This window comes from Euprymna scolopes, chromosome 46 (assembly GCF_053919585.1).
Source record: "Euprymna scolopes isolate OS-2025 chromosome 46, ASM5391958v1, whole genome shotgun sequence".
In the NCBI taxonomy this organism is placed as follows: domain Eukaryota; kingdom Metazoa; phylum Mollusca; class Cephalopoda; order Sepiida; family Sepiolidae; genus Euprymna; species Euprymna scolopes.
In genome coordinates this window covers 175572728-175644816 of record NC_136527.1, presented here as the reverse complement: position 1 = coordinate 175644816, position 72089 = coordinate 175572728, and the positions used below count along the sequence as shown (strand labels likewise).

The 72089-nt window shown below is 30.1% G+C and overlaps 1 long non-coding RNA gene and 1 other non-coding gene across 2 annotated transcripts; both read right to left on the bottom strand.

Annotated features, from left to right (window-relative positions):
• Window positions 1-22099: 22099 nt before the first annotated feature.
• LOC145271584 (U1 spliceosomal RNA) lies at window positions 22100-22263 on the bottom strand. The gene has a single exon (XR_013865992.1). It is a non-coding gene; the product is annotated as a U1 spliceosomal RNA (small nuclear RNA).
• Window positions 22264-32228: 9965 nt separating this feature from the next.
• On the bottom strand, window positions 32229-49060 carry LOC145271223 (uncharacterized). Its single transcript, XR_013865762.1, has 2 exons — window positions 48838-49060; window positions 32229-33241 (listed from the first exon to the last, which is right to left on the bottom strand). It is a non-coding gene; the product is annotated as an uncharacterized LOC145271223 (long non-coding RNA).
• Window positions 49061-72089: the final 23029 nt, after the last annotated feature.

Here is a 72089-nt window from a genome sequence, read left to right as displayed (position 1 = left end):
TTCGAGCTTGACAAACATCTTTTACGGTTTCCTGACATTACTCTGCAAAAAACGCGAGGAGCAAAATCACATATACCTATACACATTCTCTCCCGCACAGCAGACGCAACAACAAAGAAACAATTTCAGGACATCCCTATCAACACATAGGAAGAAGTTGAATCAACAATACGAGGTGAGATGCACCACACACGCTGATAAACTCACAACTTGGAAGTTTCGTTGACAGCCGGCAACTGGACACTATCGTTCAACCACGAATGACTACACAACAAACGCCCATACAGACAATGTACACACACTACCGCAGACGCACATGCGAAGACAATGGCAACTGGAAACTCGTTCGACACGAACGAATGTGCAACTAGCGCCCGTCCAAACAATGCACACGACGTCACCACGAAACAAAAAAAAATTCGTTCTAAACGAACAATTCACTTCTCTGTCCAAGCAACTAGTTGCACATGTCAGCACACAACACAAAAACCAAACAAACAGCCTAAAAATAAAAAAAAACGAGTAAACGCTTTTCCGTGCGTAAGTAAATACTTTTTTTTACAAGCACACTCCATTTTTGACATTCCGTTATTTTTAACAACCACAACAACAGCAAAAAAAAAAAACAGGACGTAAAGTCAATTGCGGAAAACATTACTTACAAATATATATATATATATATATATATATATATATTCACGTTCGCGTACATACTCACATTCACGTGTATATACACACACGCTAACGTACACACATGTACTCATACACACGCACACGTACGCACACAGATGGACGATGTCACTTTCTTTCAAAAGAAATCAACACATGCGCAAAAGACCACCGGAAACAAATATAAAAGAAAGAGCAATAAGCGGCTTCTCCCATTTCGGCCCACAATACTTGCTACTATATGGGGCAAAAAGCTAACAGACTGTACGTACACATTTTCACTCTTTCTCTCTCTGTCTACTACTGGTCCGTGAGAACACCTTCGCGTAGCTGACTGCTAACTGACGTCAAAATTCTATCCTTTTCTTTGTCTACACCAGGGACTGCCATTTCTCGTTCTATTACATTACTCACTTCTCTTCCCACGCGCGAACAAATGATAGTGACCCGAACTTGAGATGAACACACATTTCCTTTTCTTTCTACAACACCAGTCCCGCAACAAACGATGGTTACACCCGCGCGGACATGAACACATGTTATATCTAAAACATTCATTCTTTCAACAGTAAATAAACGACACATTTATATTATCCATCAATTGAGTCTTTGTTTCCTTCAATTTCATTCGTTTCATTATTTTCTTGTAGCGAGTTAGGGTATTATTATATCCTGGTCCGGAACAGAGTCTGCAATCTTTTGGGAATTCCTTGAATTAGACTCCGAGGAAAAAGCATCCCACTTTTTAATTTTTGTCCAAAGTTCTTCTAAATTTATAATTTTATCATTGTGTAGCTGTTGCTTGATGTAATGACATACGTTTTCGATAGGATTGAGGTCTGGAGATTGTGCAGGCCAATCAAACACGGAATGTCATGCTCGCCCAGGAATATCTTGACATTGAATGGGATTATTATCCTACATGAAGATGGGATTATCATCCAAATTTCGACAAAAGAAACGTAGGATCTGGAACATTGGCACTAATAATGCCCCACAGAAAAACTGATCCCCCACCACCTTGCAGCGTGGAAACCGATCACATAGGATTGAATTCTTCGTTTTCCCTCTGGCGGACGTACTACCTACCATCACTGCCTAGCCCATTGAACTTGCTTTCGTCGCTAAAAAGCACCTTTAACCAATATTAAGTCATGATCTTCATTGCATCTGACGAAGTTCGGACGGCACTTTCTGTTCTTTACAGAAATCAGTGGCTTGCATCTTGCAACATATCCTCACAAACTAAATTCCTTTCATCTGTTCCTGGGAAACAGAAATAAATAAGTAAAATTGCAGCTCGATTCAGGGTCGGATTAATCAATTATGAATTTTCACGCGTGGAGAGAATAGGAAAGCCCACGATAACGAAGACGAATAAAGTCGTAAGATCGGTAACTAGTGAAAAAATAAAAGAGCACTTTTTAACAAGATTGCACTGTTGTTAGATTTAGGGAGACGTTACAAATCTGTTTCTTGGGCTGCGGAACTTGATAGCTTTGTCTACCCTGTTAGAACTAACTCTAGTACGACTAGATTTTAGGGCATCACGAATACTACCGGTGTGTTGGTTCTTTTGCACAGTTTTTCGTACCGTTTTCTCACCACATTTCAATCTGCGGCCGATATCTCGAGTGGATAAACCAGAAAGGCGGATATTTATGAGCTCCCGACGATCACTAAGAGAAAGTCGTGGCATCTGGACCAAATGTTACGTTGTATGATCTGGAACAACAACAATTACGATTAGAGATGATTTGTTGCCTGTTGCTAGATATTTTAAACTGATTTTGGTGCGATCATTAAAGCGAATTTGTTGCTGCGGACTTTCTTTTTGCCTCCTCAATTTGAAGTTATTTTTTTTTAAATTGACGTGAACGTTAGAATATTTCAATTAAAAGTAAAATATAAACAGGTAGAATTATAGAGGACTAAAATGAGAATCAGATGAAGTATAGGTTGTTTAAACAGTTACATTTAATTTAGGTTGAATTTGCAGTTTTTAAAAAATTACAAGTGCGGACTTTCTTTTTGGCGGCACTGTATATATGCGCGTTATATATAAATATACACTCAAGTATACTACAACATGTATACTGTGTGTATACATGTAGTGTTGTAAATAAATGAAGACGTAAAAAAGCTCTTTCCAAGGTTTTATTGAACAAAATTCACAGCTACTAAAGCAAGAGAGAAAGAAATCAGTCTTTTAAAGAAAAAGGAACACGTGCAAAATTTTCATATCTAATTTTTTTTTAAACACTAAGAACAAAACAATTTGCATTATCGTTTCCTTTAAATGAAAATATAACAGTAAGTCATCTTATTTCCCATACTCTGAACTAACTGACCATCTCTGTAATTTCTAAGATCATTTTCAGTTGCTTGGAGTAGCGAGTGACGATTGGCGAGTTTACATTACTAGCTACTGAGTGATAATGTATATAGTGATAATAGACCTATATGGAAATTTATTCAAAAGTCGAAAGTTGATCCATGTTGAGATGACATGAACACAAACTGTCCGGATGGATCAACAGAAGAATTATAGTGACTTTGGCTGTGCTTCTGAATTTATGTATTGTTCAATGTAGGGAATTGTGGAATTATGATGATACATTTCTCTGGGTTCTGTTTAATACTTATGAGAGCTAATACTTGTGGCGTGATTTGGGTTGTGGCCCTTTTTTATGTTAACGTTTCGTTCCCAATTTCAGGGGAATTCCTCAGGAGAATGATAAGGATGATTGAGCAAAGTAAAAGAGATTGAAAACTTATGTAAAACAAAATCAACTTTCAAATCCATGTATAAAATGTAGAAAGCAATTAAGAATGCATGTAAATAAAACTAATCAAGTTTCAAATCTTTGATCACGAACTTACTTATGATTGTAAAAACAATTTCTTTGTTTGATCGGAATTCATAATTAGCACAGATTCAAGGAGTCTTCATAGAGGTTTATCATTGGCGAAATTACCAGTAAACGATTGGTTATGATGTGAAAAATGAGCAAAAAGAGCGTTGAAGGGAAGTTTTTTTTAAAATATCTTTTATGTTCTGCAAGTCTTTTGCTTAATTATCGTTGTGTTTCTCCTACAGATATTTCAGGACAATCATTGCAGAGGATGGTATATATTCAGCTATTAGATTGCGGTTCTGGAAGGGTGCTTTGTGGTTTTCAATATATGAGCTAGAGTTAATGAAGTGTTTTTTACTATATATATATATATATATATATATATATATATATATATGTATATATATATAGATATATATATATATGCAGCATATATATATATATATATATATATATATATATATATATAACAAGTGATAATTAGGGAGCATCCCACATGAAAACCTAGTTATCATAATTAGGGCATTTCTTTACTTTTCAAGGAGAATAGATTGCTTTATTTTCAATGATTTGATATGTTATTTTGCTCTATATAACAAGTTGGTAAAAATCTACAATTTATGTTGAGCAAAAAAATGTATGGACAGACTTTTTTTTTACATAGGCATCACCACAGTATCAAGGCCAAGAGGCCACTCAAGGATAAGGGTTAAAGAGTGTACAGTAGAAATTGGACATTATAGTAATCATTAGTAATGAACATTTGGTAAAGTTGATAACTTATATGGAACGGCTCACCAAGAACTTATTTACGTTAGACTTGAAGACAACCATATTGTAGTCAGCCGGAAAGCAGGAAAACGGAAGACGATTCCACAGGCGTGCAGTTTTAAGAAAAAAGCTTTGTTCATGGAATCTACGTTTAGGTTTAGGCACAGATAAAGAGTGGGGGGAATTGCTACAGGAACCATGTCTCTAATTGTACTGCTATTTCCAAAGGTAAGGAGGCTTACATCATTGTTTGCCTCTTTCCGACTGATGTATAAACATGTTGATGGATCCTTTTTATCATGGGTGCCGACCTGCTAGCATTTGTTTGTATTGCTTTTGTCTTAATTTTTTATATAGAATTGCATCACATTTGTTTTTATTGCTTTTGTCTTAATTTTTTTATTTATAATTTCCTCATGTTCAGCGGCTTTTTGATTAAAAGGTGACCTCTATTAATAAAGAGTGCCCCCATCTTTAACATGGGAGACCTGATAGATGGTGTAAGACAGTACATCTTGGAAATTAATATTTGGTCAGGATTTTCTTATAATGAGAAATATTCTCATGGCAGCGTCCCTGCAAACCCTATAAAGAAAAACTGAATAAAAGCTGGGTGTTTATTAAGTATTTTAATTATTTTCAGTAAGCATACATTTCTTCTTAGTAAATTTTCGTGTCACAATAAATATGATGTATATGAACAATAATATGCACTTAGTTTACAAGATTAACCGGTGTGAGTTCTCAAATGTTTTGCAAGATTTTGTCCATTAGAACTTGAATATTCCTATACTTCACATGAATATGGTTTTTACTTTTTTTTCATTTTTCTTAAACTTTTTCTTCTAGGGAATGGGACATCCAATCAGATGTCTGACATTTACTCCTATTTTAGTGAGTCCAACCAAGAGATCTTTTCAGGATTCTAGCCGTCCCTTTCAGTGCAATCGTTTGTATTTCACTTGCACTTGGTTCACCGGGTATGCTTGCTATGTACTTTTTAAAGTTCTTTTTCATAAGCTCTTTTTCATAAGCCCAGTTGCTCCTATGATGACTGGTATAATTGAAACGTCTTTTTTACAGTGTGTTTTTGCATATGTCTTGCTAAGTTAAACTTGAATAGCTACAGTGTTCACAAGAATATGGCTTTTCTCTTTTTTGTTTTATTTTCCTTCAGTTAAAGTTCTCAGAAATCAAGGGGCCCACAACCTGGGGCTAACACTTGAAGTATATATGAGATACATAGATATTCGAATGTTCCATTTAAGTTCTTTATCTCTCAAGCACTGAGTTAGTAAAGAAATTGATACCATAATTTTCTTCTCCCCAATTAACATTTTTTTATATGCTGTAGTATATCTTTCATGTTGGTCTCATGGTCTTACTGGATTCCAGGACAATAATTTATCTAGTCTGGTAGAGTATCCAGCTTCGTGCTATTACTTGAGATAATATCACTTGGAGAAGATGCCCCATTCCTCGGAAAAGCTGTGTGGTAGCTGTAATGAGATCTTATTTGGGCTGAGAATACTATGTGATTTTGAATATTTGGTCAGGATTTACTTCTATAGAAAAAGTATCCTCATGCCAGATTGTTCCGACAAACTCCTGTACAGAGAGACCTTAGACACTCGAGGATAGTGTCTAGTCGGCAATCAAGTTTCCTCGGTGTGAGTTTTCATATGTTTAATTAATGCTGATTTTACAGAACAAGAATATTTACACTGTTCACAAGAATATGGTTTTTCTCCAGTATGAATTCGAATATGCCTCACTAAACTTGATTCATGAGAACAAGAAAATGTACATTGTTTACAAGAATATTGCTTTTTCCCAGAGTGAGTTTTCATATGTGTAAGTAAACTTGATTTTTGGGAACAAGAAAATTTACATTGTTTACAAGAATATGGCTTTTCCCCAGTGAGAGTTCTGATATGTTTGACTAAATATGATGTTTGAGAAAACGAATATCCACATATTTCACAAGAATATGGCTTTTCTCCAGTGTGAGTTCTAATATGTTTAAGTAAAGCTGGTTTATCAGAACAAGAAAATTTACAATGTTCACAAGAATATGGCTTTTCCCCAGTGTGAGTTCGAATATGTATCATTAAATTTGATTGTCGAGAAAAAGACTGTTTACATTGTTCACAAGAATATGGCTTTTCGTTAGAGTGCGTCTTCATATGTTTTGTAAAATTGTGTTTGTCATGGCAAACATAGTCACACAGTTTACAAGAAAATGATGTTGCCTCAGCATGGTTTATCATATGTCGCATAAGATTTCCTTTCTGAGAAAAAATAGATCCACATATTGGACAAGAATAAGGGTTTTCTCCAAAGTGGTTTTCCCTTATAATATGTCGCACTAGATGTATTTTTTTAGTAGAAGTATATTCACATCCTACACAAACATATTGTTTATATTTACTGTATTCTTGCATGTTTCAGTAATTATGATTTTGCGAAACAAGAATATCAAGATAGTTATGGCAGATTAAATATTCCCCAAAATATGATTTTCTTTATAGCAAACATTGTAGAAAAATAATGGCTCCTTTAGATTCAACAGGTTCATGCAGGAACATCTGCAAAAGAAAAAAAATAATTTAATTAATTTTTTATTATCATTATGACAATATTTATTTTTAAGTGATTTGTCTTTAGATGTATTTTTTGTAAATTTTAACTATTACGAAATTTGCATGTCTTGTGTTCGACACTTTTTAAGAATTACTTAGGGATTTCACTTTTATATTGATACAATCATTATTAGAATAAATATATCTTTATTCTCATCAAAATTAAAATATTTAAATATTTAAATCCTGACAAAATATCCAGATTGGAGTCGCACGATTGCCTGACTTTATAGCAACAATACACTTGTTGATTACATGCTCAAGAGTGAATTATAATATTATATTAATACTTGTAAAAACAAGATTAAACCTGGTTATCAGGTATATATACGTACACATATATACATACACATTATATATATACATACATTATATATATATACATATTGTATATATATGCATTATATATACACATTATATATATTATATATATTATATATATACACATTATAGATATACAGATTATACATATAAGTGAGAAATTGAAAGATTGTCAAATAGACAATGACGTAAGAATTATAAATTTTAAATAAGGGGAAGAAGACTAATCTAATATATATATATATATATATATATATATATATATATATATATATATATATTCATTATTTCTCAGCAATGGCAAGTTTTTGTTTCGCAGATAATACAGCAATGGAAAATCTTAAAGTTAACCCTTCCGGTAAAAACAGCATTTAAACATATCTGCACTATATATGGTTAACACCGATCTTCTTTGCTCTTTAAGATGAAATACTGTATTGACACCACTACTACTAACAGGAAACATTGTATATATATATATATATACAATATATATATATATATATATATATAAACACATTTATATATACATATATATATATATAAACACATTTATATATACATATATATATATAAACACATGTATATATACATATATATATATAAACACATGTATATATACATATATATATATAAACACATGTATATATATACATATATATATAAACACATGTATATATATACATATATATATAAACACATGTATATATATACATATATATAAACACATGTATATATATACATATATATATATAAACACATGTATATATATACATATATATATATAAACACATGTATATATATACATATATATATATAAACACATGTATATATACATATATATATAAACACATGTATATATACATATATATATAAACACATGTATATATACATATATATATAAACACATGTATATATATACATATATATATATAAACACATGTATATATATACATATATATATATAAACACATGTATATATATACATATATATATATAAACACATGTATATATACATATATATATATAAACACATGTATATACATATATATATATAAACACATGTATATATATATAAACACATGTATATATATAAACACATGTATATATATACATATATATATATAAACACATGTATATATATACATATATATAAACACATGTATATATACATATATATATATAAACACATACATATATATATATATATATATATATATATATATATATATATATATATATATATATAAGCTTTGCATGGGTGTGTTGGAATGTCTCCAAGTTCGTTTCCTTTAGACTTTGAAATGGTCCGATTTTTCTTGAATGTATTTTATGTGTCTAACAGTGTTCTTACATATCTTATGTATCGGAATATATTTGATAAGTATCGATAATCAAAAATTGAAAAAGTCGATGAAAGAATCGACTGGTGATTTTGATCAAAAGTGACACTTTATACAGCCTAATATGACAAGTGTATGTGTGAAGTTTAATACCATTATAAAGTGTATGTGTGAAGTCTAATACTATTATAAGCATAAAGCACAACAAATAAAATCAATATTATCTTCTTTGATAGGTCATGGGTGCATTTGAAATAAATGTTTCTGTTTAAAACACAATAGTTGACTTAATTATTTTATACTTAAATTCAAGCAATTATCACCATACAAACAGAAAGGTCAAGGATATAAAATCAACAGTAGGTTATTTTAATATGACAGGGGCGCGTTTATAAAATTAACTGTATTCGTTAAAAGCACAAATGAAATATGATACATGACTTTTGCATTTCTAACTGTAATTCAAGCTATTATATATAAAAAAAATTTAATAATTCAACAGTAGGTTCTCTACAGTGCAATGTCGATTACAACGTGTGCTGCAGTAAATTATTGCGTGGAGGGATGTGTAGCTCCTTTTGGTGCACGGGTACGGGTATGGGTCCCCAACTATAGAAAGCTATGAGTTGATTTGATTGAAAAAATAGGCGATTTCACCGATTTCAATCGCACTTATACTATGGGAGTCTGAAACATTTGTTAATCATGATCTAATCCAAGGTAACGTCGGGTCTCCCTGATCTAATATCAGTATATATGTATATATAAATGAAACTCTTAGCATGTTTGTTTTGGATACATTAAAATACTATGGACTCGTTTTCCTTCACATTTTACGACAAATTTTTTAGCTAATCCAAGCCTGTTGTTATATATTTAAAATGGAAAAATATATTTTTTTAAATTTTGAAAATCTTTTTTTTCTCGGCAATACTCATCCATGAAAAATATAGTTGTTTATCAGGTAAAAAAAATGCTAACCAGAAGGTGCGTTTGGAGTTGGGACGTATACTATCGACTTCTTAAGTGTTGGCTCTATTATAAAAATTTATCTATTTATATAAAATAATCTGAAAGGCAGAAAATTCAAACCAAATAAAAATAAATATGAATTCACTTACTATTTATTTGATTTCAGTCTTATTTTTTGCCTCCATAAAACCATATGTAATAAAAATGTACGGCAATCGTCTGCTTTCAATAAAATACTCCCAATTATCTCCCTTCCATGATTTCCTTCTGTTCGTTTCTTGAGTTCCTTCTCTCTTTTGCGACTGTTTTTTACATATGTTTACGATATTGAACACCAGAAAATTCATTAAAACTTTTTTCACAAGATGAGAAGATGCTTTATAAGCTGTAATAATTGTTTGAAATTTATTCGTAAAATGAGTGAGCGGTGAAGCAGTTCTAAATTACTAAATCTGCCACTTAACCATATATTCAAACACTACCGTGTTTGAATCATGTATATATATATATATATATATATATAATTTAAAGGAGATTAGAATAATAGTCTAAAGAGCTAAGTGTATTTTAATGTAATAGTGAAATTACTAGTTTAATTAAAATACAGGAAATGCTCGTTGTAATTTAGATATATAATAAGCTCGATAGTTAAATGTCCTAGAGCTAATTCAATATTAAGTAATGTGATTTATAATTTAAAAATTTTAAAATTTTTAAAATTTAAAAATCAAAATTTAATTAAATTAAAAATCAGTTTCATAAGAAGGAACAACAACAAAGTCAATTATCTGTACGATCGTTTCGGAAATCCGTGCTTTTTATTTGTGGTATACATGAAGTCACGTAGAATAATTATACATAGTTTTTTTGGTAAGCACGGTCTCCTCATCAGCAAATTTAGGAGGATTTCTATTGAATTGAAAAGACACCAAAAATAAACCTAGCATTAAAAGTAAGGCAGATGAATCTGAAAAATTGAAGTAAAAGGTTTGGATATAAAATTTATAAGAAAATTAATAAGGAAATTGGTATAGGTTAGAGATAGAAATGAGTAGAAAAAAAATATATATTTTTGAATTTACATAATAAATTTGATTTAAAAATATATAGATATATAATTACCTTTTGGTTTTTCTTTTTTTGAAATCAGGAACTGTATTTAAAGTAGTCATTTAGATGTTTGCTATAGCTTTTTATTTTATTGAATGATGAATTTTAAAAGGGCGACGCTCGTGCAGTAAATTGTTTCCGTTAGCGTATTTTGATTTAGAGACGCTACAGTTAATATCTATAGAGAGAGAGTTTTTTTTTTTTTTTTTTTTTTTTTTTTTTTTTGCAAGTTTTTAAGGGGAGATAATTGTCATGGCTTTATTTATTATTTGATTTACGTAAATCAAATAATAAATAAAGCCATGACAATTATCTCCCCTTAAAAACTTGCAAAAAAAAAAAAAAAAAAAAAAAAAAAAAAAACTCTCTCTCTATAGATATTAACTGTAGCGTCTCTAAATCAAAATACGCTAACGGAAACAATTTACTGCACGAGCGTCGCCCTTTTAAAATTCATCATTCAATAAAATAAAAAGCTATAGCAAACATCTAAATGACTACTTTAAATACAGTTCCTGATTTCAAAAAAAGAAAAACCAAAAGGTAATTATATATCTATATATTTTTAAATCAAATTTATTATGTAAATTCAAAAATATATATATTTTTTCTACTCATTTCTATCTCTAACCTATACCAATTTCCTTATTAATTTTCTTATAAATTTTATATCCAAACCTTTTACTTCAATTTTTCAGATTCATCTGCCTTACTTTTAATGCTAGGTTTATTTTTGGTGTCTTTTCAATTCAATAGAAATCCTCCTAAATTTGCTGATGAGGAGACCGTGCTTACCAAAAAAACTATGTATAATTATTCTACGTGACTTCATGTATACCACAAATAAAAAGCACGGATTTCCGAAACGATCGTACAGATAATTGACTTTGTTGTTGTTCCTTCTTATGAAACTGATTTTTAATTTAATTAAATTTTGATTTTTAAATTTTAAAAATTTTAAAATTTTTAAATTATAAATCACATTACTTAATATATATATATATATATATATATATATATATATATATATATATGTGTGTGTGTGTGTGTGTGTGTTTATCTTAATGTAAGAATGTAAGTAAATTATGAAGATGCCATCAAAAATGCATTTATTGCATACACGTTGTTTTCTTTAAACATAAGTATTATTGATATATGAATATGCAAAATTATAAAAAAAGGTACTGAAACATTTCTGTTAATCTGTGTTAGTTTTGTGTTCCCCCACACTAAATCGGTTGAAAAGGCTACAGCGATAGTTTATGTTTTATTTTCTCAATCCTATTAGTTTATCTTAGGTTTGTTTGAGTAAATATAACCGTTTATTCATCTGAATATAAATAGAAGAATAATTTGGTTGTTATACTTATAGTGATATTCTATACATTATAATTATTATTTTATTATAATTATTATTTTATGACTCCTCTTCAAACGAAACAAGGCAGATTACCACTTGGATGTTAATAAAATGATAAAGTTGTTGGTTTATTCATGTGAATATAAATAGGACAATAATTTGGTTGTTATACTTATAGTGATATTCTATACATTATATTTTTTATTTTTTGATTCATCTTCATACGGAACAAAGCATATTACAACTTGGATGTTAATAAAATGATAAATTTGTTGGTTTATTCATCTGAATATAAATAGGACAATAATTTGGTTGTTATACTTACAGTGGTATTCTATACATTATAATTTTTATTTTTTGATTCATCTTCACATGAAACAAGGCATATTACAACTTGAATGCTAATAAAAATGATAAAGTTGTTGGATTCCGTTACATTTGAACTTCTACATATCAGTACAATTAGTGAAGCAGGTAGCATGAAGACTAGCTGCTCTAAGGAAGAAGCTTTTAAAGTAGAAAGCTCTCTGGCATTTAGGGACCTCAACAGTGAAGGGATGAGATTTTGCTCTCAAGCAGGTTTGTCGTGGATATGTACATCAAATGAACACACATGTAATGAGTTCATCTGAGCACATTCCATTAAAAGTATTTATAAAAACTGTCACCAGGATGCACCATTGCGGAAATTCAGAGGATGCTTATCTCATGCGCAACAGATACTACACCTAAACTGCACAAGCAAGTTAGGAGCCAAAGTGGAAAGTCCTGTACTAAAGTATAAAGCACTGACGGCCCCAACTAGTCATCTTGAAGACTGATGGACTGCATCATGATGATGATGATGATGATACTTTAAAGCTTTAAATGAATATCACCTTACAGATGTTAAACGTCTGACTGACCAACAATATGGATTTAGGCAAGCCCGTTCCACAGGAGACATCCTAACTGTAATATACCATTCACTTGACAAAGCAGGGGAGGGTAGAGCGGTAGCTCTAGATATATCTATTATTGATTACTGTACATGCAATAACCTTTATCACCGAGTGGCTTCTAGGCCTTGATAAGTGGTGACTACCATGTAAAAAAATATCATGCTTTTGACAAGGTACGCATGATGGTCTTCTCAGGAAAATCAGATCATACGGTATCACTGGAAGAATACTTAACATAATTAAATCCTTCTTAGATAAGAGAAAAATCCAGGTTCTCCTCGATAATCATACATCGAAACAATATGATATAAATGTGGGAGTGCCTCAGAGGTCTATCCTTGGACCTCTATTATTCCTAATATTCATAAATGACCTCCATGACAAAACTGTCTCTGAGATGGGTATATATGCTGATGACACCATGCTCTATAACAGACACGACAGGAAAACAAATGAACACATACCCAAAGAAATGGCAGAAACACTAGAGGATGAACTCCAATCTGTAGTGGAATGGGGACAGAAATTGATAGTCACATTCAATGCTGCCAAGAGTAAACTTGTTTCCTTCAATAACTTCAAACAAAGAAAGCTCTACCACGAATAGCAACGACCAAAGACTCTTTCTCTGAAAGTATATTTTTTAAACTCCTCGGTTCACAGGAAACATGACTTGGAACAATTATATTGAGGGCATTGCCAGGACCGCTGCTAAAAAGTTATGTTCTCTCTATCATGCTAGAAAGCTACTAACGCCCGAAAGTATCCTGTACCTCTATAAGGCCACTATTCACCCATGTATGGAGTATTGTTGTCATATTTGGGCTGGGGCATCTGCTACTAGTCTCTCACTCCTAGACAAGGTTCAAAAGAGAGTCGCCAACCTAATAGGTCCTAAACTGTCATCTAGGCTTCAGCCTCTGTCCCATCGACGCAATGTAGCATCCCTCTGCCTGTTCTACAAGTACTTTAACGGTGAATGCTCCAATGAATTGCAAACATTTGTGCCCCCACGACGTGAACCCCCTCACAGTTAAAATCCCTAAATGTAAGAGAGCCTTCTACTCCAGTAGTTTCTTCCCCAGAACCGCTAGACTTTGGAATTCCCTTCCAGGTTCCTGCTTCCCCAACTGTACTGACATGCAAAAGTTCAAGTGTAACGTAAACCGACATCTTGCTGTCCAACACCCCATATAGTACCCCTGTAGCTTATGTCCCTGATAGTAGCCCCCTATTCCAAAGTGATTACGTGCCTTGTTTGGGTGAAAATGTAATATATATATATATATATATATATATATATATATATATATATATATATATTAGGGTAGGTTGATTTTCAACTTTTTTTTGAAAATGTAAAAGGTTGAAGCAGAGAAAGTTGCACAAACATATGGGGAGTACAAATATAAAAAAACTAGGTTTCTAACATCAGGCATCGGATGCTAATTTGATTTTAAAGATCGTCTATTTTGAGATACGGAAAAAAATCCTTATCTGTGAAAGATTTGTGAGAAATTATTTAGTATTTTGCAGTTTCAATCATAACAAGTTGTTTTATATATTTAAATAAACGATATAATGACTGATATGCTAAATATTAAACAAAATTATAATTGCCCCCCCCCATACTGAGGTGGCGGCAATTATAAAATTCTATAAATGCTGCATTTTACTTTGTGTTATAACTGCAAAATTCAATTCTTTTTACTATTAATGAAAAAAAGAAGTTTTTATTCCGTTTGGAAAAAAAGTCTTGATAAAACCTAAAACAAATTATTTACCTATCTCTATGCTTGTATAAAAAACACAAAATGATTGACAAGTAAAAAGCTATTTTTTTTACCATAATATCAAAATTCTCCCTATAGGATCCTTTTGAAGCAAAAAATGGCCTCATTTCATGGCATAAAATCTTAGCAATGATATGTCTATGTCTTACTTCAAGTCCATAGACTGATTGGCAGGCTTCTGATGTCAATTTTACAGCACTTTCCACACTTTGTGAATGTGCAGGCAAATCAGGTAACTCTGGCTTTCTGCCGCTCATAAATAATTACTAAAGTTCATGATATGATAATTCTTTAGTTAGTGCTGGCTCTGAACCTCCACTTTGATAAATGTAAAGCGTCAAAATTTATTGTTGATATTTTTTTAAATGCTTTCTCACTGGTTCCCCACTACTGAAAAAGAAAAGAGAAGTCAAATAATGTTATTAACTTGAACAAATGAACACAATTTTAATTAATTTATATGTATAAATCGAAATAAACAATTTGATCAGTTTTATATGAATGTTTACGTACCTAATGGTTAAAATTCTTCTTATAGCTTCTTCTCTCACTTCAATTTCATCTGATTTTAACAAAGAGAACAGAATATTCTCTAGCAAAAGGGCAAAAGCATTAAACTGAAGATTGCTTAAAGCAATTTCCTGAATTTCTGGAGGCTGCTTTTTTATTTGCCCAATCATTTAAAAAAATATACATTTTCTGGTTATGAAATTTATTATCCAGTTTAATTTCAAACCAGCTAACTGTATAAACTTCCACAATAAAACTAATCAGCTGGTGCATTTTTCTGGTCAATTCAGATGGATAAATTTTACGGGTCCACAAACACATTAATCGGATTGCCAGAGTAAGCACTTTTGCCTGATTTAAAGGTCAGATCCTTCATGCTGTATACTGAGGGTTTACTTTACCCCTTGAAATACCAACAGCATACTCTAAAAGTAGTCTTTGGTCACCAGTGAGATCATTTTCTGTTAGTTCAGAATACCTGGCCTCCAGAGGACTACTCACTGGTAAAATGTCAACTTGGGGTAAATGATGGTAATTGTTGGCACATAATTTTCCGAGTTGACCCGTAAATGATCAATTTTGGACTTATCAAGAAAAAAAATTTCCTTAAATCAATATTTGATTTTAGAAGGCCCGCAGCCTGTAGATCCAAAAGAAAAGCATTTGCAAGACTTGCACCTAGGTTTAACGAGACATCACCTCTGATGGGTTCAATGGCATCACGAGGAATTTTTACCAGACTGTAAATACTCTTACACTCTTCCTCTGGTTCAAAACTTTCATCTGTTCCATCACTATTTTCTGATGTCAGAATGATATTCTTGTCATGGGATGTTGAAGCAATAGGCGGGGGGGGGTGAATCAACTTGCTTTTCTCCTAACACAGTTAACTTTTTAGATTTTGCGACTGCAGCTTTATCAATAGGTCTCAATTGAAAATTGCCTTCGAGTCCTATTTTATTTCTTTGGTCCTTCAAATACTCTCTCCTCCACAGGAACCTGAATTAGAAAATTCCACAAATGTTTATTCTAATCTACGCTAATCTTAGAAATAAATTCTATTTCACGTAAAAAAATTGTAATTTCTTTTCTCACTGGTTTACAAGTATGGAAATTCATTTAATTTAAGATGTCTATAATTTTCATTAAAACGATTTTTTCAAACAAACAAGAGAAAATTAAAAAAATAGAATAAACTAACCTTTTTTTCATAGGACAGGTACAGACAATATGCTTTGACTGACAATTTTCTTTTTTGCATTTAATATTTTTGGCATAACAAATTGGCAGGTCACACGAACAAGATGAAATATCAAATAATTTGTCAATTTGTAATTGACCAGAAGACTTTTGGCATATGCGGATAAAACGTTTCTATTTATTTGCTTAGTTTTTTTAAAGCAGGTGTCCTGCAATTTGTGTACAATCCATTTTTCAGTTAATAGGGGCAAACTGGAATTTACTGCCTTCCAAATATCTTTAACATCATTTGCCATTAATTTTGAAAGGGCAAATTTATTTAATTTTGGGCGAGAATTCTCCATGTAATAACCATATTGAATAATCTGACGGAAAGTAGGGATTCTGTTGTATTTAATGGAAAAGGTGTGCCCACAAAATTGTGTAGAAATAGTTCGTTTCCGACTCATGGTTAGAAAAATATCTGCAAAATACATATTTTATGATATGGTAAGAAATTGAACAAAGGAAATTATGAATTAAATTTAAAATTTGGAAAAATATCAAAAAAGAAATAATAAAAGTTTGCTAAGATATAAAATGCAAAATGTAATAATTTCTATATTTGAATTAAGCTCCAGTTAACAAAGTAAACACATGTGTGAACACGAAAATGAAGCCGATTACTTGGCAGAGTAGACAGAAATATCAACCGGATAAAATAAAGCCCTGGTTTATTAGTTGTTTAATTCATTTTAAATGAAATATTTTGCAGAGTGTTTTTTTATATCGACACTCAATTAGTTTTCTAAAAATAAAATAGATATTAAAAACAAAAGAAAAAACGTATTGTTTATACTCCCTTCATATTTTTTCTTCAAAACCGGCATGAATATGACATGCTTATTCTTTGATTTAACACCGGCACCCTGCGACATAGACGCAGCTTATTGAGTTTTTCAATGTTTAAATTCATTTTAGCAAAAAACGATGGAGTTTTAGAAAAAAAGTATTTTGTGTTGTTATTCTTAATGCTATTTAACAACTTTCTCTGCATAGACCTAGTCATAATGCCAAAATCGACCTACCCTAATATATATATATATATATATATATATATATATATATATATATATTGACATTCATAGAGATAGGTTACTTGAGAAAGTAATTTCAAACTAAAACTTGTTAGAAGAATTAAAAATCCTGATAATGTTATTCATTTTTTAATATATATTTTCTTGGATTCAAATCTAGACGTTAGTTTAACAACTGCTGACTAAAATAGTTTAGTATTAATAAGATATTTCTAATACATTGTTATTTACTTAATAAACAATTTACATTCACATCAAATAAAGAGCATTGAGACATAATTGGATGCTATGTGAGAGAGAGGCATACAAATAGAGGCACCGTAAGTAATTAAACTAAATGTAAAAAATTGTTACCCACATTTTTACGATCACCAATGTAAACAGGTTTTTATGTGAAACACTTTACGTGCATGCGGCTAGATAAACAGTTTTGTTTTTTCATCAGAATATTTTTGATTTTATATCTTTTAAAATAAATTTAATAGATAAACAGTTTTTTTTTATCCTAAAATTTCATCATTTTGGCTTTCCTTTGTTTTTTTAAGGAGGGATAACAGCCTGTGTGTTGTTTAGAGAAGGCGCATGTTTTAATCATACATTGTTTTGTGGTTTTAAATTAAAAAAAAAACACCTCCCTCATATGTAATAAAATTTAAATTTAAATTCTATTATATTGTTAAAAAAAAACTCCCCTCATTAATAATAAAATTCCAATTAAATCCTATTTTTTTCTGTTTAAAAAAAAACACACCTCTCCTCGTTAGTAATGTTATTATTTAGAAAGCTATTGTTATCACGAGAAAGAAGGTCCTTGCTTATTAATTTATACTCTCAACTAACAAATAAATATAAGGAACATTTTCTGTGTTATAACTTATTTACTTTTTACATTACGTTAGAAGAAGAAAAAATGGTTGATACAAAATGATCATCTCAGAAGTCCCGATAATCGTCCAAAAAATTGCAAAATAAAAACTTATAGAAAATAAAGATCAGGATGGCAGTTTTGGCAAAATTTTATGTCAAACGATTTTTAAAATATTTCTTGTTTTTTTTTTGTTTTTGTTTTTTTTAATTATGAATTGAAAGTACAGAATAGTTAACAGCATATGACATCTAATCCCCATCTAAAAAACGTAAGCAACCAAAAACTAATATGAATCCCCCGTCTCTCCCCCTGCAACAAAAATTTGAAACTGCGAACGATTACAAGTATCATTGACTCCTAACTGGTCATAAAGTGGGTGCTAATTTTACATTAAATTATATTGGAAAATGATCCCCACTCTAAAATCTGAAATAATTATAATAAATTCATAATTTCTTTAGTGGGTATTTTTAAGGCTATATAAACTTAATAGTCAAAAAATACACTCCATTTTCTTTAGGGGTTAAACTATGCTAATTGATCATTTTATGTAAACTTTATAAAAGAAAATGATGCATATTTTAAAATATTACAAATTGGATGAAACATACAAATTAAAACGGAATTCTTCAACGATATAATATTTTTTAAATCTTAAAACAATGAAATACAAAAAAAGGTTTCGTGTTTTTAACAAAAAACTTAATTCGATCTTCAAATTAAATTATTTTTTTCTAAAAAAAATCACACAAGTTTTACAAAAATAATCATATATTGGTTCTAATCCATTTCCTGATCCGCACTATTTTTTTTAAATCGTATTACCAACTTTAATTAAAGTTTTATAATATGTTTTTTTTTTATTATTCAATTGTACGGTTAAAGTATAGAATAGGTACAAACACCCCTCCTCATGTTAAGAATGTTTGTTTTTTTTTTGTAATAATAACGTTATTATTTCAGCACAGATCAATAAGTGCACTAGTACCCATATTTTAACAAAAATCTAAATATTACATCGAATAAAATATTTTAAAGATTTTTTTAAAAATCATACTATTATTATCATTATATTTTATGGATTGCAAAAACAAAAATAAATAAACTAATTAAAAGTTATAGATTAGATTTTTTAGTGTAAAAAAAAGAAAAAAAGATACAAACTTACTTTTCTTTCCAGGAATTCAATGCGAATAAAAAAAAAGGGATTGTTTTAATCATACTACTATTAATATTAATATTAACTAATAAAATATGATATAATATTTTATTAGATTACAAAAATAAAAAATAAGTAAACTTATTTTAATGGTTAAGATTATATTAAAATTTATAGATTAGATTTTTTAGTGTAAAAAAAAAAAAAGAAAGAAACGATACAAACTTACGTATATTTCCAGGAATTCAATACGAAAAAACATCGGGATGAATTCGTTTTTCTTTTGTGTTCAAAGCAGGCAATTTGTTTTGTGTGTTCAATTCATTAAGAAATAAAATATATGAAAATATAAAAGAATCAAAATTAAAAGAGGAAAAACACAAATTAAACGTGAAAATATTTAAATAGAAAATCAACTGCTAAAGAACAAAGAACTTAAGGTCATCGAAATAACACGGTGTAATCATTATTTCGTTCCTCGTGTAGAAAATGTATGTTTATTGGTTAAGTATGCCGAATTGTTTCCCTATCAAGTTAAGATTGTATTTGTCAATGTGTATGAATTTCTTTATAAAATATCTTTTCTTTTTTGTATGTCTCATTTATTAAAATAAATAAGATACATGAAGATTTAAAAATCAGGTTTATTTTATTTTATTTTATTTATTTATTTTTGGAAGACTGAACCTTTCATTATTAATTGGATTAGTTAAACTAGTGTTAACATCCAAGATGAGAAATGTAGTCAAAATAATCGGCAGATTTGCCGTTTAGTTTTACAAATAGCCTCGAACCATATAATCAGTAAAAGGGACTCTTAAAGGTCAACACCGGTATCGAGCAGAAGTTTGTTTACATGTTTCACAAAATTTAAACGGTTAAAATATAATCACGTAATTATTGAAAATGTGATCATGTGATTAAAAAATTTTTTTTTTAACCACGGTGTTTAACAAATTTAAAAAATCATGAAAGATGAAGTTTTAAAATGATTAAACGTGTTTTATTTTATAATTTAAAGTGAAAAACATTGAACAATAAAAATAACATTTTCAGTACTTATGTATTGTTGGTACTGTGCTGAAATGATGTTATTTTATTGAAAGCCATTCTTAACATGGGGAGGGTTTTTGTAACTATCCTGCGCTTCCACCATACAATTAAAAAAGAAAAAAAAAGATATCGTAAAACTTTAATTTAACCTGAAAAACTATTTAAAAATAGCGCGGTACCAAAAATGCATAAGCATCAAATTTTGGTTTAATTTTACAATAGATATTTTTCTCGGATGCATATGACGGCAGATGGTACTGCGTTATTTTTATATAGTTTTTATTTTTTCAGTTTAAATTCAAGTTTCACGATTTTTTAAAAAGTTGTAACGTGGAAGCATAAATTAGTTACAAAACACCCTCACCTCCTCATATTAAGAATGGTTTTCAAAATAATAACGTTATTATTTCAGCTCGGCACCAAAAATACATAAGTATCCAAAATTTCATTTTTATTGCTCAATGTTTTTTCATTTTAAATTATAAAATAAAATGGGAACTTGTACATTTTAATAAAGACATTAAAAATGAAAATAGCGAAAAAAAAAAAGGTTATATTGTACGTATCCATTATGGAATGAAGTTCTCTGGAAAAAAAACTTTCACTTAATTTGGTCAAGTAGTTTTTTTTTAAGCAAAAAAAAAAACAACAACAATTTGTTATGATACAATACCAATTTTTAAGAAGAAAATCTATTATTTAAGATGTGAAGGATGTATCGGCACTTTAGACTGAGTTATCTCCCCATAGCGTGTTCTAAAAATCCAAACACGGCCATCTTCAGCGCGCTGTCATATTAACATGCTTTTCCGCCGTAAAAAAAAAAAAAAAAAAAAAAAAAAAAAATTCTCTGAATTTTTTTTTCAGAGAACTTCAGTCCATAACGTATACGTACAATATAACTTCTTTTCAATATTTTCCTTTTTTTAATGCCTTGATTAAACTGTACAAGTACCAATAAAACATATTTAATCGTTTTCATAATTTTGGTAACGAAAAATACCTGTGCACATCATTCAACTTTGTTTGGATGACCAATTTTCGAGGTGATGGGTGGGATTCAATCAATAGACACACTAATTCTGCGGTAGTTTTCCAGAGGTTTTCATACATCAATCAATATCGAAAGAAAACGCTTTCAGTTGTTGAAGGCGACAGCTCGGCGGATTTCTTACGCTTACGAGATTGATATGTTCAGAGCAAACGTTGGTAATGTATACATGCAGATTAGATTATATCAGAACGTTGCGATTGAAGTGGATGATAAACTGGTCGAGAGAATTGACCTTTTTGTGGCGTGTATAGAGACAGGCGATTGGGAAAACAGAAACAAGGACGTCCTTACACTCGTTCGTGAGAGATGAAGAGATACGGACGGGAAGGTAGCTGGGAATTAAAGTGGTTTTCTGCTTCGGATGAGACGTAGGGTAGAATTTCTGATTTTGATTATATTATCGGGTGAGCGCGTACGCAGACCCCACACTTAGAAATAGCACGTTCGAGTCGTCCACATTTGAGACGATCGCAAAGGTCAACCCAACCGCAGTGCAATGGATGGGCCTCACTCTGGGGGAATGACCTTTATGATCACCGTTAACCCCGACGTCAGGTAAGTATGAAGGTATTTATTTACTTCCCCACCGAGCAAATTAGGCACACGGCCGATTTTTAATGTGAGGAGTGAAGGGGAAATGAGATTATTTATTTGCTCCCCCACCGAGCAAATAAGGCGCAAGGCCGATTCTTAAAGTGAGGAGTGAAGGGAAAATGGGGACCAACTCCCCGGGGAGTAGGGGAGCTGGGTAGTGACAATTGGTATGAAGGGTTGCCCCTACATTGACCAAGGTCTTTGCTGGTCTTTGCTTGACACTTGTTGTCCAGGCCCCGAAGGACCCGGGACTGACTTACGTAAGTATAAAATTTTATGGCGGGTCCGCTCCACTAGTGTTTTTATATAGTACTTCTATACTCACCACTGACAATAATCAATAAAATACTAAATGTGTTCCATATAATTCTCACCAATATTAATATATCACAACATTTTATTCACCAATAACAACAATTCATAACAAAAATATTACTATCATTTAAACTTACAAACACTTTCACAAAATACCTTAATTCTTAAAGAAACTGATATTTTACTGTAATATTCAATGTCAAGGTCGTTAACATGTTAACAGCATAAATTCACAATCTTTTCAATGAGAAGCAATCCAAACGAATAAAACTTGTAGAAGTCACACCAAATCACAAGACCAAAAAACAACCACTTTTTTATTGAATCAAATCAAACAACGTCGTATTTGTTTAATTATATCGAAGTCGGTTGAAACAAACAGAAATAAAAATTACGATCTGAAGAGTTGTCTTTCCTTAGTTGAGCGGCATTTAAAAATGCCAATAAATTCAATTTCTTTTTATATGTTAATCTCATGAAATAGTTTTTGATTAATATAAATTAAAGTAATTTAAGGCAATCTTTACTGTAAGGCTGCGTAATTGTTCCGACAGATAGAAAGGCAGCATCTAAACAAGTGTAGTCTAGTCTAGCGCACGTCATCGTCATCGTGGTCGTCGTCAGGGGGAGGGGGTCACACTTCCTTGATTTGGTTGGACAGTTATTTTAGGCAACCTACGCTGATAATTAATGTAAATGATATAAAATATGCTTTTAAAGGAAGGAAAACAGGTATATAAACAGCGTACACACATATTAATATCGTTTATTATTTTTAATGTCATAACGAAAAAAAGACGCATATTAATATAATTTATTATTTTTAACGTAATATGAAAATAAAACACATAATAATACAACTTATTATTTTTAATGTAATAGAAAAAAAGACACGTATTAATATAATTTATTGTTTTTAATGTAATAACGAAAAAAGAGACATAGTAATATATATATATATATATATATATATATATATATATATATATATATATATATATATATTTAATGTAATATGAAAAACATATTAATATAATTTATTATTTTAATGTGATATGAAAAAAAGACACATATTAATATAATTTATTATTTTTAATGTAATATGAAAAAAGAACACATATTAATATAATTTATTATTTTTAATGTAATATGAAAAAAAGACATATTAATATAATTTATTATTTTTAATGTAATATGAAAAAGCACATATTAATATAATTTATTATTTTTAATGTAATATGAAAAAAACACATATTAATATAATTTATTATTTTTAATTTAATATGCAAAAAGAACCATAGTAATATAATTCATTATTTTTAATGTGATAACGAAAAAAACACATTAATATAATTTATCATTTTTATATAATATGAAAAAACACATATTAAAATAATTTATTATTTTTTGATGTAATATGAAAAAAGACAGATATTAATATAATTTATTATTTTAAATGTAATATGAAAAAAACAGACACATATTAATATCATTTATTATTTTTTAATGTAATAACGAAAAAAGACATATTAAAATAATTTATTATTTTTTAATGTAATATGAAAAAACACATATTAATATAATTTATTATTTTTTAATGTAATATGAAAAAACACATATTAATATAATTTATTATTTTTTAATGTAATATGAAAACACAGATATTAAAATAATTTATTATTTTTTAATGTAATATGAAAAAAGACACATATTAATATAATTTATTATTTTAAATGTAATATGAAAAATAAGATATTAATTAATATAATCTATTATTTTTAATGTAATATGAAAAAAAAAAACAACTTCATGAAGCATTTCTGTTACTACTGTTTTCGGGTAAACTTACAACAAATAACCAATCTAACGTCACAAGTTCAGAACGACATTCGAAATAGACACTCCTAACCTTCTCATGTTAAAAACGGCTTTCAGATTAAACGCCCACAACCTTTTCAGCATACACGAAAATCTATAAAGTTGACATGTCGAATGTGAACGATGAGTTGGACGTAATGTAAAAATGATCAGAATTTAAAACAGAACGAAATTTAAATTCTCTTTTTCATTTGCACATTTTTCATTTGCACATTCACCGCAAGTTTTACTATCGTTTATCATTTTTAATCTTAGAAATAGTTTTTAATTAATATAAATTGAAGTTTTTAAGGCAATCTCCTATAATATATCGATAATATTGCATAGTTCCTTTTTTTTTAGGCGAAACCACGCGTTTTTTTATATACAAGGTCATTGTGCAGGGGGAGACAACTCCATATTACTAAGAGATCCGTTCATTTTTTCATCTCATAATTTATGGCGTCACTCCTAACGATATTTTTTTTATTAAATCAAAACATCAAAAAAAAAATAAATAAATAAATAAGCTGAGACGAATGTTTTTAAAATCTAACAATATACATGCAAAATAACATTATTAAAACAAAATGTAGTTTTTATGCGACTATTAAGAGAATCGTTTTTGTTTTCATGTCAGTTTTTTTTTCGACTACATTACAAAAAATGAAAATGCAACAATAATTGTAGAGGAATTATTTTTTCATCTCATAATTTAGGATGCTAAAACCAACGATATTTTTTTTAATGTTTTTCGAGCTGAATAAATATGTCACATTGAATAAAAACACAAAAAAATATATCCAGTTTGGTAGAAAAGTAACTTATCTTGCCTTTGATAACATTTATTTGTTATATATTTGTTTTTTGACAACTTTTTCGAATCTATGTGTACAGTAATACAAACCCATTTTTTCATCTCATAATTTAGGATGCTAAAACCAACGATATTTTTATTAAGTCAAAACAGTAAAAAAAAAAAAACTGCAGCATTTTTTTATGTAACAAAGTTGATAACCTTAATAATAGAAAACGTAGTCTTTATGTGACTATTAAGAGAATCGTTTCTGTTTTCATATCATAATTTACGACGCTAAAACCAACGATATTTTCTTTTGATGAAAACATTTGAAAAAAAAAGTTGCGGCAACTTTTTTTATTTTTTTTTCAACTACATTTTTTATTAAAACGTAAATATTATTGTGAGTTTCTATAAAAGATTAATCTTTAAGCTTAAAACCAAAAGAATGAAAACATTACAAAAGAAAAATGGAATTTTTCCCACTACTTTTTTAAAAAAAATTTTTTTACTACTTTTTAAAATTAATTAATAAATGTTATGGGAAAAATATGTAACAGAAAAAAAGTCGCCACAGCTTAAAAAAAACAGTTGTTTGTTAAAATCACTATTTCTTCTTCAGCTATCGTTGCATTTTCCTTTATTTTCGCAACAAATCTTACCAGACATTTATTTATTAATTTAAAAATGTAGTAACAAAATGTTTTGTAATGTTTTCATTCTTTGGGGGTTAAGCTTAAAGACTAATTGGGTTTGTTTTACTGTACACATAGATTCGAAAAAGTTGTCACAAAACAAATATATAACAAATAAATATTATCAAAGGCAAGATAAGTTACTTTTCTAAATAACTGGATATGTTTTTAGTGTTTATATTTAATGTAACATGTTTATTCAGCTCGAAAAACATAGTGTTTACCGATGTATTGGAAAGTTAAAGATGGCGCTTGACTCTCTCGTTGACACGGTAGCTTTGGGAAAAGAAGTTAAAAACAAAAAAATATGCAAAACACTATTGGAAACTCGCTTTACATATGTTACCGTGACATAAGCTGACATATATTCAGTGTTTTTTAACAGTATTTTGTATAGTTTTTTTAACTCCTTTTCCCAAACTTTCCGTGTCAAAGATTAAAAAAATTCGTTGCAGTTTTTTTTTTTTTTTATGTTTTGATTTAATATGTTGAGAAAACTTTAAGCACTTACCTGCGACTCTCAGGAAGAGTGGCAGCAGAAAGCTTTTGTGTGGGTGATGACTCTTTTTATATTGGTAGTTGTTACGTTTAACTTATTTGATTGGCTAACTGGATTATAAGAGGGATGGAGTGAACTGAATTTTGGTTGTGATTTCAGTTTGGGATTGGAGTTGAAGGAAATTGAATCGTTACCCTTATTACCAGACCGACAAGGTTCTACAATTTTTACCTAGTTACAAGTCGCAACAAACCATTGTTGCAAAAATCTTTGTTAACCTCTACCTTTCAGTGGAGAAAGTTTCCACAAATAAAAAAATATCCTTAGTAGTAGCGTCCTAAATTATGAGATGATAAAAAAATGAACGAATCTCTTAGAATGAGTATCCACTTTCTGTCCACATGAGAGGGGGGCATTTTAGTGTTTATTGGCTAAAAGGTTTCGATTTTTTTTGTTTTCATCTTTCAATAAAGACACGAGGAAATAAAAAAAATAAAGAAAAATCAGTATTTTTTTTTACTATAAGGTTCGTCTTACATTTGTATAGAAAAAAATATAGTTTTTTTGTAGTTTTCGGTGTGCTTTAAAAGAATATGGTAACCGTTTCCATCGCAAATTTACCGGGACTATTTTCCATTTCACAGCCCAGCCTTCGTTTACTCTACGCACGATCATAAACGAAGGCTGTTAAAAATGCACTCACGTACCGAACTGCCTTGTCACAGTGTCGTATGGCGAACATTTTAAATTAGACGAAAAACAAGTAGTTTTCCAAATAGGAAGCCATGTAATTCGGCAAGACTGTAGTTTAGGTGGAAAAATAATCTCGAATCCTTTATCACATAAAAGAAACTAATTTCCCTAATCACCGGTACGTTACTATGTCACAGAAGTTGTTTTTGAAAACAACTTAAAAAAAAAACAACTTCTTTTTATATTGCTTTTAATTAAAACAAAAAAGGTTTTTGTAGTTCTATTCATATTTAAATGTCTTATATGTTCCGTGTTTTTTTTTACACAATGAATACGTTTTTTAATGAAGGTGCTAGTGCAGAGAGTTATCCGCGCTATTTTTTAAATCGTATTTCCAAGTTTAATTAAAGTTTTATTATGTTTTTTTTTTTATATTCAATTGTAAGGTTGAAGTAAAGAATAGGTACAAAACACCCTCCCCATGTTAAGAATGGCTTTTTAAATAATAACGTTATTATTTACGTCCGGATCGCTCTCTGCACTAGTACCTTTATGATAAACAATACATAAATAGAAATAATAAATTATCAGACTTTTAAAAGTTTAAGTAATATATTTTTTTAATTAAAAATTGAATCGCGTGATTATTATTAAATTACGTGAGTAGTCATAAACGATACAAATTAATATTAAACACGCGTAATCTCTTGCAATTTATTATTTCTCTATTTTCAAATTTAAATTTATTAATTATAAAACCTTCGGTACTTATGTATTTTTGTTACCGTGCTAAAAAAAGGTGCTTAAGATATCGTGGAACGTTCTGTTTAAAAATAAAAAAATGTTGTTTAAAATAAAGAAGTAAAAAATGAGAGAAAAAAAATATAGAATAGGCAACACTTTCTTTAATAAAGTTTACATAAAAATGAGCACCCATTTATTGACAATCACCAATTAACTAAAATTTAATGTAAAAAAAAAATAATTGGTAAATGTTTACAATCGAAACCACCATAGTTTTAATCCTAAAAAAATCTACTTTTTCTTCTCCCCAATAGACCCCTTTACTTGATTATATCGTCTTTTTGTCTGTTTAGTCTTGCCTGATTCCAGGACTAGGAGCTGATCTGTCTGGTAGAGTGTCCAGCTTGGTGTTGTTCCTTGTGGCAACATACCTAAGAGAAGGTGCAACGTCATTTTCCTAAGACCCAGTGTCTAGCCATGCTGAGTCGATCTTTTTATCCTGGGTGACATCCTGCCAGTTTATTGATTTAGTTTTATTTTTCATTTTCATTTAAATTCGAATTTTTGATCAGGGTTTACTTTAAATTTTTGATTTAAAGTAAACCATACCAAAGTCCCAGCTAAAACCCTGTACAGAGAGATCAAAGACACCCGGGATTGGGGTCTAATATGCATTCAATTCTCCCCAGTGTGAGTTCTCATATGTGTAACGAATGTTGATTTTCGAGAACAAGTATATGCACACACTTTACAAGAATGTGGCTTTTCTCCAGTGTGAGTTCTCATATGTTTCACTAATGCTGATTTTTGAGAACAAGAATATCCACACACTTCACAAGAATGTGGCTTCTCCCCAGTGTGTGTTCTCATATGTGACACTAAATATGATTTTCGAGAGAAAAAATTTCCACACACTTCACAAGAATGTGGCTTTTCCCCAGTGTGAATTCTCATATGTGTCACTAATGTTGATTTTTGAGAACAAGAATATCCACACACCTCACAAGAATGTGGCTTTTCCCCAGTGTGAGTTCTCATATGTCTCACTAATTCTGATATTCGAGAACAAGAATATCCACACAATTCACAGGAATGTGGCTTTTCCCCAGTGTGAGTTCTCATATGTCTCAGTAATGTTGATTTGTCAATAAAAGAATATCCACACACTTCACAAGAATATGGCTTCTCCCCAGTGTGAGTTCTCATATGTCTCATTAATGTTGATTTTTCAATAAAAGAATATCCACACACCCCACAAGAATGTGGCTTCTCCCCAGTGTGAGTTTTCATATGTCTCAGTAATGTTCCTTTTTCAGTAGAAGAATATCCACACACTTCACAAGAATATGGCTTTTCCCCAGTGTGAGTTCGCATATGTCTCACTAATTTTGCTTTTTTAGAACAAGAATATCTACATACTTCACAATAATGTGGCTTTTTACTAATGTGTATATTCATATTTAAATTTAATTGCTCCTGGAGCAAGATTTCAAATACCAAGTGATAAACAATATGAGATTTTATCCTACCTTTTTCAGTTTTAATCTGAAGTTGTTGATGCAAGTTAGATGTTATGCTTATAAAATTTCAATTTGTACCATTTGTTTATTTGATAAGAGATATTTCGTAGTGTAGAAGTTAAAATACTCTCTTTTGTAAATGTTCAATTCGATATCTTATCATTTATAAAAGCATTAAACAAAAATTTCACCAAATTTAACCATGTGCGATGTTCTTATCACTATTTGCTAAACAATCCAGATAACATAATTCTTCACACATATATGTCTAATAAAGTTGTATGCATCCGCTTTTGTTGTCCGTCACGTAAGGAAATAATTGTGCAAAGAATATTGTGTAAGGAGGAAGATGATCCCTTAATATTCATTAAAAACATTCGAGCAGGAACATCTGCAAATAAAAAATAAATGAAATTTAATATTTTATATCATTATTTATTTTAATCGTGCCAACAAAACAAGAAACATAACTTTATAAAACAAACTTTATAAACGAATTATGTAATAAATATATAAATATAAACAATTAATGTCGTAAAATAAACAATTAATAAAGTAAAATAAACAATAATATAGTAAAAATTTTGTAGGAAAAATAAGCATACAACTACCATAGTTGCTACAGATAATAATAAAATATAAAAATACTCAGTAAATTAAAGTTAATAATATAAATCAATATATAATCTAGTTACTTAGCAATGAATACTAATATGGTCTTTTAAAATAGCTTTCGTTTTAAGTCATATGTGTGGAAATATAACCGCTTATTCATAATATGTTTGATATTAAACTGAATATTTTAATAACATTAAATATTTATTAATACTCATAATAATTTAATTCAGCAGAATTAGGTTCTTATTTTTTACTTTTATTTTTAGAATTCAACATTTTTTTTCATTCAACAAATTATTTCATCCAACACTTGAATGCATTACTATCATTCCCATATTTTATTATCCAAATAATATCAGCAGCTTTAATAATCACTTAGCGCAATTTTATTTTTGTAATTAACATCTGATGCATATTTGTATACAAAAAAAATCGAAAGCTGTGAATTAGGTATCCTACCGAACATTACAGAATTTATATTCTTAGTAGTTATTTCAATTTTTATTAAAATAAGTATTTTTATTGCAAACCAACAAACTGTTACTAGCATTCAACTAATTAATGATGTATGTATAACAAGTAGATGTTTTACTGTCTTTTAAACCTTTTTATTTCGCCTTGAACATTTTCTTCTTTGATGAACTGATAAAAAGTCTGATGATATGTTAGGTTTATGGAATGAAACACGTGTAAGATGCAGTAATCTAAACACTATGTATGTGAATAAAATGTTTAAATAAGTTGCACATGCTCTGAAAGTGTAAATCATTTTCATTTAGTTTAATAAACCGTTGCATTTTAAGATATGTTTATTGAAGAAATACATTATAAACGTATATTGTTTTAAGGAAAATGTACATTGCGCATGTGTGTGTGTGTGACAATCTTGATGCAATATTTTCCATTATTATAATGAGAGAAATATATATAGGTTCATTAGGAAACTTTTTTCTGTCTTCCTAAAACACATGCATTTACTGTATATATGGATACTGTATATAGGAATATGTACGTCTATCAACAGTTTCTTAAAAGGGACTCATTTAATGCCAAACACGTAACTAATTCGGTTAGAAAACCTACAGTAAAAACTGTACATTTATGATAAACAATACATAAATACTAATAATAAATTATCAGACTTTTTAAAGTTTAAGTAATATATTTTTTAATTAAAAATTGAATCGCGTGATTATTATTAAATTACGTGAGTAGTCATAAACGATACAAATTAATATTAAACACGCGTAATCTCTTGCAATTTATTATTTCTCTATTTCAAATTTAAATTTATTAATTATAAAACGTTCTATACTTATGTATTTTTGTTACCGTGCTAAAAAAAAGGTGCTTAAGATATCGTGGAGCGTTCTGTTTAAAAATAAAAAAAATGTTGTTTAAAATAAAGAAGTAAAAAATGAGAGAAAAAAGATATAGAATAGGCAACACTTTCTTTAATAAAGTTTACATAAAAATGAGCACCCACTTTTTGACAATCATCAATTAACTAAACTTTAATGTAAAAAAAATAATTGGTAAATGTTTACAATCGAAACCACCATAGTTTTAATCCTAAAAAATGAAAATCTACTTTTTCTTCTCCCCAATAGACCCCTTTACTTGATTATATCGTCTTTTTGTCTGTTTAGTCTTGCCTGATTCCAGGACTAGGAGCTGATCTGTCTGGTAGAGTGTCCAGCTTGGTGTTGTTCCTTGTGGCAACATACCTAAGAGAAGGTGCAACGTCATTTTCCTAAGACCCAGTGTCTAGCCATGCTGAGTCGATCTTTTTATCCTGGGTGACATCCTGCCAGTTTATTGATTTAGTTTTATTTTTCATTTTCATTTAAATTCGAATTTTTGATCAGGGTTTACTTTAAATTTTTGATTTAAAGTAAACCATACCAAAGTCCCAGCTAAAACCCTGTACAGAGAGATCAAAGACACCCGGGATTGGGGTCTAATATGCATTCAATTCTCCCCAGTGTGAGTTCTCATATGTGTAACGAATGTTGATTTTCGAGAACAAGTATATGCACACACTTTACAAGAATGTGGCTTTTCTCCAGTGTGAGTTCTCATATGTTTCACTAATGCTGATTTTTGAGAACAAGAATATCCACACACTTCACAAGAATGTGGCTTCTCCCCAGTGTGTGTTCTCATATGTGACACTAAATATGATTTTCGAGAGAAAAAATTTCCACACACTTCACAAGAATGTGGCTTTTCCCCAGTGTGAATTCTCATATGTGTCACTAATGTTGATTTTTGAGAACAAGAATATCCACACACCTCACAAGAATGTGGCTTTTCCCCAGTGTGAGTTCTCATATGTCTCACTAATTCTGATATTCGAGAACAAGAATATCCACACAATTCACAGGAATGTGGCTTTTCCCCAGTGTGAGTTCTCATATGTCTCAGTAATGTTGATTTGTCAATAAAAGAATATCCACACACTTCACAAGAATATGGCTTCTCCCCAGTGTGAGTTCTCATATGTCTCACTAATGTTGATTTTTCAATAAAAGAATATCCACACACCCCACAAGAATGTGGCTTCTCCCCAGTGTGAGTTTTCATATGTCTCACTAATGTTCCTTTTTCAGTAGAAGAATATCCACACACTTCACAAGAATATGGCTTTTCCCCAGTGTGAGTTCGCATATGTCTCACTAATTTTGCTTTTTTAGAACAAGAATATCTACATACTTCACAATAATGTGGCTTTTTACTTATGTGTATATTCATATTTAAATTTAATTGCTCCTGGAGCAAGATTTCAAATACCAAGTGATAAACAATATGAGATTTTATCCTACCTTTTTCAGTTTTAATCTGAAGTTGTTGATGCAAGTTAGATGTTATGCTTATAAAATTTCAATTTGTACCATTTGTTTATTTGATAAGAGATATTTCGTAGTGTAGAAGTTAAAATACTCTCTTTTGTAAATGTTCAATTCGATATCTTATCATTTATAAAAGCATTAAACAAAAATTTCACCAAATTTAAACATGTGCGATGTTCTTATCACTATTTGCTAAACAATCCAGATAACATAACTCTTCACACATACATATCTAATAAAGTTGTATGCATCCGCTTTTGTTGTCCGTCACGTAAGGAAATAATTGTGCAAAGAATATTGTGTAAGGAGGAAGATGATCCCTTAATATTCATTAAAAACATTCGAGCAGGAACATCTGCAAATAAAAAATAAATGAAATTTAATATTTTATATCATTATTTATTTTAATCGTGCCAACAAAACAAGAAACATAACTTTATAAAACAAACTTTATAAACGAATTATGTAATAAATATATAAATATAAACAATTAATGTCGTAAAATAAACAATTAATGTCGTAAAATAAACAATAATATAGTAAAAATCTTGTAGGAAAAATAAGCATACAACTACCATAGTTGCTACAGATAATAATAAAATATATTGCTAACAATAGAAATATAATAAGTTTATATTACAAGGAAAGTGAATTTAAATACTCAGTAAATTCAAGTTAATAATACAAATCAATGTATAATCTAGTTACTAAGCAATGGATAATAATATGGTCTTTTAAAATAACTTTCGTTTTAAGTCATATGTGTGGAAATATAACCGCTTATTTCTAATGTGTTTATATTAAACTGAATATTTTTATAACATTACATATTTATTAATACTCATAATAATTTAATTCAGCAGAATTAGGTTCTTATTTTTTACTTTTATTTTTAGAATTCAACATTTTTTTCATTCAACAAATTATTTCATCCAACACTTGAATGCATTATTATCATTCCCATATTTTATAATCCAAATAATATCAGCAGTTTTAATAATCACTTAGCGCAATTTTATTTTTGTAATTAGCATCTGATGCATATTTGTATACAAAAAAAATCGAAAGCTGCGAATTAGGTATCCTACCGAACATTACAGAATTGATATTCTTAGTAGTTATTTAAATTTTTATTAAAATAAGTATTTTTATTGCAAATCAACAAACTGTTACTAGCATTAAACTAATAAATGTTGTATGTATAACAAGTAGGTGTGTTACTGTCTTTTAAACCTTTTTATTTCGCCTTGAACATTTTCCTCTTTGATGAACTGATAAAAAGTCTGATGATATGTTGTGTTTATGGAATGAAACACGTACAAGATGCAGTAATCTAAACACTATGTATGTGAATAAAATGTTTAAATAAGTTGCACATGCTCTGAAAGTGTAAATCATTTTCATTGAGTTTAATAAGCCGTTGCATTTTAAGATATGTTTATTGAAGAAATACATTATAAACGTATATTGTTTTAAGGAAACTGTACATGTGCGCATGTGTGTGACAATCTTGATGTAATATTTTCCATTGTTATAATGAGAGAAATATATGTATATATATATAGGTTCATTAGAAAACTTTTTTCTGTCTTCCTAAAACACATGCATTTACTGTATATAGGGATACTTGATATAGGAATATGTACATCTATCAACAGTTTCTTAAAAGGGACTCATTTAATGCCAAACACTAAACTAATTCGGTTGGAAAACCTACAGTAAAAACTGTACATTTATTTTTTATTAGTTATTTTTTATTTTCCGTATATATTTCTCAAATTTAAAGTATATTATTCAAATTTATAGATTGTTTAAGGACATCCGTTTATCGCTAATTCATTTGAACATAGAAATTGTTGTCACTACATGAGTTTAACTCATCAGCGAGTTAATATTTAATCTTTAACTATTGATTAAAACAAAATTGTCATTTAATCATTTTTAATACACAATCCACACATGCTAGAAAATTCCTTAGACATGAGAGTATCATATACAAGCTAGGATTACCATATGTATTGTGTATTGTTGTAAATATGGCTTCGTGCAACTACAATGACCATCTTTGTCTTAGACAAACTTCAAAAAGAGTCTCAAATATAACTTAAAGATCAATCCACACATGCTAGAAAATTCCTTAGACATGAGAGTATCATATACAAAGCTAGGATTACCATATGTATTGTGTATTGTTGTAAATATGGCTTCGTGCAACTACCAGGACCATCTTTGTCTTAGACAACTTCAAAAAGTCTGAAATATAACTTAAAGATCAATCGAGTTATTTAATGAAATGTTCTCTGATGAACTCATAGAAAATTGTATCAATCGGAAAACAAACATCAGAATCTCCTCTATTTAAGCTTGTAAGACTTTTACTGTTTGAGGAAACAAAGAGTTTAAAAAATTGGCGTTGGAATATTTTATCTTAAAATATTTGTTCATTCTTAATTCATCCGAACGTTAAAATTATTTGTAATCATAGACGTTTAACTCCTAAACGAGTTTAATGCTCTATATTTAAATATTAGTAAGACAAAATATATAAATTATTATTAACATATAACAAACATTTAAACTAATTATTTTGACTTTTAACTAAACATTTAACTAATCATTTTGATTTTTAACTAAACATTTTACAACAATACAACTACCACATATAGATTGATATTTTCGTTGCTTGGGACAATTACATTTTCTATTTCTTCTCGTGTATTTCTCAAGGTGTCAATCCTATTATTCCAAACCAATGAAGAAAAATACCTGTTCATCTCTAATTCAGCTTAATATAAATATTTTTTTAAAACTTAATCACATGTAAGATCAGCACATGTAATAATAAATCTTTAAAATTGTTTTATATTTAGAAAGTTCATTCTTTTTATATTTTTAAGGTATATAGTTTTTAGAGATTTTATAATGAATATAGGCAATAAAAACAGACGAAATAGAGCTCCATAAGTTCACAGCTTTGAACAGAAAAGTACTGGAATATAATGATGTATTATAACGAGGTACCTGAACAGAGAATTGATGAAGAGCAACATTACAATACTCTTTTTAACGACTTTAAAGTGTTTCTCCTTTTACCGTTGACGGTTTTGAGGGTTGCTACACCTAATGCTTTATCTGCTTTATTTATAAATTTTGCATGTCGTTTATATTTTATGCATTCAACATGATAAACAATATAGTTACAATTTGTTGTGGCAGAGAGAGAGAGAGGGGGACTGTATCGGTTTCAGTTTTCTTACGTTTGTTAAGGGAGAATGAGAGATAAGTGTTGTTAACTATTCTATAATTACATGTAAAAATTTAATAAGCAAAAAATACTGAAAAAGTATCATTGTTGGCGTTAAAAAAACACACATTGCAACTGAAACATAATGAGATACTATGGATTATGGGCCATATCAGCAGAGCCATTCCCTGTGAGTTGTGATGTGATATGTCTGTTTACATCACATTTAAGTTTTGCATGTTTATATAGTCAGGAAAACAGGGAACAGGAAGAGAATTACAAATGTTTTCATGAACTTCTTTCTTTCATTGTTAAGTCACAATTGAAACGGAGAGATAAAAAAAACCTCATATATGGCTTTGAATAGAAATGTCTGGAATATGATGATGTATTATAAAGAGGTACCTCAACAGCGAATTAATGAAGAGTAACACTAGATCAAGTTAATCTTTGTTTCTGTATCTTGCAGATATTTAATGTGCATCAATTTTCGGTTGAAAGTTTTTAGGATTGTTACCCCTAATGTTTATCTGCTGCAGTCAATCTTGCATGTCGGTTATATAATGCTCACATGATATTACATAATACAATTAACAGAGGATAGCTAAGTGTCATATTGAAAGATATGCTAATTCAATGAACCCGGAGTTTCCATATTGCACTTAATTATCCTCCTCACTGTTTGCATAGCAAATTTTTCCCAGCCATTAAATTGAGGTTATGTAAATAAGAACTGCCTGTCTTTAAACTTGAATCACAAATTTTAAGAATTTTAAAAGTTGCTTTACAGAAAAATAAAAAAAATTGTGCAAATTGCAAAAAAAGTTATAAACAGATACATCATAATATTGGCCAAGATCAAAGTGTAGTATCTGTTCTTCAGATGCTGCACTTCCATTTCTTGTTCTCTTTCGGTGGAGCGGAGCAGTCCTTCACGACTGAGACAATTTTTATTATTGTACCTTTTCTCCACGTTAAAAAACGACCCTGGTGTCTAACTCTGTCCCGTGGGGAGGCATAGTAAATAGGTACATCATTACATATAAGGGACCAAACGTCTGACTGTCCTACAAATGTGACCGACTTTGCCTTTTTAAAAGTTATGTTGATATTTTGTTTCATATTACGGACCAAACGTCGGTTGCAATAAAATTAGGTATTGTGCAGATTGGCGAGGCTTTGTTTTTATTTTTCAGCTACCACTATCCATTTTGCATGTGGTTTATTATGTTCAGGCCAGATGCTATGACGTCATAAAATTAGTTATGAGTTTTTAAAAGTTATGTTTTACAGAATAATAAAAAAATGTGCAAATTGAAAAGAAGTTATAAAATGATAAAATACCAGACGTTGTTGACGATAAAGTAAACTAATGTGCAGATTGTCAAAGCTTAGTTCTTATTTTCAGCTGCCACTATCCATTTTGCATGTGGTTTATGATGTTCAGACCAGATGGTATGATGACGTCATAAAATTTGTATTATGTGTAAGGAGTGTGTAACAACACACCTGCCAAATCGATTGGCCTTAAAATGTTTATGTGTTGTATCAATAGTAATTCAGCTTCAAATAATAATCACACAATAAATATATTGTGCGGTTGTACTTCATTGTTTGGTGAGCACAAGTTGTTCATGGGAGAGATTTTATGGAATTTTATGATCTCCACAGAATATGTTATTATAAAATGCTGAAACATGTTGGATTTTAATTTGCGATCCGTTTTTAAGAGTTTGTAACAGTTGCTTTTTAAGTGTTTTTACACAATAGTTAATATATTTTTTCAAGTTTAAGAAAAGTTTTAAATGATATTTTTTGGACTCAGTGAAAATTTTACGTTTGAAATTATATATACCTACGTTTGACATGTTTTTTTTTACAACTCAGTCACCATTTATCAAGGGCCACTGGGGGTAAGGGTTAATAAGCATACAGTGGTCAATGGAACACTGTCATAGTTATTGTTAATGGAAATTTGATAAATTGGTAATTACTTAAGGGAAACGACTCATTAAGAACATGTTTACGTTGGACTTGAAAATTGACCATATTGTAGTAAGCTGGAAAGCAGGAAAATGGAAGAGTTCCACAGGTGTGCATTTTAAGAAAGAAACTTTGTTCATGGAATCTATGTTTATGTTTAGGCACAGATAAAGAGTGGGGGAAATTATTGATAGTTTTTTTTTCAGCTAGACAAGTGTTTCTTGTGAAAGTTTGGCGAGGGGACTATAGATAGACTGGAGCTCAGACGAGCACTTGCCATGAAAATAATGATAAAGCAGAGACAAGCTGTGAGAAAGGGCTTGCAGGGAAGAGAAAATGGCATCCCCAACTAGAGTATGGGGTCTACTATTAACTCTGTCAAGGCAGGGAACATGAGTTGGAATAGATACTTTCAAATTCTCTTCTGCTTCTCTAACTGTACTGACATGAAGAAATTCAAGTGTAATGTAAACAGACATTTGCTGCTAAACTCCCTACATAGTAACTCTGCAATTAAACTCTGATAGTAGCCCCATACATCAAAGTGGCAATGTGGCTTGTTTTGAGTGAAAATGTTATAAAAAATGTTTGGTGTAAAAAAAACTGGTAAAACCAAACAGGAAAACCATGTAAAAAGGTAAATTTATAATAATAGATACTTGTGGACAGAAAACTACTTCTAAATGTAAAAAAAAAATGAAATACTGAAAAACTATCCTGGTTTCGATCGTAAACATTTACCAATTATTTTGTTCTATATTAAATTTCTGTTAATTGGTGATAAATGACTGCTCATTTTATGTAAACTTTATTAAAGAAAATTATCCTCATTCTAAAACATAACAAATGAATAAAATATCAACATCCAAACAATTCTCTAGCGACATATTAGGTAAATGTGGCCAGAAAAGTATTTGTAAAAATATAAAAAAAACATTTTGTGCTCAGTTGTCTAACAATTCGACAAATTTTGGATCAACTTATTTTGTTTATAGTAAACATTATTTTCTCAGATATCACGAAAGTAAATAAACACATTTTTGATAAAAAATTTAAATATCAGATTGAATCATCCATTATTAGGAAGATTGGGAAGGGGTGGGGTCTCAGTTTCAGTTTAATTTATGAAACAAAGTCTTAAATATTTAAATTTTGTGTTTTCATTCTATATTTTTGAAATATTTAAAGGGCTTTCAGACGTAATGCCAAACAAAAATACATTTTTATTTTTATTTTTTTAGCAGTAAAACTACGTTGAATTCGATTGTAAAAAGTTACTAATTATTTTGTTTTTATTAGGTTTCTGTTAAGTTCTAATTTTATGTAAACGTAATAAAAATCATTTAATGTAAACGTAATAAAAGAATCATTTTATGTAAACGTAATAAAAGAATCATTTTATGTAAACGTAATAAAAGAATCATTTTATGTAAACGTAATAAAAAATCATTTAATGTAAACGTAATAAAAGAATCCTTTTATGTAAACGTAATAAAAGAATCATTTTATGTAAACGTAATAAAAGAATCATTTTATGTAAACGTAATAAAAGAATCATTTTATGTAAACGTAATAAAAGAATTCTTTTATGTAAACGAAATAAAAAAATCATTTTATGTAAACGAAATAAAAGAATCATTTTATGTAAACGTAATAAAAAATCATTTCATGTAAACGTAATAAAAGAATCATTTTATGTAAACGTAATAAAAGAATCATTTTATGTAAACGTAATAAAAGAATCATTTTATGTAAACGAAATAAAAAAATCATTTTATGTAAACGAAATAAAAGAATCATTTTATGTAAACGTAATAAAAAATCATTTCATGTAAACGTAATAAAAGAATCATTTTATGTAAACGTAATAAAAGAATCATTTTATGTAAACGAAATAAAAGAATCATTTTATGTAAACGAAATAAAAAAATCATTTTATGTAAACGAAATAAAAGAATCATTTTATGTAAACGTAATAAAAAATCATTTTATGTAAACGTAATAAAATAATCATTTTATGTAAACGTAATAAAAGAATCATTTTATGTAAACGAAATAAAAGAATCATTTTATGTAAACGTAATAAAAGAATCATTTTATGTAAACGTAATAAAAGAATCATTTTATGTAAACGTAATAAAAGAATCATTTTATGTAAACGAAATAAAAAAATCATTTTATGTAATGTGGAAACTTTCTCCACTGAAAGGTAGAGGTTAACAAGGATTTTGCAACAATGGTTTGTTGCGATCTGTGACTAGGTAAAAATTGTAGAACCTTGTCGGTCTGGTAATAAGGGTACCGATTCAATTTCCTTCAACTCCAATCCCAAACTGAAATCACAACCAAAATTCAGTTCACTCCATCCCTCTTATAATCCAGTTAGCCAATCAAATAAGTTAAACGTAACAACTACCAATATAAAAAGAGTCATCACCCACACAAAAGGTTTTTGCTGCCACTCTTCCTGAGAGTCGCAGGTAAGTGCTTCAAGTTTTCTCAACAGTAAACGTAATAAAAGAATCATTTTATGTAAACGAAATAAAAGAATCATTTTATGTAATGTGATAATTAAATTGATTGACTTACCAAGGGTGGCTCGGTGGGAAGGGAAAGACACTCATGGCTGTGAACGGCCCGGCCTGGTGTTTTTTAATGAAGAAAATAGGATGTCTATTCCTTATAGCTTAAATAGACATTCCAGTCTCGTTTCAATTTCGCTGAACGAGAGATTGAGACTATAAAAAGAGTAATCTTTGTAGGCTTGTTGTTGTAGTTTGTTCTTGTCGTTGTTAGAGATCTATCAGACCGGTACGACAACTGTTAGCAGCGCGTTATATTTACAAGAATACGTTTGTTTGTAAGCAACGAGGTAATTTTTCGTTGCAAGCTAAACGTCATTTCTCCCCCCCCCACTCGTTGGTAGGAAATATCGACAGTAAACGTAATAAAAGAATCATTTCATGTAAATGAAATAAAAGAATCATTTTAAGTAAACACAATAATAGAATCATTTTATGTAAACGAAATAAAAAAAATCATTTTATGTAAACGAAATAAAAAAATCATTTTATGTAAACGTAATAAAAGAATCATTTTATGTAAACAGAATAAAAGAATCATTTTATGTACAAGAAATAAAAGAATCATTTTATGGAAATGTAATAAAAAAAATCCTTATTCCAAAGCCTAAAACATTGAATAAAATATAAAAATTCAAACGGAATTCTCTAGCGACATAATAGGTAAATTAGGACAGAAAACTATTTCTAAACACACACACACACAGACACAGACACACAAATATATATATATATATATATATATTGTGGAAAAAAAACTATTTAGAGGGTAAAGTAGATTACCCGGTGATAACGTAAGCTCCGAGGGGTTGCAAAGGATGCCCTATGATACCCCCCTACTGGGTCGAGTAACAAGTATTGTAGTACGGCGAGCAGCGAGTAACTAAGTTGTGCCAACCGTTCACCAGTAAGTCATTAACAGAACTGGTACTAGTCAGAGACACAATTCTTTTATACCAGAAGAATTGTGCCTCCCCCTACTCCTCCAAGTCTATAAGAGACTCGTCCTCTCAACCACTCAGATTAGAATTCCGCCCTCGAGGCCGGCGCCACCAAGTAAGCAATCTTCTTTTTTTTATTTTTATTTTTATTTTCTCACACACTCCCGACAAAAACGAGAAAAAAGCACAAAAGGTAGAAGAGAGAAAAGAAAAAGAAAAAAGTTACATCAAAATGACAGACCACCAAAATACTTAATCAAAAAACAACTGTTAGTACAATATAGCAGTAGTCGATCAGTCCAGATATCAATCAAGCAGGCAGCAGGCTAGGTCTACTCCATCGTTTTTTAAGGGGCGCGCATTCTTGGCAATACCACTTTTGCCTGTTGGGAGGTTCTGAGTCGATACCGACACATCGGAAATGGTACCAATCGTCGCACGAGTCACACCCGATCATATTCTGATTCTGCTGCGGAGAGCTGCACAGGGGACACAACCAGACCTGCTCTTCAACACTAGGGGGTGAATCCAACGTCTCCCCTCCCTCCTCAACAGGAGGTCCTTCAGGAGTCCTAGAAAGCTCTAAGGGATACAGATGTTTCAGGGAATGTACTTCCTCCAAGCCCTCCCCCTTTTGAACACGTGCTGCTCTAACGACACCATCATGGCCTGGAATCAGTTCAGTAATAGTTCCTAAGACCCAAAACGGTTTGGGTTTCAAAGGACTTTTAATCAGCACAACATCATCCTTCTGAAGGCGGGTTCTTGTACTGAGTCGGGATCGACCAGGAATCTTCCTTCCCAGCTCTAGCAGGTACTCCTCATACCATAGTTTTTGGAAATCTGTCAGACACTGGTCCCTAAGTTCCAAGGTTTGAATTAGCCTCTCCCTGCTGGGAGGCAACAAGGTTGTTCTATCCTCTCTATCCAGTCGTATCAATAACCCGGGGCTCTGATTGGGCATAAGGAACATATTAGGGGTAATTGGAGTAGCATTTTTGTCGGCTGACACCTGGTAAGTAAGAGGCCGGTTATTAACAGACCTCTGAATATCCGATAACACTGTCAGAATGGTAAAGTAATCCAATCTACCCCTGCCAAGAATCTTAAATAGGCAGTTCTCCATGGTCTTGATACATAGCTCCCATGTTCCTCCACACCAAGGAGAGAACAAGGGAATGGTTTTAAGTTTTAACTTACAAGGACCGTATTTTCTTTGATAGTCCGTAAAAAGAGAGACGGTCGAAAATCTTTCCACTTTTTATAAACGTTTTCGCGTTGTCACTATAAAGGGTTTCAGGAACGCCATATCGGTTAGTAAATCGAACCAGTGCCTGGAAGAAAGAGGGTACGCTCATGTCGGGAACTACTTCAATGTGTATTGCTCTGATATTCAAGCAAGTGAACAGGAGCAAGTACATTTTCGTATCTCGTTTCCCGTCACTCACCCAAAGATGGCCAGTAAAATCAATCCCCGTGTGTTGATAGGGGACTCTGAAATCGGTACGGTGCGACGGCAGGGCAGCAGCAGCATTCGGCGTCACTGGCGTTGAATTATAACGTTTACATCTGGCACGAACAGCCAGTACCTTATTCACAGCTTGTCGACCCTGCAGGACCCAATAACCGCTTCGCCTCAACTCCGCTAGAGTTGACCCAGTTCTAAGGTGGCAACACCTTTCATGACAATCTAAAATGATGAGTCTAGTAACAGGATGATGTTTCCCTATCAGAATGGGTTTTTTAACTTCATAACCAAAGTGGGAAGATTGGTTGATTCTTCCCCCAGATCGAATCAAACCGTCAGGGTCCAGAAAAAGATCCAGAGCACGAACCCTAACTGGCATGGGTTTACCACTCGGCTCCTTTAGGTACTCCACTTCCACGGGAAATTCTTGCCGTTGCACTGTCTTCATAAGGTAGATCGCTGCCTTAGAGTTGTAGTCCCATTGTCGATTAAATCGGATGGCTAGGAACTTAAACACCAAGGCAGTAACAGTCAGTAAACCAAAGAATGAGGAAAACCTCTGAAAAGGTATGGCCGAAGTGTACTCTTGGTCATGGATCAAAGAACAATTTGCTGAACTGCGGGTCATTCGCTGGCATATCTCACTCAAACAGGGCATATCCTGTCCTGGCCATTGAGATATTCCTTCGCATAGCCAGGAAGGGCCTGAACACCAAAATTCCATCTTGGATTGGAACTTTCTCAATGTTAATCCTCTTGTTAACAAATCCGCCGGGTTGAGTGTACTATCAACATATCTGAAGAGAGTCTTCAAGCCATAGCGAGACTCCAACTCCACTTTCATCTGCAGAATGTCTTTAAGTCTATTTTTTGCAAAAACATTTTTGCTAGCCATGTTTTGAGATAAAATCCAGGACAAGACCACCTGTGCATCCGTGGCTATACACAAATTCTCGGGAACAAATCCTTCACAATTGTCCAGGATTGTGGGGAGACACTTGAAGGCGAGGAAAACGGCCATTAGTTCCAACACAGGCAAAGTCTTGTCCTTCATAGGTGCCACCTTAGTTTTCGCAAATAATAAGGATGACCGACCATTTTGTACGATATACACGGCAAACCCATATGCTTCCTTGGACGCGTCGCAAAACAGGTACATATCTCCAGGCAGCCCTGCCATAAGCGCCTTGCGCAAAAAACGGAAATCACTCAACCCTGAAAGGTCCCTGGCTAGTTCTCTCCAATCGCTCAAGATCGCTGGCTGGAGTGGATCATCCCAACCTGCACTATTCTTCCACATGGACCTGATTAGCACTCTACTGCGGATAGTAACCGGGAGACATAGGGACAACGGATCGAAGACCTTAGCTGACTCTGAAAGAACACCTCTCTTAGTTGTCACGTCAGGATTGCTCTTTACCGGAGCGACATACAACTCCTCCGAATGTGGGGAGTATCGGTAGCCCAGTACTCTCTCCCACTCCTCTTCATGGATACTTAGAGTACCATACTCCTTCATCCTAGTACGGAGCGCCTGACTGTTTGAGTTGCATGACTGGATAATAAAGCCCCCTTCCAGCAAACGCTCTCTAACAAGGGAATACAATGTAGTAAGCTCACTCGCGTCTGCCACGGATGCCACAAGGTTATCCACATAAAACCGGTCCTCCATCATTCTGCGGCAAGCATCCTGAGGGTATTTTGCCGCATGCAATTTTAAGATGCACCCCAACACAAATGGGCTTGAGGTAAACCCGAATATCAAGGTGGTATAGCGGAAGCGGCGCAAACAATCTCCTTGTTTAAGAAAAAAGCAAAACCGGTTCCTATCCGCCTCCAGCTTAAGGCGAATCATTAGGAAGGCTCGGCGCATGTCTGCTAGTAGCACATAATTGTTGGCTCTAAAGGCCAGCAACAATTTAAGATGTCCCCTGTTAAGTTAACGCCAGAATATGCTGCTTCGTTCAGCGATAATCCATCTCCTGTCTTCAAACTACAGTTGAACACTGGTCTGATCCTGGTAGTTGCCGTAGGGTCCGACTTGAAAACTGGTCTATGTGGTATCCACACATATTTGTCGAACTCCTGAGGGGAGACAAAAATCTCTTCAATTATACCGTCCTCCTGTTGCTGACGAAACACCTCCAAATATTCATCATATATTTTTCTTTTAGTCAAGTTTGCTGCCACACGGTCTAAAACATGCAAGGAAGTTGCATGATTAGAGGGGACTCTGGCTAATCTATCGTGATGCCAGGGGGGCTCCACATAATAGCTTCTATCCTGAAGCTCTACCGTTTCCTCAAATCGCTTCATCTGCACTTTATCGTAATCAGAAAAGTCCTCCTGACTGGGAAGCCCCAGAGATTCCAACGTAAACATTTGTTCTAGTCCTCTTTGTACCATACTGTCAGGAAAGCACTCTGCCATGGGATCCAGGTATGTTGATTGTGTTTCAAGGACAAAACATAAATGTGATGAATCGACCTGGGGGGTATGTTCCATCACCGAATTAAACGAGAGGTGAGTAACCTCAGAGAGGGGCTTATCTTCCAAGAAAAACGAGTCCACTGCTCCAAACGGGACCAATCCAGGCGGGGTTGCAAAGGCCCATCCATTCAAACACAGGATCAGCTTCAATGAGTCCAGGTGTTCAATCAGGTCTAACCCAATTATTCCCTTGATCGGTATTAAATCCCTTCCGGTCTCAAACTGGCCGGCCAAAGCATATTTTGCATCCTGAAAGACATGCAATAGAGATTCCAGGTTGGCCACTCGAACCGACAAGTCCATACCATCGGCTACCAAGACAGGAGATGTCACAGTCCTTCCAGAACCCAAGTCAACTCCCAGGACTACCTCTGTGAACCCACGCTGACACTCACCTAGAAAGGTAGACAATTTCAGCTGACAATTGACACCAAGGGTTTCGATTGGGCACAAAGTTCTCAGTACATCTGCCGCCAGATATGTCCGCCCGCTATCCATGTCCAGTAGGCAATTCACTGACACTGTCTTTGCTCCACAAGAGAATGTAACTGAGAGAATGGGTGGCAACGTGCGGGAATACCCGGTTGAAGTTGCATTGTTCACATCCACATGAAAAGAAGGAATAATAGCGTTCCCCCTACCAAACTTTTGAGACGTATTCTGTCTTACTGTTGATGTAAATGCAGTGGAGACATCGCCCTTAATCTGCAATCTCTTTATTGCTTCTCCAGTTAGTCTCAATATGGAGGACAAAGGCGGCACCCGTCTATTTTTTAGCGCTATTATCTCCCCTTTCAGTTCGAGAGGAAATTTCCTAAATAGAATCTTAGCCATCAGTCTGGCTCCGCTAGAATCGTTTACAGAAAAGTCACATGAAAAGGAATTCCCCAGCTCTTCCAACAGCGATGCCGTCCTGGAAACGAAGTCCCCCAGCTCAAAAAGGCCTCCACCTTTCTTTGGTACATAGTCCAGAATATCCTGGAATATTTGGTCAATGATTTCATCCAGGTCCAGATACTCCCTCTTCAGTATAGCCATGGCTTGCTGGTAATTGGTGTCAGTGCAACTCAGGTGATTTACCAGCCTCAAGGCTCTGTCTGAGAATGAACACTTCAAGAAGTTCAACCTCTCGGCATCATTGGCCATGCCGATCACGCAGTTCTCAAACCTAGTCAAGAAGTTTCTGAAACTCATGCGGACGGACTCCATTTCCTGTCCGCTAAATGTAGGCCCTGTGATCTGTATACGTGGGGGTTTAACAATGAAGGAAAAACCTCTCCCGGTAGTTGCAGAAGCCCTTGAGAACTCCAAGGCAGATTCCGAGTAAGGGCTGGGCTCTGGCTGTCGGTATGCTTGATCCAAATCGCCCAAGTCTTCATAATAATCCTTCAGTTGAGGCAGCCAAGCACCCTCAATCTCAGCAGGTGTACTCTCATCAAAGGAGCCTAACTCCAGCTGTGTGATACAAGTCTCTAACTCGACAATGAATTGTCGAATCTCCGTCCTTAAGAATGAGTACGCCGATGGCCTAACTCCATCACGACCCATCTTCAGTCGTCCCTGAATCTTCTGAGTCAATGACTCCCTTCTGCGTAGGAGCTGCTCTTTCATGACGTTCATGACAGTAGTTAACCAACGAAAGAGTAAGCAGCAAAACCTTTGCAAGATGTGGAAAAAAAACAACTATTTAGAGGGTAAAGTAGATTACCCGGTGATAACGTAAGCTCCGAGGGGTTGCAAAGGATGCCCTATGCGACCCCCCCCTACTGGGTCGAGTAACAAGTATTGTAGTACAGCGAGCAGCGAGTAACTAAGTTGTGCCAACCGTTCACCAGTAAGTCATTAACAGAACTGGTACTAGTCAGAGACACAATTCTTTTATACCAGAAGAATTGTGCCTCCCCCTACTCCTCCAAGTCTATAAGAGACTCGTCCTCTCAACCACTCAGATTAGAATTCCGCCCTCGAGGCCGGCGCCACCAAGTAAGCAATCTTCTTTTTTTATTTTTATTTTCTCACAATATATATATATATATATATATATATATATATATATATATATATATATATAAAATAGGCGGTGCTAGTTCACTTACTGATCCGCGCTATTTTTAAATCGTATTTCCAAGTTTAATTAAAGTTTTATATGTTTTTTTTATTCAATTGTAAGGTTAAAGTATAGAATAGGTACAAAACACCCTCCCCTCCCCATGTTAAGAATGGCTTTTTTAAATAATAACGTTATTATTTCAGCACGGATCACTCTCTGCATGAGTACCCACATTTTTATTGGCGAAATCAATATTTCTATTGGATTGGAATAAAATTAAACCTTTTTTATGTTTAATATTATTTTAAGAATCAATATTTTTGAGGGAGATTGCAAAAAAAAAAAAAGTTTCAGATTATTTTAAAAGTTATTCAATGGGATTTTTTTTAAAGTGTAAAAAATAACTTACCTTTCATATTGTAAACTTATTTTAATATTTAAATTTTACTTAAATAAACACATTTCGGTCAATGTCAAGTTTCTTTCCAACTCCTCAAAAATACTTTAAAATGACAACTTGATTAGGTTTTCGGTTATGCTGAAAACGAATATCACATTTAAATTTGGGGAAGATAAGTAGTTTTCATAATATGAAGAAATTACTTTTTCAATAAGTGGGGGGTCACTTTCCTATATAAAAGTAACCTAAAATGAGCACCCACTTTTTGCTCACTTAGTAATTTCTTCATATCATAAAGCAATTTTTAAGAAGAATTTAGCTATTTAACTTTCAGTTAATTTAGCTATTTAACTTTCAGTGTGATATTTGTTTTCAGCACCCTCAAACACCGGCGCTGTTTTTTTACTAAGAGATTCGTTCATTTTTTTCATTTTCAAATTTGTTTTATAACGAAATTATTAGGTGACCAGAAGGCGGGTGTTTTTTTTTTTACGTGAAATTTATATAAGACAACGATTCTACACTTTAAAAAAAAAATAATTTCTTCATATCAAGAAAACTACTTATCTGCCCCAAATTTACATGTGATATTCGTTTTCAGCACCATTGAAAAACTAGAAAAGTCGTAATTTTAAAGGTTTTTTGAGGAGTTGGAAAGAAACTTAACATATATATTTTATTCACGAAACCAATATTTTTATAGGATTGCAATAAAGAATAAAATTATTTTAATATTTAATATTATTTTAAAGTTGTTGAATAATATTGTTGTAAAGTGAACAAAAATACTTACCTTCCATTCTAGGAATTTAAAACGAAAAAAGAAATCGTTTTTCTTTTGTGTCCAACGCAGAAAATTTGTTTGTTTGTTAGAATTTCTTAATATAATCTTTAGTAAATTGATCCAAATTTTGTTTTGTGTGTCCAATTCATTAAGCAATTAAATATATGAAAATATAAAAGAATCAAAATTAAAAGATAAAAAACACGATTTAAACGTGAAATTATTATAAGAAGAAAAAATCAACTGCTTTAGAACAAAGAACTTATGTTCATCGTAAAACGGTGTAATCATTATTTTGTTCCTCGTGTAAAAGATTGAACATTTCATTATGATTTGGATTAGTCGAACTACTGTTTACATCCAAGATGAGAACAGTAATCCAAATAATCCAAATATAAAAAAATGCAAAACTGAATATTTCACATAAACAATTCAAAAAGGAAGGAATTGAACAAATAGCGAAGTCAATCAAATAACAAAAACTAGATTTGAACCAACAAGAAACAAAACAATAATCACATAATTACATTATGAAAATTGCGAATTATTTTTATCAGATTTGATTCCGTTAACTTTACGATGACCTTAACTTATAATTCCAGACTTAAACCTGATATTTTACATGCAATCAGCATCTAACGACTAACGATGGAAGTGTAGTACGTGTTTCTAGTTTGTTTGTGCATTTCAGCCATGTGCCGCCTTATAACCATTCTGGCTTTACTTGTCATGTTTTGAGCCTTCCCATGTATTACCTTCTCCTATGATAGAGAAGTAACGCAATGTTGGAAAATGTCCCGACTCGCAGATGTGAATATGAGAAAAAATATAACAGAACACAAATCGATATTTAACAACAACTGAGTCTCATGAGTTGCATTATATAGTATTTTGCCATCAAAGGGACGTAATTCCCAAACAGTTGCCTGCCTTTTAAGCGATAAACGCCGTGTAATTTGCTTGCACCCTTCTTGTTATATATATATATATATATATATATATATATATATATATATATATATATATATATATATATATATATATATATTGCCAGGGAAAGGTTACGACGCTCGGCTGACACCACTGAGTGCCAGATCCATGCTTGACGGGAATTCACGAGAATTCGGGTCAAATTATGTAAGTGTACCTACAAATATATAAAAAATATAATTTTAGTTTGCATTAACTTTTAGAAAAGGAAGAGTTATCGATCCCTGACAAGCGACATCTGTCACGTGTCACGGTCCTTGAAACAAAAATACAAACATTCACCTCATATAACTGTCATGTATAAGTGCCGATTCTTGCTGTTAAAAACTTGATATGTTCATGAAATAGTTGCTTTTAAATCCTTATGTCTTTTCATCCTCATCACCAGATGAAATGTAAAATACGCTCGCGAGTGTGAGTATGTGAGGAAATAGAATAGAACACAAATCGATAATTAATTAAATCACATTTTTTTCCTTTTTATATATCGTTTAAAGGGCAGGTAACTCTTTTGGGAATTATGTCCCTTTGATGGAAACATTACGATATAATGCAACTCATGAGATTCAGCTGAATTATAATTAATGTACCTATTTACAATGCCTCCCCATGGGACAGAGTTAGACACCAGGGTCGTTTTTTTATGTGGAGAAAAGGAACAAAAATTAAAATTGTCTCAGTCGTGAAGGATTTCTCCTCCACTGACAGAGAACAAGAAATTGGAGTGCAGCAAACTGCAGCATCTGAAGAAAGATACTACACTTTGATCTTGTCCCGAAGGCCAAAATGTCAACAAAAAAATTATGCCTTTCAATTGCCGTGATAATAATAATGTGAAACATGGTGGCTATGGATACATAAATCAGAAACAGGTACTTTTATTTTATAGTTCTGTCTCCCGATTCATAAACTTTTCGGCATGAAAACGTGCCCAGAGCTCGACAGTCAAATAAACTACTTTGAAAAATAAAGTCAAAATACTAAAACATTTTTTTTTCACACATAAACCAGAAACAGGTACTACACTTTCATTATGACTGTCTTTTTTTTAGTTTGGGATTCTCCGAAGACTTTAACTATTTAACTTTTAATATGAAAACATGGCTGGCATGAGTATAACGGTCGTATCTTTGCTGATTGTATGTCTAACAGGCAAACTAATTAGAAAATTAAGTTTAATAATGTAATCATGTAGTTATAATTTGCTTCTTTTTTAAATCCAAATCTATTTTTTTTTCATTTGACTTTACATTTCGTGCAATTTTAGTTGTTTATGTGAAATGTTTTTATGTGAGGATTATTTGGATTATTCGGATTACTGTTCTCATCTTAGGTGTAAGCAGTAGTTCAACTAATCCAAATAATAATAGAATGTTCAGTCGTAAAAAATAAACCTTAGTTTAATATCTTCATGTGTCTTATTTATTTTAATAAATTAGAAAAAAATATGAAGAGAACTTGAAAAAAAAATCCAACTAATGAACGGATATTTTTACACAAGGAACGAAAAATAATTTCACCGGATTACGATGACCTTGAATTGATTGTTCTTAAGCAGTTGGTTTTCTCTTTAAATAATTTTACGTTTAAATCATGTTTTCCATCTTTTAATTTTGATTCTTTTATATTTTCATATATTTTATTTCTTAATGAATTGAACACACAAAATAAAAACTGTATCAATTTACTAAAGAAATCATAACAAACAAAACAAATTTTGCTGTTTTGAACAAAAAAAAAAAAACGAATTCACCTCACTTTTTTTCGTATTGAATTTCTGGAATGAAAGGTAAGTTATTTTATTCTTCTTTTTTGTTTACAATTTCAAAAAATGCATAACTTTTAAAATAATGTTAAACATTAAAATAAGTTTATTTTTTATTGCAATCCAATAAAACTATGGATTCTGCTTTTAACAAACGTGAATAAAAAAAGTATGAATCGCCAATCAATAAAAATCTTAGAAGAAAATATTATTCAATCTGACATTAAGATTTTTTTAATCAGAATTTTGTTTATTTTTAGTAAAACTTATATGATTTCTTAGAAAATAATAATGTTTATCATAAACACGATAATTTAATTTAAATATGATTGAACTTTTAGACAACGTTGCACAAAAATTGCTTTTGAAGTTTTTAATTGTTTTTATTTTATATATAATAAAAATCTGAATACACTTACATAGTATGTCTCTAGAGATTTTCGTTTAATTTTTAATATTTCATCCAATACTTTAGATTTAAGAATGTGATCATATTCTTCTATAAAGTTTACATAAAATGATCACCCATTTAGTGGCCATCACTTCAAAATTCTAAATCTACTTTTATTGGCTAACAAGTTTCAATAACCTTAAAAATATCCGCAAAGAAATTTTTTAAAATTAAATTATTTAAGATTTTAGAGTTTGCTATAAAAATTTATCGTAAAAGGAGCACCGATTTAATGGCCAGTTAACGGTCAACAAGACATGTAATTCATTTTTATTTATTACAAACTATTATCCTCATCTTTTCTTACTTGCTTCACAACGTTTTGGCCAACTATTCCTCTGGCCTTCGTCTCCTATCCTATGTAGTCATCGGGTACATCAATCACTCTGCTGGTCCTTGCGGCTTGCTACAAAATGAAGAGTCCTCACCACAAACAAACAGAACTCCGGTTTATAACAATAAAAACTATTTATTAAGTTCATTCTTCACAATGGCTACTGTCAAAATTGAGATGACTGACTATAGCAGTGATCGGTGTATGACGAGATAAGTTAGGTCATAGATTTCCCATTAACACAGGCTATCATAAAATCATAACATCAGGCTGTGCGGGCCCCAAGTGAGGAGCGCTTGATCACCCCAGCCATTCAGTTTGCTGGCTACGACTCTACTCTTTTTAAATTCCTTTTTCTAAATCACACCCCTTTTCTCCACCTGTTTCCCTCTTCCTACCCTTGTCTCGTCCACTCAACACCTCTCTCTCCCTGGGAGCTGGGGTGGTTGCTCACACTGATATGTATTGGCAGTCCCCTGGGTTCCTTTCGCCCAGCACTGTGTGTGGTGCTTTATCATCTAATAATACAACATCATCTCCTTTGACATATCGTAGATAACTCCAAATCTGTCTCCATTTTGAGACAATATACCATCTGCTTGGCATTTAACAGACCGATATTGGCGGTTGGTCCTATTGTCTTAGCTAAGTTTTTTGCATTTCTCTGCACTCTTTCACCCCATCCCGTCTGGTCAAACACCCCTTCTCACCACAGTATCACCCCGCTGCATGCATTAATGGCACCATAGTATTATATAATAATAATAATAAAAATGAATAAATTAATAGGTACTCATGCAGAGAGTGATCCGTGCTGAAATAATAACGTTATTATTTAAAAAAACCATTCTAACCATGAGCAGGGGAGGGTGTTTTGTACCTATTCTGTGCTTTAACCTTGCAATTGAATAAAAAAATATATCATAAAACTTTAATTAAACGTGAAAATACGATTTAAAAAATTAGCGTGGATCACTCTCTGCATTAGCACCAATTAATAATACCAACAAGGATGGAATACTGCTGCCATATCTCGGCAGGAGCTGCTAAAAGCAGCCTATCCTGCCTTGACAGAGTACAAAATAGACTTCGTGGCTTAGTGGGGGATACCCTTTTCTCTACCCTGCAACCACTCTCCCACAGAAGAGACGTTGCGAGCCTATATAAAAGACAGAGTCCTCTAAATTTGCATATTTACATATATGCGTGAGAGCACACAAGATTTGGCGAGACGGCATTGTTAAATAACGCCGCAGGCGCCATCTTGAACCCTTTACAGCATCATGACGCTGTGTCGGCAAAGCGCACACCGAGGCCATTTAAGAGGTAAGCCTGCATTCCCACAATTTTTGCCACATCTTTTTAGTCGTTATTTATTAATCTTTTATCTCTATGAGATCACATATACATATAACGGATTTAATCTGTGAGTAGACTTGTTAATCGACTGTTTTTCATCATTTCGTTGTTCATGTACCTCGTTATAATACATTATCATATTCTAGTACTTTCTTTTCTTGCTTGTTAAATCTATTTCTATTGTTTTCTTAACTATTACTTTACGAAGGTAAATAGGTGTCGGCTGCCATTGCGTATTACAACCAGGGTGCAAGGGATAACTATTTTGGACTATTACAAACAGGAGAGTAGCGAGATGTCTCTTCACATTACATTTAAACTACTGCATTTTCAGTAGTCAAAGAAGCAGCAAATACGGGAAGGGAGTGCTATCTGAGATCACATATACATATATTTATTTATCTTTTATTAATATTACATCACATATACATATATTTATTTATCTTTTACTAATATTACATCACATATACATATATTTATTTATCTTTTACTAATATTACATCACATATACATATATTTATTTATCTTTTACTAATATTACATCACATATACATATATTTATTTATCTTTTATTAATATTACATCACATATACATATATTTATTTATCTTTTACTAATATTACATCACATATACATATATTTATTTATCTTTTACTAATATTACATCACATATACATATATTTATTTATCTTTTACTAATATTACATCACATATACATATATTTATTTATCTTTTATTAATATTACATCACATATACATATATTTATTTATCTTTTACTAATATTACATCACATATACATATATTTATTTATCTTTTACTAATATTACATCACATATACATATATTTATTTATCTTTTACTAATATTACATCACATATACATATATTTATTTATCTTTTATTAATATTACATCACATATACATATATTTATTTATCTTTTACTAATATTACATCACATATACATATATTTATTTATCTTTTACTAATATTACATCACATATACATATATTTATTTATCTTTTACTAATATTACATCACATATACATATATTTATTTATATTTTACTAATATTACATCACATATACATATATTTATTTATCTTTTACTAATCTGAGATCACATATACATATATTTATTTATCTTTTACTAATATTACATCACATATACATATATTTATTTATCTTTTACTAATATGAGATCACATATACATATATTTATTTATCTTTTACTAATATTACATCACATATACATATATTTATTTATCTTTTACTAATATTACATCACATATACATATATTTATTTATCTTTTACTAATCTGAGATCACATATACATATATTTATCTATCTTTTACTAATATTACATCACATATACATATATTTATTTATCTTTTACTAATATTACATCACATATACATATATTTATTTATCTTTTACTAATCTGAGATCACATATACATATATTTATTTATCTTTTACTAATATTACATCACATATACATATATTTATTTATCTTTTACTAATATTACATCACATATACATATATTTATTTATCTTTTACTAATATTACATCACATATACATATATTTATTTATCGTTTATTAATATTACATCACATATACATATATTTATTTATCTTTTACTAATCTGAGATCACATATACATATATTTATTTATATTTTACTAATATTACATCACATATACATATATTTATTTATCTTTTACTAATATTACATCACATATACATATATTTATTTATCTTTTACTAATATGAGATCACATATACATATATTTATTTATCTTTTACTAATATTACATCACATATACATATATTTATTTATCTTTTACTAATATTACATCACATATACATATATTTATTTATCTTTTACTAATATGAGATCACATATACATATATTTATTTATCTTTTACTAATCTGAGATCACATATACATATATTTATTTATCTTTTACTAATATTACATCACATATACATATATTTATTTATCTTTTACTAATATTACATCACATATACATATATTTATTTATCTTTTACTAATATGAGATCACATATACATATATTTATTTATCTTTTACTAATATTACATCACATATACATATATTTATTTATCTTTTACTAATATTACATCACATATACATATATTTATTTATCTTTTACTAATATGAGATCACATATACATATATTTATTTATCTTTTACTAATATTACATCACATATACATATATTTATTTATCTTTTACTAATCTGAGATCACATATACATATATTTATTTATCTTTTACTAATCTGAGATCACATATACATATATTTATTTATCTTTTACTAATATTACATCACATATACATATATTTATTTATCTTTTACTAATCTGAGATCACATATACATATTTTTATTTATCTTTTACAAATCTGAGATCACATATACATATATTTATTTATCTTTTACTAATATGAGATCACATAGACCTACATTTATTCATCTTTTACTAATATAAGATCACATATACATATATTTATTTATCTTTTTCTAATATAAGATCACATATACATATATTTATTTATCTTTTACTAATATGAGATCACATATACATATATTTATTTATCTTTTTCTAATATGAGATCACATATACATATATTTATTTATCTTTTACTAATATGAGATCACATATGCATATATTTATTTATATTTTACTAATATGAGATCACATATACATATATTTATTTATCTTTTACTAATATGAGATCACATATACATATATTTATTTATCTTTTACTAATATGAGATCACATATACATATATTTATTTATCTTTTACTAATATGAGATCACATATACATATATTTATTCATCTTTTACTAATCTAAGATCACATATACATATATTTATCTTTTACTAATATTACATCACATATACATATATTTATTTATCTTTTACTAATATGAGATGACATATACACATATTTATTTATCTTTTACTAATATGAGATCACGTATACATATATGTATTTATCTTTTACAAATCTGAGTTCACATATACATATATATATATTCATCTTTTATTAATATGAGATCACATATACATATATTTATTGATCTTTTACTAATATGAGATCACATATACATATATTTATTTATTTTTTACTAATCTGAGATCACATATACATATATTTATTTATATTTTACTGATATGAGATCACATATACATATATTTATTTATCTTTTACTAATATGAGATCACATATACATATATTTATTTATCTTTTACTAATATGAGATCACATATACATATATTTATTTATCTTTTACTAATATGAGATCACATATACCTATATTTATTCATCTTTTACTAATCTAAGATCACATATACATATATCTATTTATCTTTTACTAATATGAGATCATATATACATATATTTATTTATCTTCTACTAATATGAGATCACATATACATATATTTATTTATCTTTTACTAATCTGAGATCACATATACATATATTTATTTATCTTTTACTAATATGAGATCACATATACATATATTTATTTATCTTCTACTAATATGAGATCACATATACATATATTTATTTATCTTTTACTAATATGAGATCACATATACATATATTTATTTATCTTTTATTAATATTACATCACATATACATATATTTATTTATCTTTTACTAATATTACATCACATATACATATATTTATTTATCTTTTACTAATATTACATCACATATACATATATTTATTTATCTTTTACTAATATTACATCACATATACATATATTTATTTATATTTTACTAATATTACATCACATATACATATATTTATTTATCTTTTACTAATCTGAGATCACATATACATATATTTATTTATCTTTTACTAATATTACATCACATATACATATATTTATTTATCTTTTACTAATATGAGATCACATATACATATATTTATTTATCTTTTACTAATATTACATCACATATACATATATTTATTTATCTTTTACTAATATTACATCACATATACATATATTTATTTATCTTTTACTAATCTGAGATCACATATACATATATTTATCTATCTTTTACTAATATTACATCACATATACATATATTTATTTATCTTTTACTAATATTACATCACATATACATATATTTATTTATCTTTTACTAATCTGAGATCACATATACATATATTTATTTATCTTTTACTAATATTACATCACATATACATATATTTATTTATATTTTACTAATATTACATCACATATACATATATTTATTTATCTTTTACTAATATTACATCACATATACATATATTTATTTATCGTTTATTAATATTACATCACATATACATATATTTATTTATCTTTTACTAATCTGAGATCACATATACATATATTTATTTATATTTTACTAATATTACATCACATATACATATATTTATTTATCTTTTACTAATATTACATCACATATACATATATTTATTTATCTTTTACTAATATGAGATCACATATACATATATTTATTTATCTTTTACTAATATTACATCACATATACATATATTTATTTATCTTTTACTAATATTACATCACATATACATATATTTATTTATCTTTTACTAATATGAGATCACATATACATATATTTATTTATCTTTTACTAATCTGAGATCACATATACATATATTTATTTATCTTTTACTAATATTACATCACATATACATATATTTATTTATCTTTTACTAATATTACATCACATATACATATATTTATTTATCTTTTACTAATATGAGATCACATATACATATATTTATTTATCTTTTACTAATATTACATCACATATACATATATTTATTTATCTTTTACTAATATTACATCACATATACATATATTTATTTATCTTTTACTAATATGAGATCACATATACATATATTTATTTATCTTTTACTAATATTACATCACATATACATATATTTATTTATCTTTTACTAATCTGAGATCACATATACATATATTTATTTATCTTTTACTAATCTGAGATCACATATACATATATTTATTTATCTTTTACTAATATTACATCACATATACATATATTTATTTATCTTTTACTAATCTGAGATCACATATACATATTTTTATTTATCTTTTACTAATCTGAGATCACATATACATATATTTATTTATCTTTTACTAATATGAGATCACATAGACCTACATTTATTCATCTTTTACTAATATAAGATCACATATACATATATTTATTTATCTTTTTCTAATATAAGATCACATATACATATATTTATTTATCTTTTACTAATATGAGATCACATATACATATATTTATTTATCTTTTTCTAATATGAGATCACATATACATATATTTTTTTATCTTTTACTAATCTGAGATCACATATGCATATATTTATTTATATTTTACTAATATGAGATCACATATACATATATTTATTTATCTTTTACTAATATGAGATCACATATACATATATTTATTTATCTTTTACTAATATGAGATCACATATACATATATTTATTTATCTTTTACTAATATGAGATCACATATACATATATTTATTCATCTTTTACTAATCTAAGATCACATATACATATATTTATCTTTTACTAATATTACATCACATATACATCTATTTATTTATCTTTTACTAATATGAGATGACATATACACATATTTATTTATCTTTTACTAATATGAGATCACGTATACATATATGTATTTATCTTTTACAAATCTGAGTTCACATATACATATATATATATTCATCTTTTATTAATATGAGATCACATATACATATATTTATTGATCTTTTACTAATATGAGATCACATATACATATATTTATTTATTTTTTACTAATCTGAGATCACATATACATATATTTATTTATATTTTACTGATATGAGATCACATATACATATATTTATTTATCTTTTACTAATATGAGATCACATATACATATATTTATTTATCTTTTACTAATATGAGATCACATATACATATATTTATTTATCTTTTACTAATATGAGATCACATATACCTATATTTATTCATCTTTTACTAATCTAAGATCACATATACATATATCTATTTATCTTTTACTAATATGAGATCATATATACATATATTTATTTATCTTCTACTAATATGAGATCACATATACATATATTTATTTATCTTTTACTAATCTGAGATCACATATACATATATTTATTTATCTTTTACTAATATGAGATCACATATACATATATTTATTTATCTTCTACTAATATGAGATCACATATACATATATTTATTTATCTTTTACTAATATGAGATCACATATACATATATTTATTTATCTTCTACTAATATGAGATTATATATATATATATTTATTTATCTTTTACTAATCTGAGATCACATATACATATACTTATTTATCTTTTAATAATATTAGATCACATATACATATATTTATTTATCTTTTATTAATATGAGATCATATATACATATATTTATCTTTTACTAATCTGAGATCACATATACATATATTTATTTATCTTTTATGAATATGAGATCACATATGCATATATTTATTTATCTTTTACTAATCTGAGATCACATATACATATACTTATTTATCTTTTACTAATCTGAGATCACATATACATATATTTATTTATTTTTTACTAATATTAGATCACATATACATATATTTATGTATCTTTTATTAATATGAGATCACATATACATATATTTATTTATCTTTTACTAATATGAGATTATATATATATATATATATATATATATATATATTTATCTTTTACTAATAATAGATCAAATATACATATATTTCTCTTTTACTAATCTGAGATCCCATATGCATATACTTATTTCTTTTACTAATATGAGATCACATATTGATATATTTACTTATTTTTTTACTAATCTGATATTACATATACATATAGCAGATGTCAACCATGAATAGACTTCTGCTATGGTTGTCTTAATTATTATTTTGTTAAAGTGAATATGTAACTAAGGCAAACAGCTATCAGCTACCGTTGTGTTGATCATCCTTTGTTATTTTAATGCATATATCAAGTGACTTCATAGTTTCTACCGACTTCCATATAAACAAGCTGACTCTTTAATTTGTTCATTCGATTGACATGGATTCGAAAACGTAATGATCTGTTGATTAAAGGAAATACCTTGTTAGAATTTTCTAAGAAACGTGAAGATTCTATTCTTACAATAATTAAAGAAATGTAATACTTAAAAATGAAATATTAAAATTTGAATAATGTAAATGCTTGGGTTTACAAATAATTTAATTCCAGATAAAATTCCAACTCGATTATATTATAAGCAACACCTGTATGGACTGGTTCAGTGTAATGTTTGGGAAAAGTTGTGTTTAACGTGACTCCTATGATGTTTTGGATGAAATAAATATAAGATTGTGAGTTCAATCCAATAATATTGACAACAATAAACAGAATACAAATACGTGAATTCAAATACTAAAACATTGAATTTTATTGTTGTGCAGATGTTCCTGATTGAACCCTATTCATCAATTTTAATGGAGTATAATTTTTCTTAACATGATTTAACACTACTATCTAATTTTAATGGAATATCCTTTTCATTAAACATGATTGAACGCTATCATTGGATTTTAATGAAATATGATTTTCTTTAATATTGTGTTATAAATATGTATTACCTTATATGGAAGATAACAGCGATATCTGTGGAAAGATTTCTACACTGGACTTTATTATTTATTAATTTCCTGGATTTTTATAATTTGCTTGAAGAAAACAAACAGTAACTTTTTTTTATGAATTTTTGTAATTTATTCTCATTGCATATTCATATATATATATATATATATATATATATATATATGAATGTTACAATAAGAATATATATATATGTGTGTGTGTGTGTGTTTATTTTTTTACCACGATGAAAATCATATAAAAACGCCAGATGTATTTTCAACTCGATTATATTCTAAGCAACACCTGTATCGACTGGTTCAGTGATCTGTTGGAAAAGTTATTTTTAAATGTGACTCTCATGACCTTTTGGTTGAAATAATCTGGAGTTTTTATTGAGTTCAATCCAATAATATTGACAACAATAAGCAGAATACAAATACGTGAATGCAAATACTAAAATATTGAATTTTATTGTTTTGCAGATGTTCCTGATTGAACCCTATTCATCAATTTTAATGGGGTATAATTTTTGTTAACATGATTGAACGCTACTATTGAATTTTAATGAAATATTATTTTCTTTAAGCATGATTGAACACTATCATTGGATCTTAATGAAATATGATTTTCTTAAATATTATGCTATAAATATTTATTACCTTAAAAACTTGTGAAAACGTAACACGTCTTGAAAATAATACTTGTTGTTAATTATGTGCTTGATTTTACAATAAATCAAAAGATATTAAAATCTAGAATCATGAATTGAGATGAGAAATTAAACTAGGAAAATTACATTTTTATTTAATGACACATGAGAACTCATTTGGAAAAAAATACATGTGAAATGTGAGAATATTCTTTTTCTGTAAAATATAGTTTAAATATAGTTTACTAAGACAGATGTGAACACACATTGGCAAAATATATGCACATTAAAGGAAAACAATTGCACTTATACAGAAGTCAACAGTAAAAATATTTGGAATGTATTAGATAGTAAGTAAATGTTTGCCATCTGTTAGGATACCCCTTCTCAGCTATACAAACTAATAAGTGAATTGGATTAAAAGAGAAAACCAACGTTCGAGTAAAATGTATAAACATTCTTGTTCTGAAAAATCATTGTTAGTAAAACACATGAGTACTAACACTAAGGTAAAACAACATTGCTGTGAAGTTTGTGGATATTCTTCTTCTAAGAAATCATCGATAATGATACATACGAGAACGCACACTGGGGAAAAACCCTATTCTTGCGATGTTTGTGGATATTCTTGTTCTGTAAAATCATCGTTAGTGAAGCATACAAGAACCCACACTGGGGAAAAACCCTATTCTTGTGAAGTGTGTGGATATTCTTGTTCTTCAAAATCACATATAGTGACACATACAAGAACCCACACTGGGGAAAAGCCATATTCTTGTGAAGTTTGTGGATATTCTTGTTCTCAAAAATCGAAGTTAGTGAGACATACAAAAACCCATACTGGTGAGAAGCCATATTCCTGTGAAGTGTGTGGACATTCGTTTTCTCAAAAATCACATTTAGTGACACATATGATATCTCACACTGGAGAAAAGCAATATTCATGTAAAGTTTGTGGATATTCTTTTTCTCGTAAATCATCTTTAGTGACACATATAAGAATACACACAGGCGAAAAGCCACATTCTTGTGAATTTTGTGGATATTCTTGCTCTGAAAAATCACAGTTAGTGAGGCATATGAGAAGTCACACAGGAGAAAAGCCATATTCTTGCAAAATATGTGAATATTCTTGTTCTCATATAATACGTTTAGAAAAACATATGAAAAAAATACACAATTAGAAAATGCCAAGTTAAAGAATTCGCGTTTATTCATGTGAGAAGTTCAAGTAAAACAGTATTTACTTAAAACAAATCTAAAACGACTCCTGATTGATGAAACTATCCTTGGTAGATATTTTTATAATAAAACTACATTTGAGAATATAATACAATATAAAGAAGTAATGAATTGTTTAAAAACTATTGTTTCTGAAAAATATAACTAGTATATTGATTGCTATAAAAGTAAGTGGACGAAGAAAAATCTTTAAAAATACACAAAAGACACACAATTCTGAAGACCAAACTGTTGCTGAAAACGAATGAAGTAATAAAGGGAACAATTTATTTCTTATAATTTATTTAAAGTAAAGATGAAATAACCTGATGTGAAAATAACAAATTTACTGACTCATATGGGAACTCACACTGGGGAAAAGCCATATTCTTGCAAAATATGTGAATATTCTTGTTCTCATAAAATACGTTTAGAGAAACGTATGAAAAAGATACACAGTTAGAAAATGCCATTTTCTTGCCAAATATGTGCATGGTCTTATTCTAAGAATTCGCATTTATTCATATGAGAATATAAGAGCAAATGGACGCAGAAAAATCTTTTTAAAATACACAAAAGACACACAATTGAAAGACTAAACTGTTGTTTAAAAAAAGAAATTATAGAGAACAATTGATTTTTTATAATTTATTTAAAATAAAGACGAAAATCTATATTCTTGCACACTATATCAATATTTGTGTTCTCGTTATAACCTGATGCGAAAATAACAATAGACAGACGTGATATTTTTGCAAAGAATTCAAGTGTATTTATATGTAATACAATTTACAGTGAGGAAAAAATTCAACATCTACATAAACAATTATACTCAATAGTTACAGATATATTCGAACAATTGTCTCTAAATGGATCATTAGAATCTTCAAAATGCCTCTCTCAGAATAGCAGGTTAATGCTTATTTTCTGCTTGAATTTACCATCTCAGCTACAACAAAAGAAATGTGGTGGCATCACATGTCCCTCATTGCTAAGCATCCCGAAAACCATAACAGTTGCTGGAAATTTTGTGTGCATAACTCTTGGAACTTCAGAAGGGTCAGCACATAGTCATCTGCCATTTCTTCGGTTTACCATTTGGTCTTGATCAAAATATTTTTCGTCTGAAAAACAATGAATGTGTTGCGCAACAGGATGTTTTAGTTTGCTTAAAAGCCTCTTGGATCTTACCAACCGATTTCTTTGGTCTCGGAGATGAACTGGACTCTCTTCATAACATAGGACTTGTATCAAAGATTTTCATGACAAGTCCTACGAATTGTGGCTTCTGAGACATTAAGATATTTTGCAATTGACCTTATTGATTTTTGAGGGCTCTCGTCAATGATGTTCTGAATTCATTGAACGAATTCAGGTTTTCTGATGCTGTCAGAGCGTTGTTGATGCTTTTTGCATTTAGCAACAGGAGAAATTCTGCCATTTTTGTCCTCTAAACAAATGACCAAACAACTTTTAGAAATTGTGCAATTTGCAAATCACTGTGTTCTGCCATTATTACAATTATTATAACATGTTTTTCCTTTCCTGAGTTATATTAATATATATATATATATATATATATATATATATATATATATATATATATATATATATTAATATATATATATATATATATATATTGTCTGGTTGTCTTTTGTACCAAAATTACGTAAGGTCGGCCGAATTAATACTTTGGTACATAGAGCCCTCATGATTTGTTTGCCTAGCAGATTATACGCCGAACTCGATAAGATCAGGGAAATATTCATCAATAATGGTTATCCTGTTGACCTTATTGATGACTGTATTTTCAAAAAGGTTGCGGATTTTAAATCTCCTAAAAAGTTTGGACCCTTGAAATGCCCGGTTTATTTAAAATTAGCGTGGATTGGGGAAAAGAGTAATAGACTTTCCAAACAGATTCGGAGAAGTATTTACGACTGCTTTAATTCTGTGTCCTTGTGTTTGGTATATACTACGAGACCTGCTTTCCCGTCTTTTCGCAATGATAGTTTGCCTTACATCCAAAATAGTAATATTGTATATCAATTTAAATGCCAGTGCGATGCTGGTTATGTTAGGCGAACATCCATGCACATTTTGACTCGTATAAACTAGCATGTTCCATCGAAGATCAGACAAGGGAGGATGGGGTCTGGTGGCCTCCCTCCTTCTGCAGCCTTGGACTCTGCTATTGGCCAGCATTTGGTTGACAACCCGTGCTGTGCCGATAGATATAAAATAGATTGGTTCGAGGTGCTACATAGAGCGGACTCCAAAAACCATTTAAAGATTTTGGAGTCTGTCTATTGCGGTGCGTCAACCTTCTTTGTGCCGGCAAAAAGAAACATCAAACGCATTGTTTCTCTTTTGGGAACTTTGAATCTTTTCTCCCGCTTTTTTTGTTGTGCTAATATTTGAATTGTTTTTTAAACGTTAATAAATTTATTTTAGTGTCCATATACTTTTGGCACATTTAATAAGTTCCCCATTAAAACTCTTTATTTTTCGACACAATATTATTTTGTTCGCTATCGATTTTCTTCTGACGAGATGATAGCCGAAAGAGCTCTCGAGAAACTTTCGCTAATTATTTTTAAAACTATATATAAATTCTGTACCTCTAAACATTTATTATATATATATATATATATATATATATATATATATATATATATATATATATGCCAGAACATGGTATTTCAAAGAAGAACAAGCAGAATGCATGCAGTAGTGTTTTGGTATAAAGGTATAGTTTTTGGTTAACAATATCATTAATAAGATTTGTAGAAAGCGACACAGAAATCTAAGCATTGGTTGGAATAATTAACAACATGTTTTTACATTGAACAATAGAAATCCCTGATGTTAACATCGTAAAATGAATCTCCAAATTCGATACCTTATTTCCTATATTCCGTTGCCTGCAAATAAATTGACTATTGAATGATCGAGTGCTTGCAATCCGATATTGTAAATCTGCCATTCAATTATATTGAATAAATGCTCAAGTGATTAAAAAACAACCATAGAACCAAAGTCAATCACCTGCCCTTACATCTTGCTATTTACTATTTGCTGTAATAAAAAAACATTTCAACTATTCATTCTTTATTGTAGTTTCTTTTATATTTTATTGTTTGATCTGCAGGAGACAACTTTGTTAGACATAAACGTTCATCGATTTATTAATTTTTTACATTCTTTGCTTCTTTATTTGGTTATGGATTCTGGATCAACTCTGAAAAATAAACATAAAATTATTAAAGTCAATCAAATGAAGTAACCATATCTAATATTCATGTGAGTACCTTAATACTTAACATTTAATTATGGTTGATATTGGAATTTCTGACTAATTACTTGCTTTGCGAGTTTGAGAATGTTTTTAAAATATGCAAAACATTTAATCGGGCATTTTTTCATCAACCATTAAAATATGTGTCCTTACCTTAAGTAACTAATCCCTGAACATATTTTTGAAATGCAAATATTCCTATTACATTATAATGGTATGTGAGCTAGATATTCTCCCGAAAAAGGTCCACTAGAATACATTTAATATTGTTATTAGTAACTGAATAATTACAATTCATTTAATATTTTTATGTGTAACTTAATAATTAAAATTCATTTAATATTCTAATCAGTAACTTAATAATTAAAATCTATTTCATATTCTTATCAGTAACTTAATAATTAAAATCTATTTCACATTCTTATCAGTAACTTAATACTTAATATTCATTTGATTTTGTTATCAGTAACTTAATAATTACAATTCATTTAATATTGTTATCCGTAACTTAATACTATAAATACATTTAATATTATTAGTAGTAACTTAATGATTAAAATTCCTTAATATTCTTATCAGTAACTTAATAATTGCTGTGGTGAAATAATGGAACCCTCCTGCGCTGTCCTTCGGCTTGTCATAACGGAGTTGCGCCCCTTTTCTTAATATTCTACAGAGTGACTTTTTCGATAGACGAACGATGTTACCTCTGCCCATGTAATGTTTTGTTAGTTGAATAAAGCTTCCTTAAGTTTCCGTTCGTCCCGTGTTTTTCTCCCTCTCTCTAGAATCACTTCAATTTATTCAACTCACAAAACAAAGAGAAATACCGTAAACTCAAGAGACTTAACTTTGATTCTAGTCAACCTGACGTGGCGGACACGTGGCGCCATTGGAAGAAATCCTTCTATATATTTCTAGAGACAGCTTGCGACTCTCAAGAAACACCCCCCGACATGCTAAAACTAAATTTATTGATAAACCTAATTTCTCCGGCGATTTTAAAATTTGTCTCGGACATTGCCGACTACAATTCGGCGATGGACATCCAAGAGAATGTTTTTATACAGCCTAAGAATATTATATTCAGTAGGCATCTTCTAGCGACGAGGCGACAACAACCAAACGAAACTGTCGACCAATATGTCCGAGTCTTTAAAAAAAACTCGTTAAAGACTGCGAGTTCCGAGCTGTGACGGAAGAACAAGCGAGGGACGAATATATTCGTGACGCTCTTATACACGATATTTTGTCCAACCATATTAGGCAGCGACTACTCAAGAATAGAACACTGGACTTAAAAACCGCCAACGACCAAGCTCTCACGCTTGAGACAGCCCCAAAACAACTAGCGTCATACTCCATCCGGAACTCCATTGCTGCTATTCGGACGGAAGAAGTAGACGACCCCAGCCTATGAACGGTGATGAAGAAAATGTTATAGCCGCTACTTCGCGTCTATGCTTCTTTTGCGGTAATAACAGACATAACCGAAGTAAGTGTCCAACACAGAATGCTATATGCAAGAACTGCAAGAAAAGGGAACATTACGCACGTGTTTGTAAGTTGCTTATGGCTATTATAACTATGACTGCTGCTGCTGCTGCTGCTATCAATCCTGGTAAGTCCATCCTTGCTAATAATTTCTCTGAGAGCCTATCTCGCCCGATATTCAGTGGAACTACCAGGGATAAACCTATAGATATACTCGTCGATACTGGTAGGTCTGAAAATTTTATTCATTCAAGGTTGGAGAACTTGGTCTGTCTCGCCTACTACGGAAATAATTTTCATGGCCAGCATTTCCCATTCGTCCATTACCCTAGAACATTGTCTAGTATCCGTCTATGTAAATAATAGAAAGTACAAAGATGTGAAGCTATCTGTTATGTCGAACCTGTGTTGTGATGTTATTCTAGGGCACGCTTTTCTACGACAACATTCATCTGTTACAATACCCTTAGGAGGTTCACTCCCTCCGCTTACTGTGTGCGGACTGGACGCTATACGTAATATTCCGTATCCATCTCTGTTTACTAATTTAACTTCCGACTGCCATCCAATAGTTGTAAAATCCAGGAGACATAACCTTCCTGACATGCAATTTATTCAGTCAGAAATATCGCGTATGCTGAAAGAAAAAAGTGAACCTTCTCAATGTCCATGGAGGGCTGGTTGAGTAGCCATGTCTACCAAGGTGGCTCTTCGGTTACATGTGGACTGATTATTTTGTTTTAGCTTCGAGAATCTTAACTTAAAGTTCCTACTCCTTAGAATGAAACTAATACATATATTTTGAATTGTATCTATGTAACTATGTTCATGCAAATGTGTCTATCGATGTATATATAATGCTGTTACAAATTTCAGTACCAAAAACCGATGCATATATATTTGAATTGTGTCTATATAACTATGTTCATGCAAATGTGTCATTTGATGTATGCATAATGTTTTCACAATTTTCAAACATAAAGATTATTACATATATTTTGAACTGTGTCTATGTAACTATGGTCATTCAAATGTGTCTATCGATGCATATATAATGCTGTTACAAATTTCAGAAACAAAGATTAATAAATATATTTTAAAATTGTGTCTATGTAACTATGTTCATGCAAATGTGTATATTGATGTATTTGTTTTAGAAATTTCAGAAGCAAAGACTAATACATATATTTTGAATTGGTCTATGTAAATATATTCATGCAAATGTATCTATTTCTTGATGTATAACGTTTTCACAAATTTCAGAAACAGATACTTATACTATATATCTTTAGAATTGTGTCTATGTAACTATGTTCATGCAAATATGTCTATTGATGTATATATAATGTATTTACAAATTTCAGAATCAAAGACTAATACATACATATATTTAGAATTGTGTCTATGTAACCATGTATATGGGGGATGCGTCTATTGATGTATATATAATATTTTTACAAATTTCAGAAACAGAAACTAATACATATATTTTGAATTGTATCTATGTAATCATGTTCATGCCAATGTGTCTATTGATGTATATATAATGTTTTTACAAATGTTAGAAACAAAAACTAATACATATATTTTGAATATGTAACTGTAATCATGTTCATGCCAATGTGTCTATTGATGTATATATAATGTTTTTACAAACGTTAGAAACAAAAACTAATACATATATTTTGAATTGTCTATGTAATCATGTTCATGCCAATGTGTCTATTGATGTATATATAATGTTTTTACAAATGTTAGAAACAAAACACTAATACATATATTTTGAATTGTGTCTATGTAACCATGTATATGGGGGATGCGTCTATTGATGTATATATAATATTTTTACAAATTTCAGAAACAGAAACTAATACATATATTTTGAATTGTATCTATGTAATCATGTTCATGCCAATGTGTCTATTGATGTATATATAATGTTTTTACAAATGTTAGAAACAAAAACTAATACATATATTTTGAATATGTAACTGTAATCATGTTCATGCCAATGTGTCTATTGATGTATATATAATGTTTTTACAAATGTTAGAAACAAAAAACTAATACATATATTTTGAATATGTAACTTTTTTCAAGCAAATTTGTCATGAGAAAAATCCTATCATGAGGGTAACTAATACTTATTAACAAAGACACAACTTATAGTAAGGTTTATTTTCAAAAAATGTTGATACAGCTTGGTTTTGTAAAGATTCTGTCTAATTTTTATTACTAATAAATTACTTTCTTGCAATGTGTTTATTGATGTATATATAATGTTTTTACAAATGTTAGAAACAAAAACTAATACATATATTTTGAATATGTAACTGTAATGGTTTTACAAATTAATGTCTATTCATGCATATATAATGTTTTTACAAATTTCAGAACAAAGACTAATATATATATTTGAATATGACTGTCTAGTTTGTCTTCGCCAGATCAAACAATAACTAAAAACAGATTTCATGAGAAAAATCCTATCATGAGGGTAATTAATACTTATTAACACAGACACACAATTTATAGTAAGGTTTATTTTCAAAAAGTGTTGATGCAGCTTGGGTTTGCAAATATTCTAAATTTATTTCTTAATTAGGGCAATTGCCTCTAGCACAAGAATTACATTACTTTCTTGCAAGTTTTCCTTGCTTTCAAGGCATATAAGAGCCTCTTTGCACCATTGGTATCTATATCCGAGAGATCTTTTATGCGTCTCTTGATGTATATGTAATGTCCCATATTGTTTTGTTCGTATGACCGACTAATACTGACTTTAGTAAGTCCATCTGATTTCACAAATTGCAGAGACAACATTCTCTAACCAACCATGCTTAACTCAGTGTTATTTCTGCTTGTTTATTTAATCAGCCAATATTTTTTCATAAATGTTATATGTAAGCAGGTAAGTGGAGAGATTCTATATTGGTCTGTATTTTCTAGGCCGCAGTGCCGGACCTTTATGGTCATGTGAGGGTTGTATTGTATGAGGTGGAAATGTGAAGGTTTTATCGTCTTTTATCACCCATGCTTCTAGGAGTTCGTTAGAAATAAACAGATTGATAAAGCAACAACTATAATTGCTGTAGATTGATAAAACAACTATAGTTGTTATACATTGATAAAACAACAACGATAATTGCAAGAGATTGATAAAACAATTATAGTTGTTATACATTGATAAAACAACAACTATAGTTGCAAGAGATTGATAAAACAACTACTGTTTCTATACATTGATAAACTAACAACTATAGTATAGGTTGATAAAAACAACTATAGTTAGTATAGGTTGATAAAAACAACTATAGTTAGTATAGGTTGATAAAAACAACTATAGTTATTATAGGTTGATAAAACAACTATAGTTAGTATAGGTTGATAAAACAACTATAGTTAGTATAGGTTGATAAAACAACTATAATTATGATAAATTGATAAAACAACAAATATTGTTGCTAAAGATTGATAAAGCAAACAGTATAGTTTACATCATTTGAAGAAGGTGCCCCATTTCTCATAAAAGCTAATGAGATATTATTTAGGCTACAAACACTGTGATTTTTAATATTTGGTTATGGTTACTAGTGAAAAGTATCCTCATGCCAGGTTGTACGGAGAAACAGGTTGTTTGGAGACAGTGTCTAGTAGGAATTAAAAAGTGTGAGTTCTCGGATTTGTGAGAAAAACTATATTTACACACTTCACAAGAATATGGCTTTTCCTTTTTTATTTAACTTCAGTAAGTTTAAAGAGATCATTGGGCTCCCTCCTAGACCTAACACTTGATTCTGTTATGATTTAAATTTATATCATAGGGGTCTTTTAAGAATAGATGATGTTCCCTTTATAGCTGCTGTTTGTATTTCATTGCAACTTGGTTTTCCAGGGATTGCTTCTAAGTATTTATGAAGGTTCCTTTTTATTAAGCCA